Source organism: Xenopus laevis, chromosome 3L (assembly GCF_017654675.1).
Source record: "Xenopus laevis strain J_2021 chromosome 3L, Xenopus_laevis_v10.1, whole genome shotgun sequence".
NCBI classification, from domain to species: Eukaryota; Metazoa; Chordata; class Amphibia; order Anura; family Pipidae; genus Xenopus; species Xenopus laevis.
This window is the reverse complement of record NC_054375.1, coordinates 107,422,437-107,494,525: the sequence shown is the minus strand read 5'-3', so window position 1 is coordinate 107,494,525 and position 72,089 is coordinate 107,422,437. Positions and strand designations below refer to the sequence as shown.

Here is a 72,089-nt window from a genome sequence, read left to right as displayed (position 1 = left end):
TTAGCATAACTACAGCAGATCTTAGCAAAATGTCCTACCTTTTTGCATTTGCGGCACTGTAAAGCTTTTGCAGGACATGTAACATGATTTGCATTGTGTTGTGTTGAACCACAACGAAAGCAGTATTTTTTATTTGTATTTGCTGCACGGTTTTGCAGTGTAGGTGAATCCCTTTCCTTAGCACTGTATTTTGCCTGTGACTGTGCATTATTAGGCCACAGGGCTGAATTCACAATCTGTACATTCCCAGCAATTCCCTGACTGAGAGTTTTAGCCTCTGCAACTGCTGTTTAAATTTGTCTAGCAACTGTAATAGCCTTTACAAGGGTTAAATCCTGCTCTGAATTTATATCTTTCAGCAATCACATTTACTCTTGGCTTGAAAAAGTTCTTTATAGCAGTAAGAGCTATAGTTTCATAAGTATCATCAGGCAGGGCCGCCATCAGGGGGGGACAGGGGGGACAAGTGTCCCGGCCCGGGCCTGACAGGGGGCCTGGAAGTGCTGCACTTTTGAAAGAGCCGGGCTCCCCTTATGAGCGTCCGAGCCGTGCAGCCATTTCTCAGGATGCCAAATGCGGAAGTGCCAAACAGCCGAAGTCCCGAAGCGGAGAAAAGACCCAAGTCACGAAAACAGCCGAAGCCGAAGTCCCGAAGCGGCGAAAAGACCCGAAGTCACGAAAGGAGCCGAAATTAAAGTCCTGAAGCAGCGAAAAGACCCGAAGTCATGAAAGGAGGCGAAGTTGAAGTCCTGAAGCCTTGAGTTCAATTCTACTGCACACTAGTTTGTGTTTTTTAATCCCCTGGCCACCAATGTATTATTTTAATATTCTATAGGCCCTTGCCACCAATGTTTTTTTTAAAAAAAAAATTGAAAAAATTTTTTTTGAGGCCCCAATTTTTTTTAACTTGTAAGGGGCCCCTGCCACCAATTTTTTTTTTTTTTTTTTTTTTTAATTAAAAAATAATTTTTATACATTTTTTTGGGGCCTCAATTTTTTTTAACTTATAAGGGGGTTCAAAGAGGAACCCCCTTGCTGTTGGTAAATAAAGGCAATTTTTTAACTTTATCCTGGAGTGCTGCCCATTTCGTCTCTGATTAACTTATAAGGGGGCCCTGACCATCAATAGCTTTTTATAACTTGTGTGTGGGGGAGTTACTTTTTTAGGCGCTAATGTCTGTGTGGTCTTTTAACTGTGATGTGGAGTGGGCGGGGCCCAGATTGACCCAAAAATTTTGTTGTACGGGGCCCCGTGATTTCTAATGGCGGCCCCGTCATCAGGTAATGGTAATATATAGAATATACACTGTCCCTCTGCTCCCAGGCAGTGAATAAGTAAAGCACGCTTTCTAGCAGCAGAAATTTCCCCTTGGTCAGCAACAATAATGTAATTTTCAAACATTCGGATCCAAGCAGTAAAAGGTATGGTAGGGTCACCAGGGGTTGGAAGAAAAGGTGCAGGCTGCTGCAGAGGTAGAAGAGCCATTCTCGTTGCCATTTGTTATGTTTTGGGTAGCCGAGGATGAGAAGAGTATAACTCCTTTATTAGCAGGCTCATGCAGGCATTACACAACAGTAACTTTCACTTTTAAGCTACCAGGAAGTATGCACAGTATAAGTATGAGCACAGTGACATCTACAGGCCATTTGCATGAACACCACAGTAACCTTGGACAAAAGTAAATAAAATATCACAAAGATACTCTTTTAGCTGCAGCTATCATTAGAGCTACCCATTAGAACTTCTAAATGGAGAAGGGGGTATGAGATTTAAGGTGTTGGGTGGTCTGTGGCATTGAGTAGTTTGCAGGTGGCAGTGACATTTATAAAGGAAAACTAGGCTAGATGGTCATTAAGCTTCCCTACAATTATGTGTTTTAAGATATCATTTAAAGGTAGTGTAGAAGGGTAAGGTTTTTCTAGCCCCAGGGAATGGGTAGCCAGCTAAGCTGGGTCCTTTTTCCCAGAGGGGAGGGGTAGTTCCCCATAGGTTATAAAAAGGGATGCCCACATGTTCTTTGCATGTTTCAATTGCACCCACTAGCTGGAGGAAGTGGGGTGGGGTGTCAGGGCCTGAGGTGGAGGTAGACCTCAGTATAGGAGAAGTACATGTCAGGACAGAAATTTTTATAGGTTACTCTAGAAGTAACAGGTAGGAAAAGGAAAGCCAGTGAGCAGCTAAGTAAGAGGTTAGTACCCTGTTGCACATCTGCTGCCATTATAGAGACCCAAGCGGTCAGGCTCAGGATTAAGTAGATCCTGGAGTAATACACCTCTGCAAGCTTTGCCTACTGATGGGGAGTTGGTGACCATGGGGCAGGCTATACTACCCATTGAGAAATTTGGTGGAGGAACAAAGAAATATATTGAGTAGTTGACATGTAACTGTCCTGCTGCCACTTGCTTGTTATACCAGCTGGGCACACCCTGCAAATTGGAAGAGATTGGCAACCTGAATTGTACCATCCATTAAATAAAGTGATTATTGTTGTTAAGAACTACTGCTGCCCAAAGTTTTTTGAGAAAGAGTGAATGCTGTGTGCCCATACCAGAGTGGTATTCCTTCCTTCATTTCATAAGCGAGGGCCCACCTGAAGATACAAAGTCTAATTATACCAGTGCCTACCAGGCATTTCTGGGAGTTTGACCCCTTGCCCAGGTCTTGATAAGAGTAGCCAGTAACAAGAGGAAGATTGTGAGTACCCCTTACATCTGTTACAGTGGCATAACTGGGAGAAATTCTGATGGAAACTGGAGGGGAATTCCAAAATACTGAGTGCAGTTACTGAGAAGTCTTGAATGTATGTATATCAAGAGGTAATGAGTGAGGTTTGAAGAGTAGATTGTTAGAAGAGCATAATGAGTAGTTTTAATAGTACTTTTACATATAGGGTTGGGCAGAGTCATTCCTAGATTTAGCAAAGGCCTATGTCTCTGCCCATAATTCCTTAAAAAAGGGTTAAGACCTCTCATTAAAGTCATTTCTATTTTTATAGGGATTTTTATTGTGTGCTGGGGTTTGTAATTGTCAATGCCTTGCAGATTTTTATAGCCAAGTGATTTATTGGATTATCTACACAGGTGATTGAATTGCTTGGACACCGGTTGATCTGAATGCTAGAGAGCCCCACTAATGAATCAAAGCTATTTAGTCATCACTCTTGTTTCATGACATACCCAAGTGTATAGATGGCGAAGAAGCACGCACTCCATGGGCCAATCGATATGATAAAAGTCTTTATTTAGAACAGCTAAAACAAAAATCTTACGCGTTTCGTATCCGAGGATACTTAGTCATAGGCATGCCTATGACTAAGTATCCTCGGATACGAAACGTAAGGTTTTTGTTTTAGCTGTTTTAAGTAAAGACTTTTATCATATCAATTGGCCCATGGAGTGCGTGCTTCTTCGCCATCTATATTGAATTACTCCCCCAGCTACGGGTTCGGGGGGCTGCACCTGGGCCACCTAACATCTTCGGTGAGTTTTCATGTATACAAAGATTGCTGTGACTTAAAAACTTCAATGCTGTGTACTGGTTGAAACTACACCCTCTAACGCTAGACCCAGGGTTTTTACACCTGGGTCCTATTCTGCGCTGGGTGAGCCTTTAACTTTAAGTTTATTTGGGGACGGAGCCGATAATTTTTTCTGTATACCCAAGTGTATGCCATTCTAATAGAAGGTCCTGACTTTGTTTATTTCAGGCAATGATAACTTGAAACTCTAATTATATATTACAGGAAGTAGCAACAGGAAGCAGAACTGTATTTCCTGGTACAGTAGCAGCAGGAACTGCTCTCCATATTGACAAATGAAGAGCTATAATTTTCTTGTAGGTTCTTTTCCCCAACACCACTCAGCTCCTTTACAAATAATGGTGCCTAGTTTTGATAAGCAAACATTGACCTTTTTTGCTCATGTCCCTTAGTGACTCTACATCCTAAATGCAGACTAGTGTTCTAGGTGCTTTAAACTAAGGTACAACAAGTAAACATGTTGTTAGAATTCATCACATGCCTCTCACAGGGGAATGCATTTTTTGCCTTGCAGTGTTAATAAATGTACTGAACTTTTATAACTCTGTACACTTGGAGATGTGACTGACCTCTCTTCATGAGTGCACTCTCGTTCATTAATTATAGTACATTTCCAGCATATTTGAAAGTCACAAGTTTACATGCTATCAGAAGAAACAAAGACTGAATTGTTTACCAAATTGAGCCTCATAAATGGTACTAATCTGTAATTGACTGATACTGTTGTAGGTGTCTAGCTGAGGATCCATGAAAGTTGGCATCTAGATAAATCCTAAATAAGTATATAAATCAATTTAAAGTGTACAACTCCTGCAATGTCTGTACAACAATAACAAAAAAAGCCCAAACAGCCAATTTAAAACCCATGCTTTTGCCCATGATGAACTGGTGCAGTCAGTGAAACATATTGGGACGGCATAGGTGGACTGAGCATGTGGAATATCCTCAATGTGTCCCATTTCAGCTAAGCCAGACACAAAATAGGGAGGGAAGTGGGTGATGGGGAGGAATAAGATACTGATGAGTATGGAGCAAATTTACTTACCTTCGAAGTTGGGCCATCGTTGGCTTCGCCGCAATTCGTCAGGCGAAGTTTCGCCAGGGTGCTGCTAATTTACTAAAATCCGAAGTTGCGCTCTGGGAGGCGAAAGGTAGTGAAGTTGCGGTAGCGATACTTCGTCAAGCAAAGTGAAGTTACGGTAGCGATGCCTAATTTGCATATGGTGCCAAGTTAAAAGTACAATGGACGTATATGTAGCAGCAAATACATTACACTACACAAGCCTGGGAAACCTTCATTAAATAAAATAGAGTTGTTATTTTGCCCTATACATGTGCCCACTGTATAGTTTAGGTGCCATATGTTGAAGGGGGGAAGGAGGGTACCCACAAAACAATTTACTATCTTTTTCAGCCTATCACCCTTAAAAAATTTAAAGACGCCAGCGTTTTTTGGGACTTAGAAAAAATGTCAACTTTTTTTGAAGCAAGCTCTATCTACTCTATTCCACTTCGTCTGGTCTGAGGTGAAGGCAAGTCTGGCACAAGAGGTAACATTCAGTAAATTCATCCGCAAGTAAGTGAATTAGCGTAGTTACGTCCCTTGGCCATATCGCAACTTCGCCGGGTGTAAGGGTGCGAAGTAGCGCTAGAGTAGTTCCACTTCGCTAGCGAATTTACGCCAGCACCCATTAATAAATCGGCGAAGTAACGAAATGACGTCACGCTGGCGAATTTGCGCTAGCGCTAGCTTTACGCTTTAGTGAATTTGCCCCTATTTATCTATCTTGCCACCATTGCTTTATATAGTAATCTTGTTTGGTCTGATTACAAATGTAGTCAAAATGTATTGTGTGCCATAGCCCTTAAAGTAATTGATTGGTGCAGCGAAATGGGGTATCACATGGAAGGATTGCAAGGAACTAACACATTTATTTTATCTGCTTAAGGACAGTTAATGCATTCGCCAGATAACCTCCAGCTCAAAATGCCCTTTACAATTTGGGTATCTGTATGATATATATGATAAATTCTACTGAATGCATCAATATAAATCTTTGGAACTGATCTCAAACACAGTGGGGGTCATTTATCAACACTGGGCAAATTTGCCCATGGGCAGTAACTTGTGACAACCAATCAGATTATTACATTCATTTTTCTACTTGCCGCTGGCTTTAAAAAGCTAATGATTTGGTGCTAAGGGTAACTGCGCATGGGCAAATTTGTCCAGTGTTGATAAATGAGCTGTTCACACTTATGTACAGCTTGGTTAGTGTGAAATGCCATAGTGTGCATTATTATAGTGCTTCATGGTTATTATAGTGCTCTGTGATTAATTGAAGCTTGTGACTTTATCATTTGCGTAGTGTTTTTACCATCCCTTTTGTGTGGTTTTATTATTGCTACACTCACTTTTTCCAGGGCCAATGACAAGATTCTATTACTTGAACGGTTATCTAAATGGTTAATATAATGAGTAAAGTATAAGCAGGGTGTTTTTTTTTAATTTTAAGGTCAGCCAGGCATCCAGGCATTAAAATTGGCACAGCAACTTAAAGCAAGCGATACAGGAATCAAAGAAGTGTATAATTTGCATTAATTGGGAGCAAAGCATCATTCACAAAAAGCAGACATGCATTTTTGGAGAACCTGTCAACATTCTAGCACGCCAAAATTATATTAATGATATTCTGTCACTTTAATTTTTTTGTACTGTATTTTTCAAATCCAGTGACCTGCAAGGTGTAACCAACTGATGCTTTGCACTGCAATCCACCCCTGTCATTGGTCTATTTTGCTTGCTTGCCTGGACTAATATGCTCTTCATAACGGCAAGTAAACCTGCTGCTCCTGTTCCAACCAAGCACATGTCCAGACTAAACTCTTTAGCTGACTCATACTGAGTCATAAGAGGTTCTGTACCAAGGACCTGCCCAAAATGTGTTTCTCAAGGGAAACAGTGACAAATAGGCAGCCACGAGTGTAGCACCAAGAAGCAACAGCAGCCCATGAGTGACCTATGTATTGTAACTCCCTAAGTTTTACTCCCAAAATATTATGTTTAATGGCAACAATTTCAGGAACTGTTGAACTACATGACTTTTAGAGCTGCAAAGACAAACACATTATCCATTTTTTAAAAATAAATAAAATTACACAACCAGTATCTTTTAATCATTTTTGGTTCATTTGGTATGACTGTAGCAACAGTAAACTCTCTTTTTTTGTAGCATATGTTACAAATTCAGTGTTTGTATCAGAATTATATCAGAATTCCATGAAAGAAATTAATTATCATGCAGATGATCTTTCATTTCTCTGTTAACTATTGAGCTACTCATGTTTTAAAGCTCTGATTGCTTATTTAACTCTGTACTGACAACAGTCTTTCCCGCTAGCTCTTCCACTTCACTTTGTTTACACACACAAACAATCAAACATTTTATTGTGGATTATTTATGCTTCCTCATACAATCTAAGCAGCGCACAATTAATGAGCCTGTTGTCTGTTGACAAATATGTGGAGCCAAACAAAACCTTAATAAATAAGTGATTGGGAATAATAAAAATATCAGCCTGGCAGGTTATTTTCTGCCTGACATATTGTGATGTGGACAGACTCAATGCTATCTGTAATTGTCACACAAATAGTTCCTCATTGACTATGGCAAGCAGCCAATCACAATGCGCATACCATGCCAGGAAGCCAAAGAACCTATATTTATAGTCCTGCCTTGTTAGTGCTACAACTGTTCTTCATAGAAAAAAGGCTTCCATGTTGCCAGTTTCTTCTAAGCACAGCACCCAGACAGCTCCTTAGATAGACAGGGTGGAGTAAGGATCCTACGTGATTGGTTGATTTTGAAGGCAAGGGGTGCATTATAATGAAGCCAGTGTATTTTCTGGGGTTTTTTCCCAGTTTGACAGGCCACATTTTTTTCAGTGAAACAGAACACATAGCATAATTCTAGGTTTCTAGCACAGATTTGTGCAAATTGCATTGCAAAACTGTACCAAGCAAAAACATTTGCTCATCACTATTTATTTCATTACACTACTGTATTCTGGTCAAATATGTCATGTGAATTAACTGTAAAAATGCAAATGATATAGTGTATATAGTAAATAGATGGGATCTGTTATCCGGAAAACCCCTTATCCGAAACGCTTTGAATTACGTGAAGGCCATCTCCCATATTAATCAAACAATGAAAGTTTTTAAAAATGATTTCTTTTTTTGTCTTATAATTAAACAGTGACTTTACTTGATCATAACTAAGATTTGATGAATCCTTATCGGAGGCAAAACAACACTACTGGGTTTAACTAATGTTTAAAAGATTTTTTATGGTGATCCAAATTAAGGAAAGATCTGATTTCCAGAAAACCCCAGGTCCTGAGCATTCTGGCTAACCGGTCCCATACCTGTATACAGTGTATGTACTCTATATGTTGAATTATTTTCCTTTGTTGGAAGTGTCTATATGTTCCTCTTTCGTGTATCCTCAGTGTAAAACAATCTTTTCTGAAAACAATCTGCTTTTAAGATATATTTACAATCAATATTTGTGCATTAATGCTGCATTCAATACTAATAAAGCTGCAGGAATCGTGTAGCTGTGTGAAAGTTTAAGTCCGAAACACAGGCAAATCTGCTAAAGGTCCTCAGCTCTCGCCCTAGGCGTTAATAATATATGCTATTTCCAAGAATTCTTTCAGTTTTACTGTGTTCATAGCTTACACTGTGGTCAGACCATTGCCTCTACTGATATCTGCATTTCTAAGAACACGCTGGGGCTGCCTTGGCTGACGCAGTTTCCCTAAATTATAATCAGGCAGTGACATCTGTTTATGCTTTCTGCCATTTATTTCCTTATTCTGTTCTCATTTCTCTCCCTAAGCCTTTGTTTGCATACTGTGCCCTTACACCATGCATTCAAACAAGGGCAATAATAGAACGCCAATGCAGTAGTGCTTCATGACTGCATGCCATCCAGAATAATCAAAAAATGTTTCAAGCCAGTCTGGAAGCCAAAGGGTTAACAAAAAAAGGAAATGTTGCTCTACAGTTAGTTCCCTGTTGCTGCAGTCTAGACTTTGCAAGATAGCTGCTGGTTTCTGAGAATACCCCAAGAGTTCATAGAAAGATCTGCTATCTCTACTATGCAGGAACAAATGCGCTTGCTTCTGCAAGATCACTTCCCTAGCTCTGTCTTTTTTTTTTCATACATTGCACTGAATATGGAGGATATGTATATATGTGTGTATATATGTTATAAAATGATTACATTTTGCTTTGTGGTCACAACGCAAAGTGAAAGGGAGAAATTAAAGAAAAATGCAAAACTTCATCTGCATAAATAAGCCCCTAAAAATCCTATACAAGTTAACAGGGAACTGTGGAGTTCCCCTCTCTGAAACTGTGCTGAACTTTATTGTTTCTCTTTGATAAATATGACTCTATGACTGGATATAGGAATTTTCAGATGTATAGTTGTAGCTAATATCTCGCTGCTTCCTACAGACCATTTTATATGACCATGGGCCATATTGTGTAATGTCTATAGTTAAAGGTGAACTGTCACAAAAACAAAAATATAATATAAGCTTCCTCTCACAGAAATGAGAAATGTTCTAATTCGAATCAATTAAAAAAGCTTTACTGTTTCTGAAATAATCCCTTTCCTCTTCGCTATCCCACTGTGAGCATCTGTGTCTCTCTACCTGCAGCTTTGTGTCAGATTTTGATTTCAGTTTCTTAGAAGTTTCCATGAGATAAAGTATCTTTTAATTATTTTAATCTCACAATGGTTAACTAGAAATTGCACAGTTTAAAGCAAGACAATGGAATATTTTTTTAAATATTTTATAAGGCTAAACTCCTTTGGTTTCCCCACATATAGCCTAGATGTATTCCTTAATTCTTTTATTCTTGGTTCTGACTTTTAAAACTAATTCGGCATTTTATCTCCCTCTGTATGGGGGGCTTCAGACTGGTCTCCCCAATCAATCTCTGACCAAAAATCTGCCAGAGGTTTGATTTTTCTTTGTGATCAAGGAACACACTAGTTGATACAGTCCTTGTCCCTTCGGCGCTATTTCCTTCATTATTATCCAATCGTTTGGCCTTAGGGCTGAACGATTGGATTAACCCAATATTGCCCTGCCGTTGGTGGGCATATGGAGGAAATATTCGCTTTTTTGGCGACCTCACCAACGAGTGGATCTTATCGTTTATGGCCACTCTTAAAGACAGATAAGAATGGTCTAATATTGTGTGTATGGGGACGATCAGGATGTTTTGTACATAGAAATGGAACTAAGGCAAAATGCAATTGTGATCACTAGCCTTGAAATTTTTGTATCTAGAACTGACAAATTAACAAAAACTAGGCTTCTGTATGTTTTGTATATTTAAAACTATATTATTTCTATCATTATTTTTAACCAGTGCATTTATAATGTGTTTTAGAGCAGAAAAGTGTTTTATTGGATTGTGTTTCAGCTTTAGTAGGAACAGATACATTGTAGGGCCCTCTGATAATTTTTTATAAAAACCACCATTTGTTATAAATATATGTAAAGCATTGCATAACTCACTGTCACTATATAAATAAATAATGATGAATGGAAATGGAACTGGTCTCCCACCAATTCAGTATCAAGTAGATGCACTAGTTCAGTGAAGTTTTAATAATACATGTTCCTGACTTAGGTTTAACCCATACTAATGTGCTTATATAAGTAAATGCAGACATTTCAAATGGAGAACACTTTTATGATATTTTGATAGAACTGTGACTTATTCTACCTCCTTTTCTAGAGTATATGTAGGCTTGGAGTCTTAGTTAGAATCATGGAATATGTCACTGCAGGCACTTAGCCCACTTCCATCCCTGTGGTTTTGTGGGATGCCGGCATGCCTCTTGCCATATGCATTTCGTTGCTTGAAAAGATACCTACACCAGATAAAGAAGTTATTTTACACCCTATTTCCTGACTCCTTTACACCAGGCATTGCTCTGTGTAGTCTGACTGTAGGCGTATTTGCACACGTTCCTCCTTTTTAACTTAAAAATATGTCCAAGCGATGAAAGATTTTTTTTTTTTGGTGTTTTGTGATATGTTCTACACCATGTAATATATTATACCATTCTATAAATCAAACACTGATGGATGAAAGTACCACAGCTTACTAATTCCCACATTAAGCCTAGAGCAAAGTTGCTGATACTAAATTGTCATGCATCATTTATTTTTGGTTAAACCATTGCATTCCAGTTGCTCTAATTACACATTTTTCTATGGAAGCAATGTGAATATGTATGTAATAGTATTTGCAGCATTAGTAGAGTGCTTCATATTAGGCAGGTCTCTGTTGTATTAACTATGATAAGCAGATAACACAAATTGCAGCATCCCTGGCATGGAGCTCAGTAGTTCTTCATTCTGCTTTAAAGGTTTGGCAACACCAACAAAGGCAAGTACTCAGGGGGCTATAAGTATGCACTATTGTGTATTCAGAAACTCTAACATATATACATGAGCTATGATTATCCTGTAAATGATATCCTTATAAACAGTGCTTAGTGATGTTATCAGTTATTATTGGAGTTTAGTGATGTAATTTCTGTCAAGAACTGTCACTGAAACTTGGCCTTCATCCTCGTGCTTTTATATATATATATATATATATATATATATATATATATTGTCATGGAACTCCTCGGTAGCTTATAATATCCTTATTATTTATAATAGGGAGTACATAATTCACTATACTGTATATCTGGGGATGCTTTCTTTGAACTAGAGATCCAAAGAAACATGAAATAAGAGACATGAATGAGATAAGAGACATGAAATTAAGAGGAGACGCCTTTGTGTTTAGTATCTTTTTCGGTTAATAGAAACATTTGAAAAATCTATGCAGGAGAAACTCATTATTAGGCCCCCTACGTCTGTTACCAGTTCATCCTCAAGAAGAAAAGCTTTGTTGATTAAATCTGACATTTGCCATATGAGTCCTGCTATTACTTTAAGTTACATTCCGATTACTGTTGGTCCAGTCTCTTTTCAGTTAGAAGAGCATGGTAATGTCATAAAAGGTGCACAGTTTGTTAAGTTTTATCCATATTAGACTTAGACCAGGACACTCTGTCCCTTCACTCATCTTCTTTCTCCATACACTTTATCCCCTTTGTTCCCTTGTTCTCTATTCTTGTTTTTTCTGTCTTTACCCTTCCATCCCATTTTCTAAACCATTTTACCTTTCTTTATAACTTTCTTTATATTTCTTTAATCCATTCTTTTCTGTTCTGGCTTTGTCATCTCCTTCCATCTCTTTATCCTTCCCATCTTATGCACATGGTACAGTCACAGGTTAACAGGAGAGCCCACTGATACCTAGAACCACCAAGAGCTTTCCTACTACTCTGGCACTGAGCTTATTATTTATTTTAGTTATTGCCCCCTAGTTGCAGGTGAAATTCACAAAGCAAATCCAAATATAAGAGCAATTCATGCCAGCTAATGAAAGTTTAGGTTTCATTGGTCTATTCAGAGTTACCTGCTGAGTGACGATATGGGTTACAAGTCTGGATATAATTATACCCGTTCAATTACTGTTATATTGACATAGATCAACTAGGAGCCTTTTGTATTTGTTGGCTCAAGCGTACAGAGTAAGAGGTACAGTCATACTGGTGCATTATAGTGCAGTGATCTAGAGGCAGATGTTCCTGTGGGGCTACAGGGTTTCCATGATACAAAGCCCCATATTTTCTAATATTATGTTTTCAGTATACACAAAACATTGTCAGCAAAAAGTAAATCATTATGACTACAGAGAACAACATAAAATGTTTGCATATAAAAGACCACATGAGAATATGATATAACCTACTTACTGGAATCGCGCCCACACTTACCCGAGACAGTTTTAGTATTTTGCCAGTTTTGGTTGCAGTTTGAACACACTGTCTTCATTTTAATGTAACAATTAAAATAAACTGCAATAATTGTAAGTTCTTAGTCATCACTTTCAATTCCGTGCTTCTTGGCAACTCCATGCTTTTTTTTTTACTCATGAGAGACAATTGTCTGCAAAGTTTCTTTTTATGGCAAGAACAAGAATTCAAGGGTGATTCAGTTGTTGTTTGGTCCTTTAGTTCTTGTATATCTATATGACAACTCATAGCCAGTGATTCTCAGGTCAAAAACAATTGCTGCAGTTATAGTTGAGTATAGTTGAACATATGGAGAGCTTGTTGTTTAAAAGCAGCCATTTTAAAACTTTCCTAACCTTCAAAGTTTCCCCCAGTCTGATAACCTAAAGGAACTAATTAACATTCCTTGGAGTAACATGTTAAAGTTTGCTTTCGGTTACTGGATCATGTTTATCCCTTTAACCTCATAACATTATTAAGTACAGTAACAGGCGAAGGTACTGATGGGGAATGGTTTAGACACCTTATATACCAATTGTCACAGTATAAAAATAAATGAATACTCCACTGTCCTACTAGCATGCTGATGTTAAATTGACAGCTGGTGTAACAGAGGCTGCTTTGCACAGGTTGAATTTCATTTCAGTGCTACAGAATTTGAAAAACACAAAATCAATTTTCATTCTAGCCCTGTATTCTGCTTAGTGTTCCACTCACTGTGTCTCATACTTGCCGGCATAAAATAATCCAGGGACACTGCAGATAATGGGGTATATTTAACAAAGAGTGAAGTTAGAGATCACCACAGTCCACTAGTGTGATATCCCCCCACTTTCCATTCATTTCTATCAGATTTTTAAAAGAGTATTTATCAATGGGTGAAAGTGAAAATTCACCCTTCGATAAATATGCCTGTAAAAATCCCATATAAATGAATGGAGAGAGGCGGAATTTCACACTAGTGGACTCTGGTGATCTCTAACTTCACGCTTTGATAAATATAAAATGGGTGTTTCATACACTATGGGGCAGATTTATCAAGGGTCGAATTTCGAAGTGAAAAAACTTTGAAATTCGACCATGGAATAGGTTTAAATTAAATTGAAATTGTTTGATCTCACAATGACATCCTTCAAATCGTTCGATTCGTACGATTTTACAAAAAAACCTTTGACTTCTCAAAACTTAGCCAATGGTTATAGGAGGTTCCCCCATAGGCTAAACAGCAATTCGGCAGGTTTAAGGTGGCGAAGTGTCGAAGTCAAAGTTTTTTAAAGAGACAGTATTTCGATTTTCGAATGCCCGAATTTGTGAAGTATTTTCAATTCTAATTGAATTTTGTCGGCGAGATGTTCTGGCTGGCAAAGGGGCACGGCTGTTAGCAGAATCTTTAGGCCGAAGGTCACGGTACAAAAGGACTAGGCAAGCGGATGGTCAGACAGGCTGGGTCGAGGCAGGCGAATATCAGAATAGTCAGGCAGGCAAGGGTCAAAACCGGGTATCAAACAGACAGATGGGATCAGGCAAGAGAGTGGTCAAAGTTCAGGCTGGGTCAAGATTCAGAGTTCAGAATAGTCAGGATACAGGCAGGGTCAAACACGGACAATCAAAACAGGATACAGATTCAGGGACAGAAAGCACAAGGCTCAGGAAGCACCAGGATAACAATCCTATCACGGGCAATGACATAGGAAAAAATGTCCCTTTAAATACTATTTGAATTTTGCGCCATTGCGCGCTGACGCAATCACGCCAGCGCGCATGCGCCTATAAAATATGGAAGTGCGTGCGTGGCGCACACTAAGAGGCCGGCATTGAGGAAGCAGGACAGCGTGGCGGGCGTCCCCGCCGCACCACCACTAGACCACCAGGCAGACAGAGTATGGCACACACATGAAGCATAGGGAAGGCAGAGTATGAAACACACAGGGAGCATAGGGAAGGCAGAGTATGGCACATATAAGGAGCATAGGGAAGGCAGAGTATAGCACATATAAGGAGCATAGGGGAGGCAGAGTATGGCACGCACAGGGAGCATAGGACAGGCAGAATGCAGTAGGAGACAGGGAAACCTATCAGGGATACTCGAAGATTTATAGTTTATACTGTACTACATACAGTGACCAGCACGAATAATTCCACCGGCACACAGGTCTTTAGTTGCAAGCAGGGATAACCCTTGCTAGCAAGGGTTATCCCTGCTTGCAACTAAAGACCTGTGTGCCGGTGGAATTATTTGTGCTGGAAGTTTGTGGGGTTTCCGAAGCCCTCTCGGCCGGGCACCAGGCAATACACGTTTTGGAGAGCCAGGGTGTGCAAGCTGGTAAATATTTTTGTGTCTACATACAGTGACACAATGCTGGTGCCCCTCCAGCAGTTTGTATGAGGTGTGAACAATGTGGGCACTTTCAGTCTGGGTCTCATTTGTGAACACTACAGGGTTTTAGGGGGTGTGAAAAATAGAGGTATTATAAGTGTGAACAATGCAGGGGAGTTTACAGGTGTGAACAATGCATGATTTTCTGAATTTTAGGTGTAAACAGTGTAGGGGCCAATTAATCTCAGTACTGATATCTTTTAAATTTACACATGGTAAACAGTCACAGCAGGCGGACTTTTATGGGGGGGTGGGCACACAAGGGAGGGTTTGGGGGCCGCCAGTCGGACAGCACTGTTCTAGATTATTGTAGATTATATGGGGTGGCATGTTGCAAAAGTCTGGCAGACATGCATGTTTGGTCTCAATGAGCACAAAGAGTGCTACCCTCTCTCTACCATTCAGTATGAAGTAAATCCCACAGGTGCAAGTGCTCAGAGTATGAGTCTTAATGGGTACAATGTTGCCACCAATATGGCTCTTGCACTTGTGGCCCTGGGATCAATAAATTAAACCTTTTTTCTATAGATATTAAAACTTAAACAAAAACACACACAGGTGTCACTGTGCTTTTAAAAAAGACATAAATTCTTTAAAACTAATTATGCGCAAATTGCTCTCCTCAATTTTTTTTTCATTTTAATTAAATTGAAGCAAAAGTCAATTCTTTAAGACAGTGATCCGCAACCAATAGTTCGTGAGCAACATGGTAAGCATGTTGCTCCAATCTGTTTATCATAATCCACAATGATGGTGGAGATTGTATTAGCAAGGTTGGAGCTTTGATGTGTTATTACACCTTCCAGGGAGAGGTGCAGGAGAGGTGCTGATTGGAGCAACATTCCAGAGGATAAATAGCGAAGCAAGATCCTATGTACAAGTTATTCTGAATTGAGAAAGCCAGTTGGATGACTGGTGAAATGTCTTCAAGGAAAAACACAGCAAGTCCAGTTGATTTGACTTATTTCTATAGATATATTTAAGGCTTACATTTGTAAGGCTACAAATGTATCGTTATTATTAGTTTGCATTACTCATCTTTCAATTCAGGGCTTCTCCTATTCATATTCCGGTCTCTTATTCAAAACAATGCCTGGTTGCTAGGGTAATTTGGACCCTAGCAACCAGACTGCTGAAACTGCAAAATGGAGAGCTGCTGAATAAAAAGTTAAATAAATCAAAAACCACAAATAATAAATCAATTGCAAACCAATTGCAAATTGTCTCAGAATATCCCTCTCTACATAATACTAAAAGTGATCTCGAAAGGTGAACAACCCCTTTAAGAAGCTCATCTGTCTACTGGCTTTTTATTGCAGCTTTTCCTTGCTGGTCACAAAATTTAACACTAAGGTCAATGCTTTTTTCCTTGCTATGCCAGTAGCCATCTAAAATACCAGCACTTTGTTGCAATCTAACTCTTATTTCTGCACAATACAGTACATTCATTACTTTCATTCATAATGCAAATTCTCCATTCAACTGGTATCTGGGATTGAGCTGCATCCCGGTTCTCTTCCTACCTTTCTGACTGCTCCCTCTCTGTTACTTTTGCTAGCAAATCCTCTCCCCCATTAATCTTAGTGTGGGGGTGCCTCAGGGTTCTGTACTTGGTCTTCTGCTGTTTTCCTTGTACACTCTCTCTTTAGAAGACCTTATATCTTCATTTGGCCTTAAATATCAACTGTATTCCGATGACATCTAGATATATTTAGACACTCCTTTACTAGCCACTGACATTCAGACCCAGATAGCAAACTGCCTACTAGCTATCTACTCCTGGAAGAACCAACACCACCTCAAGTTCAGCTTGGACAAAACTGAGCTCATGGTCTTCCTACCCAAACCTAGCCCATATCCTCCTTTCACCATTAAAAATTGATGGCATGACCATTACCCCTGTTAATTCAACATGTTGCTTGGGGGTCATCTTCTGCCAGTCTCTCTCCTTCTCTAATCAAATTAATACTACTGCCAAAACCTGCTCCATAATATTGCTGAGATTCCTGACTCCCACCTCTCTTCCCTCCAGTCAATCTGCCACCAGGATCCTCCTGCTCTCTCCTAAGAGGGAACCTGTCCAATCCCAACTAAAATCCTTAGTATGGCTGCCTGTTAAGCAAAGGATAGCTTAAAAAATCCTTCTGCTAACATTCAAAGCCCTTCACTCCTCTGCTCCTTACTAAATTTCTTCACTTGTCTCACTGTACATCCCTGGCCATCTTCTCCACTCCTATTGGAGCCACCTTGTTTTCATGCCATCCACTGCCACCTCTCATCTCAAACCTTTCTATCTTGCTGCTCCTTACCTCTGGAATTCTATCCCTGAATTCCTCAGTAAGGAGTGCTCTCTCAATTTCTTCAATACTACCTTTTGGAGCACTAGTACATAAGTCTAGTCCTGGTACCTATTGGACAATGCCTTTACCTTGTGCACTTTTTCCCCTCCAATTTGTGCCTATATGTTAGCCACCCACCCATTTAGATTGTAAGCTCTACGGGCATGGAACCTCCTTCCTACTGTATCTCTTATGAGCACAGTGTATATTTATTATATTTATTGTCTGACTTGTCCTCCCTGTGTGTACTTTTATATATTGAACTTTTATGCATTGTACGGTGCTGCAGCTCCTTAACAGTGCTTTATAAATAAAGTTATACATACATACATACAGTACATATGTGGCAAATGCCAAGCTTTCTAAAAACAACCCTTCATCTATAGTGGACTCAAGGAAAAGAGTTAAAGCCTGCACACTGGATATTCTGAAACCTGAATCCACCGCTGGCACTAACTGCATAGCAAATGAACAGTTTCCTTTCCAGTATGAGCTTGACATTTTTTCATTTTGTTAGTGCTAAAATGTGCTGACTATATGCAGTTCACTGCTGCTTTCACTGAACAGAGCTATTGTTTTGCATCTGCCTGAGAAATTAGAATATGATGGTGTTTATAATAAATAAAATACCACATTATGCAAAAATACAAATGGTTTGCAACATCTGCATTTCATATGTCAGTTCTTGGCTTTCAGTTCTGCCACAGCGTGCAGCAATCTGTGTGCAACTCTACTTGAAGAAGAATAATGTTAAGCTAACAAAACCGAAGCACCCATAACACATTTCACAAATAGGTGACCACACTTAGCTTATTGTAAATTTAGTTTGGGTTTGAGCCCTGCAACAGCGACATGACTTAACACAAAATGTATATTTTCATATGTCTTTAAAACCACTTCTCTTGTCAAAATAAATTCACATAGCAATAACTTTACATAGGCACCATGGTATTTCCTTGCTTAATCACAAGTGATACATACTGGGGGATGTCATCCCCATTGTTTCATGTAATGGGCCAAACATACAACATGCCAGATGTTTGGGGTCCAGGCTTATGGTACAAGTTCTTCAATTTTCCTAATGTAGTTAAATGCATTTCTAATTTATTTGTTTACCAGAATCAAGCCTATACATTTCTAGCAAACCAATTTTCTTTAAGACTGAGTTAATAAAGCATTGTTAGAATTTGTTCACAACATACAAATCACTAAAAATATCCTCTTTCATAGTCTGAGCACTCAGTCTCTGACCTGTGCAGCCTATAATCTAATTTCCTTATTACAATGACACAACCCTAAGCACAAACAAACCAGGGGGACCAGGGGGAGCATTGTGTGTGTTTGAGCTCCATTTGTATGTTACCTAGGATTACATAATAACTGACTGACTTTGAATCATTTGTTCTGTAACATGTTGTGATTTGAAGCCAGAACAAATATCCAGGACGCAGCCTTCATGTTCTGGATGATACCTATAGACAATTCCTTGTGAGAAAAATAAACACTCAGAGTACAAAATAATCTGTTGACATCACAAGGCATCTTGTGACATGTTCTGAATAATAGGGAATGGAAAACAAGTCTTTCCAGTACTAACAAATAGGACTAACCTGGATAGACTGACTGCATTAACCCTGCCTACTTTGAATTCTACTGGAAACTGTTATAATCCAATCCAAGTCCCCTGTATGCACCAGTGTAACATAAATGTTTATGTCTGTAGTAGTATACTTTAATAGGAAAATACAAATTCATATAAGTATGGGAAAGGACACTGTGGACCAGTACTGGAATTCAGTTTGGTGGGTCAATCCCTATGTTTAACAACACCTACAATCTACATAGATGGGTGACATTCAGGGCTATGTGAGCATATGGGATCCTTTATCCAGAAAACAATTTTCCAGAAAACTTCAAATTAAGGGGAGGCCATCTCCAACAGAGTTTATTCTAAGCAAAACATTCGAATTTCTAAACATGTCCTTTTTCTCTGTAATAATAAAACAGTACCTTATACTTAATCCTGAATAAGATGCAAGAATCCATACTGGTAGCAAAGCAACCCTATTGCATTTATTTATTTATTTATTTATTGTTTTTATTGATTTATAGCAGACTTTAGTTATGGTGACACAAATTACAGAAAGATCCCTTATCCGGAAAAACTCAGGTGCCCCCTAGTCTGGATAATAGATCCCATACCTGTTTATGTATATGTATTTATATACTTGTTGACTAACAATACACCATTAAAGCTGGCTCCACCTGTATGGCCAGCACTATTGAAGGATATACTGTACATATATGTAGAAGTCTTTCTTTTACTTTGACTCCTAGAATTGTTTGGTGTGTTAGCCATTCATATTCTTTTATTTAAATATAAATGTAACATATCCAAATAGCTTGCCTTTAGTCTATTTCCTTACTTACAAGAAAATTCAGTAAATAATGCAAGATAACTTACTGATCCTTCCGTATTGATTAATGTAAATCTTTTTTTCATTCCTGAGATTTGTATTATGAGATATATATTTAACTTCTGTTTTTTGCTGATCCTTATGAACCATATGGTTAAGTTTAATGCTGAACTTCATGGACCTAGACTTTCATAGACTTAACAGGAATAATTTTGTGGGCAATGACATACTGCATACCCAAAGTCCAGTCTTGGAGCTTGTTCAGTAGGGAATAAAGACACTTCTGAGAAATACGTCTACAGTGCTGTACAATTATATGATACACAGAATGCTGTAGACGGCTTGAGCTGACTAGGGGACTCAAAATTCATTTGGAGGATCACGTGTGACTGTGGGCCTCCATTACGATAGCCCTTAATGAATGTATCAAATTGTAACCATACAGAGAATCAGTAACCTAACTTAGTGAAATGTTTCTGGTACTGATAAAAAAAAAAAATTAGAAATAACAATTAGTGTTGTTTGAAAATAATGTTTTGTATAGGTGAACTATCCCTTTAGAAATATAGAAGCATATACAGGTAAAATTGTACTGGAAATGTCTATAGTCTTTTGTACCAAAGTGATTAACTTAATTTTCTTCTGCCAAGAACAGCTAGAAAACGTTGGCACATGTATATAAAAGTATACATATCAGCATTGAAATAGCTATGGCATTCTTCTAAAATGTTTCCTGCCACTAACCTGGACATTTGCCAACCCAGTCTAGAAAGCATTACAGCCATCCATGCTCCCAACCTGCTAATTTTCATTAAATCCCATCCAGTCTCTGATCTTTTTAATCTGAATTGCCTCTGAATAGGAATTGGGGATGGGCAAAATTGTTGCTGGAGAACAACACCCATAGACTCCAATGTATTGGCAAAAAAAGTTTCTGTGGCTTAAAAAAAGACACTGTGAAAAATACCCATTTACTGTATTTTGTGAATTGTTGCCATTTTGCAAAACTTTCAGTGAAATTGGACAGATACCCCCATCACAAATAAAGGAACAGCTGAGAGATATGAAATGAAGAATGGTGAAGGAAGCCATAGACTGCAGAGCTCTGCTGCTTAGTGCTTTATTATACACACACGACATGTTTCGAGTCACGCTGACCCGTGTGAAAGTGTCCGTGTGACTCGAAACACGTTGTGTGTATAATAAAGCACTAAGCAGCAGAGCTCTGCAGTCTATGGCTTCCTTCACTATTCTTCATTTGATGTTATTTGAGGTCTATACGGTGTGACCTTTGGAAGGAGTGCCCATTATTATAAGGATTGGGGATACGCTGATAATTCGTTTGTTGGATAGCTGAGAGATATGCTCTGCATGGTACCAAAATACCAAAATAATATTGATATGAAATAGCAGCCTATTGGAACTATTAATTCAGCATCACTGTCCACATTTAAAAACTAGGTACATACTTTAGTTATAGATACATTCAAGTGACCAGCTACATGAATGGCAGTTGAATGACCCCTAATTCCAAAAAATACATGTTAGTTGTAAGCGGCTATGGGGAACATCAGTCTAAATATTCTTGTTGCCATACCCTGAACATGATGCTGTGTTGAGTTTTGCCCCTTCTATACCTGATGAGATTAGAAGTCACACCTCTGCATAGTTTTTCACAATAATCCTGTACTTCATATCATATTAATACAAGATCACTGTGAACTGTCAGTAAAAGCTTATTATCAGATTAGAGAGGGCACCCGTATCAACCGGATGCACATCTATACTGCAAATGAAGATGGAAAGCAACACTAGAGAAAAACATGTGTCTTTGTTATTATACAAAATGGGATTCAATGCCTTTCATTTATTAAATCAATAATGTAGCTGAGAATATTTTTATAATGACTGTGTAAATTACAGAAATGATTTGGCACGTGGCTCTGCCATGCAGAATGCAAAATAAACATACATAAAACATCTAATTAGCATGCCTATGACAATGTGGTGTTATTTCCAATCTATTTCCTGTTTATATTCCTTTGGTTATCTAAAAAAACAACATTAAAGCTTAAGGAATGGTTTTATAGAGGCCTCTATAGCCATACTGCATACCCCTGTAAGGGCTGTGACATGCTAGTATAAATAACCCATGCTCTAGATCAGTGCTGTCCAACTTCTGTGGTACAGATGGCTGAAATTTTTCTGGCCTACGTGATGGAGGGCCAATATTATTAGTCAGTGTTGACCTCTCCCCTTTTAAACCACACCCACTGTAAACCACACTCACATTACCACAAGAACTTTCAAGATCATATCCACATTAACGTTGGTAACACACCAAAAAAAAAAAAATGGTTGGTGCTCACTGCAGGGAAATCCCTCATCACTCAAATGTGAAAAATTTAAGTCATGTTAAAACATACACTTAAATCCATATTCCTCCTCCTCCCCTGTGGATAATACAACAACCCCCCAACACATGATTAAACACCTTAGGGGCCATTAACAACAATTTCGAAATGCTAACAAACCCCCAGAACAAACCCCACCAGGCTCACGTCCCACAAGTAGTGTAGGGCAAACAGAGAATGGCACACCCAAGCAGCACTGGGCAAGCAGAGAATGACACAACTAAGCAGCACTGGGCAGGCAGAGAATGGCACACCCAAGCAGCACTGGACAAGCAGAGAATGGCACACCCAAGCAGCACTGGGAAAGCAGAGAATGGCACACACAAGCAGCGCTGGGAAAGCATAGAATGGCACACCCAACCAGCACTGGGCAAGCAGAGTATGGCACATACAAGAAGCACTGGGAAAGCAGAGGATGGCACACCCAAGCAGCACTGAGCAAGCAGAGAATGGCACACACAAGTAGTACTGGGCAGGCAGAGAATGACACACCCAAGCAGCACTTGGCAAGCAGAGAATGGCACACACAAGCAGCACTGGGAAAGCAGAGAATGGCACACCCAAGCAGCACTGGGCAAGCAGAGAATGTCACACACAAGCAGCACTGGGCAAGCAGAGAAGGCACAAAAAAAAGCACTGGGCAAGCAGAGAATGGCACACACAAGAAGCACTGGGAAAGCAGAGAATGGCACACACAGGGAGCATAGGGAATGCAAAACAGAGCAGGAGACAGGGAAACCTATCAGGACTCTAAGATGGACAGTTCATACTGTGCTGCATACAGTGACACAGTGATGGTGCCCCGCCAGCAGTGTATGAGTGTGAACAGGTGAACAATGGGCAGTTTCAGTCTGGGTCTCAGGTGTGAACAGTACAAGGCTTGAACAATAGAGGTGTTACGGGTGTGAACAATACAGGAGATTACAATCTGAATGAGGTTTAAACAATGGAGGGCCAGTTAATCTCTGTAGTGATACCTTTTAAACTTTACACGTAAGGGAGGGTCGCTGGCAGCATGTGGCTGCCAATTGGACAGCCATGTTCTAGATTGTTTATATGCCCATGAAATTGGACCTTCATATCTTTCCAGCCTTTCTGTGACAGTAGCTTGATGTAGGCTCCTCGTGGACATTTCTCAGTAAGATTAGTGACTGATGACTGTAAGTAGGTAGTCATCATTATTTACTCAGAACCCAAGAGACCATTTCCACTTGTAGTCAGATGATTAATACATGGTGTCAATGTATCATGCTCCAGTTTACCAAATGTTTTGCTGCATCTTAATGACACTTATCCAAAAAGCTCCAAAGACTGCTTATCCTTGTTATAAGAATGCCTGCCAGACTGGGAGAACTGGCTGTCATTTGCTGAATATGCTTCCTGTTTGACTAGATAAGAAATTCACTCATTAAAAAATCATTCAATTAAACTGCAAAAAGACTAATTCAGAAACAGAAGTGCACTGTACTCAGACTAAGATGCAGTGTAATAGCAAAAGTATGTACAGCAACTGGCATCCAATTCATTAATACAGACTGAAATATGAATCCTTGTTGAATCTGTATTTTTCTGGCATTCTTTTGTATGTAAGTTGCATTATTTTCAGTGTTGAGATGATCATGGTTAGTGATTCACTAGACCCAAGTAAGGAACATGTGTAGGGGCAACCGGCAAAAGAAGCCCTGGAAGTAGCACCTTCTTAAATGCAGGGGTTTATTTCATAGCTCTTTAGCAAAGTGCAATTAACCTGTTTTTTGAAAAAGGGCCATGTATGGACTGTGTATTGATAGAAATACCTGAATAGCTTTAAAGGGACAGTATACACCTAAAAACACGCTTGCTAAAAATGAGTACAATAAATAGCACGTAACTAAAATAAATTCATATATTCCTATTTTTTGCCATTATATAGTGAATAAAGTACCCCCTTTTGTAAAATATAAGGATATTATAAGTTACCGAGGAGTTTCATGACCATATAAAAACACGAGGCCGAAGGCCGAGTGTTTTTATACAGGTCATGGAACTCTGAGGTAACTTCTAATATCCTCATATTTTGCAACTGGGGGTACTTTATTTATTATAATACACGAATTTCAGTGAGTCATGTGACAGAAATTACATCAGAACTCACCGTTTATAGCTGATGACATCAGAACTCACCGTTTATAAGGATATAATTTACAGGATATTCATGGCTTTTGTGTATTATAAAGGGCTATTTTCATTGAACTAACCTCCCCCTTTCTTTATAAACAAGGCAATTTCTTCTGAGCTTCTATCTCTATTGTCTAAGCAGCAGCCTTTAAACAGCTCATTGTCGGGGGCTTCTCAGTGGACTGGTTATTAGTTTTATCAACACTTTTGAAGTTCTTTGTGATCAGGTGACAGAAATGTCTTTAGTGAAACTGGCTTCATATTCTTGTTTAGTGCCAGAAATAACAGAAATCATAGATATGTCTTTATTAAAACAACAGGCAGAAAGTCAAGCCTATTTATTGAGCTCATGTTGAAAAGGTGTTTAATGTCTCTTTAAATTCCAATTGACCTATGGCTGTCCCTGTTTAACTACAAGTTTAAGCTTTTGAGGCTGGTGATTGTGGTTCAACATTATCCAGAGTTGGAGATCCTTTTAAAATACAAAGATATTACATTTTTAATTTTTATTACCATTTTATTGAGTGCATCAGGTAGACATGTAATAAAAAGTTAAGAAAAGGTGAGAATATTACATAATCTGTGAGTGGGTGACACCAGTTACAAAAAAAGGACTTTTGTTCCAGTATTTCTGACAAGTCATGCATACTTAGGATTCTTTTCCTTTTATCCAGTGCGGGGCAAGTGTCAGTGCCTAAAACATGACTCAGCCTGATTTTTTCTCGTTTTTCTTTTTAAGCATCAAAGATATATATATATATATATATATATATATATATATATATATATATATATATATATATATATATATACATATATATACAGTATATATATTGACTGAAACATATTCGGGTGGTAGAACATGTCAGCACATGCCTAATAGAAGCACAAGTCATTTTGTTTACCATTTCACCATCATCACCATGTCTATTCATTTCTCGGCCTCGTTTAATCCAGTGTTTGCATTTAACTGGCAGCAGAAAAATGTATTAAAAGGGGACGTAAAGGCAAAAAAATAAAATCCCATTTTTACTTTCTTTAATGAAAAAGAAACCTATCTCTAATATACTGTAATTAAAAAATGTGTACCATTTTTATAAGAAACCTGACTGAAACCTGCAGTGAAATTCACTTCGTTTTACTTGCTCTGACAGCTGCAGTTAGGAAACTTCCGACGGTCCCTAACTGCTGTGCATGGAAACTTTCATACTTTCAAACGACAATTGGGTGTCATAATGGTGGCTCAAGTGTTACTCACCTCATGGCATTGGGCATTGGATAAGGAAGTTTGTATGTTGCCATGTGTGTGAGTTTGTTTCCTTCAGTTTCCTCCCACACTCCAAAAACATTCAAATGGGTTAACTGACTGCATAAACGTAGCGTGGCGCAATATGTTGGTGCTCTAAAAATGCATGTTAATAATAATAATAATAATAATAACATTAATATGCGTATATGTATACATAACAGGGACTTTAGACTGTAAGTTCCACTGGGGCAGAGAGTGATCTGAATGAGAGAACAGTTTCTACGTAAACGTGTCCGTGCTGTATAAATGAATCATGCTGATGATATTACACAGACATTCTTTGGTGATTTCTCATATAAAGATGACAGCCCAACCCTGTTTTATTGCTGACATCTGACAGGTGCAATGGGTGTGTGAAATAGGTACTTGGGTTATATCACAAGAACACCAAGAAGAGAGCTGTATCATCAATTAAAGGAATTGTTCAGTGTAAAAATAAAAACTGGGTAAATAGATAGGCTGTGCAAAATAAAAAATGTTTCTAATATAGTTAGTTAGCCAAAAATGTAGTATATATGATATATAAAGATGACAAATCTCCTCTTCTTCGGGGGCGACTAACAGTAATGTAACTAGAGGGGGCGGGCCCTGGCGCGGGATGCACAGCCAGGCCCCCCGCCCCCTCCCTATGCCCGGAATAGCCTGGAAATGGTTGTGTGCTAGCTGCCGGGGGGGCCCGAGGGGGTGCGGGACCTGGCACAATCCGGTAGTTACGCCACTGGCGACTAATCTCCCAAAACTGCCTCCCCTGCCATTTTGCTAAAATGTAAATTGCCAGTGGGATGGCATTCGGAGCGATTCGTTTTCCAAAGTTGCCTGAAGTTGCCGGGCGAGGAAACTTCGCGAGACTTCGAAAAAACGAATCGCTTTGAGTGCCACCCTTCGGCGATTTACATTTTAGCCTCAGAAAAGGCAGGGGAGGCAGTTTGGGGAGATTAGTCGTCCTGAAGAAGAGGAGATTTGTCACCGAGCGACTAATCTCCCCAAATCTGCCTGTGTGCCCTGACCCTTACATTGTAAACTGTGTGCATTAGTATAATTGGTTTTTCTGAAATTGATATCTGGTCTTACTCTAAGGGTAATGGCACATGGAGAGATTTGTCGCCTCACAAAGACAAATCTACTAAAAATGCCCTTTGCTCACATTGGAATCGCTACATTAAATCACGTTACTTGTGGCAATTCATTTAATCATGAGAAAATGTAAAGGTTTCTAATGTTAGTGAAGGGGTGGCATTTTTGGGAGATTCGTCGCCTGCGCATTCTTACCGTAGGTGACAAATCTTAATGTGTGCTGTTCCTCTAAAACAATGTTCAGTCTCTTCCCAGACAAGCAGAATTCGAACTAATTATTCAGAAGTGGTTAAGAGAATAGGCAAGGGGTTATTGAAGGTTTGCTTTTCACATTTTGGATGGCTACATGTTTACATTAACTGATACCCCTTCACGTGATTTTCCATCTTGATCAGAATAATAAGATGTGCATGGCCTTTGTGAGACAGACACTGCCCCAGTCATGTTCTACTCAGCTGTTAGAGTTGCCCAATTTGTGTTGCTTACTCATAACCACTGATTGAGAAATAAGGCAACTCTATGCGCCTCACCCACCTTTTATATTTCTGGGCACTTTTTTTTTACACATTTTGTTGCGTTAAACATCTCAGAGAAATTGTTGTCAGTTGGTTGTTAGGGGTAGGTGTGCTCTGGGATTCAAGTGCACAGAAACAAAAACAGCCCCCCACAGGCCCAATAAATAGTGGCTGTCTGTGCAATCTTACAACAGTCCCTCTAGCATTTGCCAGAATCTACATATTGCCAGTTTGGGCCTGGTTAGGTATGTGGTTAATTGGGTGTCATCCTCATCTGTTAAGTTCCAGCTCCTGCTCTAGTGTGTGCTGAGCGCTCACCTGCTGATGTTTGGAACATATTGGTGCAGAAATGGAATGAGAAGTGTAAGTGGATGTGTATTGAGTGTTCAATATGCCCATTCACTTAGAAATCAGTGGTTTTAGAGAGAAAGTCGAACACTGGAATTTGGAAACTATTGCAATGCCATGTGATATGTGAGTTATTTCACAAACCAAAAATCCCAGATGACACAAGAGAGGATTGCGCTGGTACTGAACACTGTGGCCTACTGTTATGTGTCCATGACCTGCTGGTACACAGTAAATGCGAAAAGCTTGGTGTCGAAACTGTACGTTTTTAGCTTAAATTGCAAAATAGCATTTCTCAATTATTTGCTGTCTTGTACAAATAAGATTTTACGTGTATTTGGGATCGTGGTCTCTAATATTGCCTGGTGAGTTTGGGAACTTAAAGGAATATCTACACTGAAGCTGTAAATGGATTTAAGACGTTCCTGGACCCACATATGGTTAATATTCACATTTTGTGCAAGAAGGTTTTCACTCTTTGTAGCCAGCATCCCATGACCACTTACTGAACATGAGCCAATGCAATCAAAGGTTGAATGGATGTACCAATATGCCCAATAAGAGTTGTAAACACTGACAGGTATCACAAACATACATAACATATTGAAGAAACAATTAAACGACCCCTTCCAAGTATTAAATGCTTCCAACATTTTTCCTTATTCTAAATACTCAACATTGTTTTCTGGCACAAATACACTTTGTGAAATTTTGATAAATGTGTCCCTTTAAGAATTTCAGCATTAACTGCAGATTTCGTGGACCACCTTGGCAGATAGTTGAGGTAACCACATACTTAACTTAATGGGCTAGTTATGGACTCAAACATTAGCTACAGTGAAGCAATCTACGATGATTCTGTACTTTCTACATTACAAAATCATTGCAGGTCATGAAGGTGCAGGACAAGGATGCATGGGAAACTTTGATCACTGTAGTTTTCTCAAGGAAACAGAATGAAGGTAGGTATACCTAGCATCCCCTATATGCATTACATTTTGAAAACAGGGCCTTCTGATGCCATTTTTATTCTTTAATCCATGCTTGTTGAGTTATTGTAAGACCGCTCATAAATTAATGTAAAGTTTTGGAAGATTGATATCACTTCAACTTGCACAGTAGTAAAGAGTGACTTAAGTTAATGAGAGTGAAAGTCACCTTACTGAGGGCACCTGAGAAACTAACAAAATGTCTAGATCCATGTCGGATTTTAAAATAAAATCTAAAATTTGTTTTTGGAAAACAGATTTCAGTGCAGGATTCTGCTGGAGCAGCAATTATTACCTGGTGTGTTTTGTAAAAAAAATGTTTTCCTGTGGCAAAATCCCTTTAGGGAGGAATGATTCTTAGAAAGTTGCATATTTACAATCCATAAAGGGCTCAGGGTTGTATCGTAAGATAGCTCTTCACTGAGTAGTGGTCTATTGTATCTATTACTCTATTGAGTGATCTCTTTAGTTATTTTCCAATGGAACAAAAAATATTTTATAGTATATGTCCTTTAAATCCATGTTTTGTTACTAAACACATTCGCTTAATCACTTGTTATCTTTTAATGAATAAGATCTTTTGAGTTAGCTGCTCCTGAATGTCAAATACTTGGCCACTGCTATAAGTTTGTTGGGTTCAGTATCACTTCTGACGATTCTCCATTGTACACAAATGTCAGCTTTGTTTTGAGAGGAGAAGGAGATTATATAGGAAAGGAAATTTCCAGCCATTGCATTTTCAGGAGTCTGTTGCCAGCCCAGAGGTTATCATGGTACTTTACATTACAATCTGTCTCAATCGGCCCACTATGCTAACCTTGATATCCACAGGTGCAACAATTTCTCTTCTCCTGTGCTGTGAAGCTTGTTAGACTTTTCATTACCAGTAGTTTTTATCCTTATTCCTTAAAGGAAAACTATACCCCCCAAACAATGTAGGTCTCTATAAAAAGATATTGCATAAAACAGCTCATATGTAAAATCCTGCTTCATGTAAATAAACCATTTTCATAATAATATACTTTTCTAGTAGTATGTGCCATTGGGTAATCATAAATAGAAAATTGCCATTTTAAAAAATAAGGGCCGCCCCCTGGGATCATAGGATTCACCGTACAAATATACCAACAAACTATACATGTTAGGTCACATGAGCCAATTAACAGACAGAGTTGTGTCTTTTGCTTCCTCACTTCTTCCTGTTACAGTTAGAGTTGTAGTGTTTCTGGTCAGGTGATCTCTGAGACAGCACACAGACCATCACGAAATGGTGGCTCAAGGCAAGAGATGTAAAAAGGCAATATTTACTTAAATATATATTCCAGTTTGGTAGGATTCTTTAATATGCCACTTAATATGATATGAACTATCTGTTGCTTAAGTGTTCATTTTGGGGGTATAGTTTTCCTTTAAACTATGCTATTGTTAGGGAGCTAGCACACGGGCAGATTCGGGGATTCTGCTATAATGAGAAAACGCCAGCGCCAATGCACTCGCAACGCTTCAATTTCCAAAGTCGACGGAAGTTGCCTCATGACTTTGGGCGTCTTCAGAAATCGAAGCACCACGAGTGCATTGGCGCTGGTGTTTTCTCATTATAGCAGGGGGAAGGCAGTTCAGGGAGATTGACGCCCCGCAGAAGAGGCGATTAATCGTCAGGCGACTAAATCTCCCTGAATCTGCCTGTGTGCTTGAACCCTTATAGTAATCTTATAAAATCTTTTAAAACCCATTCCAGGAGAGCTGTGCATTTATCTTCAGATTCTCCATGAAGCTGATCACATTTTATTACCCTTTGAACTAATGATCAATCCTATATCCTCCTACTTGTGGTTCACACCCTCATAAACCAAATGTTGCATTTCTGGTATAAAAAAAAAACCCCATTGCGAGCAACATCCAAAACTGCACTTTGCAAATGAGTCTTGCGGTTGTAAATGACCTGTTTACAATAATAATGTTATTAGGAAATGTAATAAGAATTAATGGGAAAACATTTGAAAATGTAAACTCAAAGATTTTGGTTTTATTTATGACATTATATTACATTTTAATTATGTATAAAACATTTGTAAGGGTTACAGGTGTATAGTTTTGGCTTTTTTTCAGTAAGGAGGTGTTTTTCCCCTCCTGCCCCCCTACCTGCCCCTACCATCCATGTCATTAAATATAGGTGCAAATTGCAAAATAGGTGCAGCAATCCACATGTGGGCTGTGCTAGCATCATGTTTGGACACTATGCTCATCACTGAGTACAATATTTTTTATCTGGCACCCAGTACAGAGCACACTTGCTACCCCCAGCATCATAAATGACCCCTATAGTCTGTTAGGAAAATATTGCCATACCTCCACGTATAAGATATATATATATACCAATAGTTTCCAGACCAGCACTCCCTTTTGTGAAAAAACGTTATCTTTTTATTGTTGCATAGTATCAATTCCCAACGTTTCGGTCCCCATTGGGACCTTTTTCAAGGATGATACAAAATGTAATAAAACCAAACATTAAATACCCATGTGCTTTACACCAAACCAATCCGTGCCCTGGTGTCCAATCTTCCATTAATTGGTTAATTGGTTCTATGACCAACAGATTAATATGAACATTCTTATTCAAGTGAAAAACATCTTTTATACATACAGTAGTCTTGTAAGCACATAATTTAGCCTTTCACTTTTTTTCATCATTCTCAGTTGCCTTTGATGTTTTTCTGACAATATGTTTTCAACCTTGCACCAACCACAACAGAGCAGCAACCCTGTATCTCCAACTGTTATAAATGACCGGCTAGCTGAAAATACTGGTGGGGTATAATTACTGGGGCATGTGGGTATTTCTAAATGAGAATAGAAATATAACACAGATCTAGCATTGCATCTTTTCTGCAGTGGCTGTGTTGTGATCTGGATGAACTGACCTTGTGGTCAAACCACAAAATGCATGGAATGCTTGAACTGTCTATGGGAATCCATTTCAGTGTGCTAGGAGCCAAGCTTATTGTTGTTCTTGTGGTTCTCTCTTCATTTTATTGGAGTTTTAAATAACTCAAATGAATTCGAAATTCGACCCTTGATAAATGTGCCCTAAATGTTGCTGCGCGTTGAACTCTATTCTTCAATTGACAAAAGAGTGGTAGTTCAACTTTAAATTATGTTGTATTCTGAGGCCATTTGCAATTGGTCTTTGATTTTTATTTTTTTGTGGTTTTTAAATGACTTAAAAACTCTTGTTCATCAGCTCCCCAATATGAAATTTTAGCAGCTATCTGGTTGTCTATGGTTGAATGAGAGACTGAAATATAAATAGCAGGAGGACACAATATAAGAAGACGTTACAATAAGGAGCAATAAAAGTGTAGCTTCAAAGAGCAAGTTTTTTGGATGCTGGGGTCATTGACACCACCATTTGAGAGCTGGATGAGCAACAGCAAGAAAGACGGGGCATCCAAGCCTGAGTATTGGAAATTACAATTAAATGTAATATGCTCCCTGAGCTGAGGAGCCGGTGCACCTAGACCACCCTCTCTTCGTTTCCAACAAGTAGTTTCCTGTGCCCCTTGTTTTTTTTTTGTTTCATAGAAAAGGAAGGCAATTTATTTAGAAACTTTTAAAAAATGAAGACCAATTGAAAATTTGCTACAAATACGCCTTTCTATAAGAGTTATGGGTATGCCTTTAAATAGTTTCATAAGATTTGTCCGTATATAGGGAATAATGTTACCCCAGCTGTAAAATAGCACTGAATATAGTTGAAGTTACTGTTTAACCCTTCAAATACCACTCTAATAATGGACTTTGGCATGTTTTTCATCGACAACCTTTGTCCTGATTTCCACTATTAAAGCTGTTTCTCCTTGAAACCCATGGGCCAAATTATATTAAAATGATAATGTCACAGAAGTCTTTGAAGTCCTGTAACTTGAAGGCAATAAAAATGCCATGGAGGGCAACATCCATTCTGTGTGCCTCCAGTTGAAGAACCCTACACAATCCCTTGATAACTTATATCTTTGTACAGGTATGGGACCTGGAGTTTTTCAGTAAAGGGATCTTTCTGTAATTTTGATCTCCATACCTGAAGGGGGTTATTCACTAAACTCTGAATGCAAAAATCCCCGAAAATTTGTGATTTTTTTTTAAATAAAATAGGACTTTTAAAAAATCATGAATATTTCAGAATTTATTAAACCCAGACGATGGAAAAGTCAGAATCTGAAAATCGGCATCTAGACCTGTCCAGGGTGCATATAAGTTAATGGGAGAAGTCCCAATGATTTTTTGATGTGCGCTGGGTTTCGTGCAATACCCCGAAGTTTTCGTTGTTTTCGGGTGAAAATTCCGGAAAATTCGTGAAGCTCGGATGAAAAAATTCGAAAAATCATCAGATTTTTTCCCGAAAAGCAAATTTTCGGGAAAATGTAATAAAAAATACCTGTAAAAAACCCGAGCAGATTTGATCAAGCAGAAAAATGTAGATAAAATTCGGACTTCGATAAATAACCCCCCTAGTCTACTAGAAAATCATGTAAACATTAAATAACCCAATAGAATTTCCTGCAATAAGGATGAATTATATCATAGCTAGGATTTAGTACAGGCTACTGTTTCATTATTACAAAGAAAAAGGAAATCCTTTTTAAAAATGTTAATTATTGTATAAGTGGAGCCTATGGGAGGTGACCTTCCCATAATTCAGAGCTTTCTAGATAACGGGTTTCCGGAGAACAGATCCTATACCTGTAATTGCAAGCACAACATATGAAAAGTCAAACTATTAGCACAATCTCTCCTTTATTGACCTGTGTTTATGTTATGTTGCCATTCTTCAGTGTCTGTACTATTATACACACACATACATATGGAGAGACACACACATATATATTTAGCTTTGAATGGTTAGTATGTCCCATCCTTTTGGCTTAAGTCACATGTGCGTTCTCTCCAACGCCAATCTGCCCGTTCAGTGAGCATTGATATTCAACTGTACATTAATGGACTGACATCCAGACAGACAGACATTTCCATCAGATAGAGGAAAAGGCCCATGTGACATTCCTGATTTCTCACTAAACACTAAAGAACGTGGTATTGTTCATATTTATAAAACAGTCGTTTCTCCCAATAGGCATACTTTAAGTAATGAAAACAATACACCGGCAATTTATGAGTGGATATATATATATTTTAAATCAAACAAAGAAAAAAAGCAAAACATTTTAAATATATTATTTCATTTCAGAAAAAGAACAAAATATTTCAAATGCTTACCAATAGAAATGCCAGACCTCTATGGCGTGCCACTAAGTATAAATACTTCTCTGTCAATGTATAGTGTATTTATATAATCATTTTGTATACAAGTGAACATTACAAACATTTCTCAAAAACATCTGCTTGTTCACGTTTAAGTCAGAGTCTGCTTCGATACCCAGCACCCGGGCATGTCTATGGGGATTGGAAAGTAATAGGGTAGTGAATGTGCAACAGCAGGGCTGTGTTGGTAGGATAAGGGATACAGACACTGGCAATAGAAAAAAAATGAAAGAAAATGAGGTTGAGATGCAAATGTATCCTTCTGTTATTCCCACAAAACATTACTTAAAGGTAAACTAAAGCAGAAGACAGAATTTTTGGGTAAACTCATACTAATTTGTGTCTAGTAGTTTTAAGAAAATAAAGAATTGGGCTTTTATTATTGAATGTACATGTATTGCATCCCACTGGAAAGTGCTATTTCTGTTCGAATTTTACTTTTTTCCCCGTTCTTTTCCCCATTCCTTGTATAAGTAGGAAATGCCCTACTTACCCTCTCCTATCAGCTATGAAGAAATCAGGACCACAAGAAATAATTTAGCATATTAAATATCTCCATAACAATAATCTCTCCAGCCGGTGGTGTTCATTTGTGGGAGACACCCAATCATGTTAACTCTCAAATGCTCCTCATCCTCTCAAACCCAGCCTGTTATCTGCCAAACTATGGCATTTATTATCAACTGAGCATGATATTAGTGATTGGAGGATGCAACTACTAACATACAAACTCTGTCTGTTTCCTTCATTGAGGCAACAACCTTCAAATAACTTTTTTTGACACTAAACCAAGTTTTATCAGTTTTTTCCTTCTGTTTGAATGGATAGAGACCTGCTGGAGGCCACTTATGATCCACCTACAGACCTACCTACTCCACATGCAGTGTAAGGAAACTCTGCTTTCTCCATTGAGCTCTAGTCATTTGTAACTACACCCAGTACTGGTATGAGTTATGTACGGTTTGATGTTGATCTAGAAAAGTAGTTCATTGTTTTTTGGTTTTTTTTTTAGAACCATGAATTCTGGTTTTGTTTGTATTTAATAAAAGAACACAGTGACAATATTACAAGGAATATGACAATGTTCTAAATGAACTTTCCACTTGATGTGTCTTTTACAGCTGCTCATGGTTAAAAGTCCTCAATGAAATGTCATTCGGTCTTTGGTTCAGGCTTCACCGTACAGCCAAGATGAAGGCCAATCCTGCAAGGCCAAAGCCAGCTGCTGCCATTAAAGCATTGGAAATGGTGCTGTTCTCCTGGGCCCGCTGAGTCCTCTTTTTAGCAAAGTATTTGCAGAAACCGTCCTAAAGATTAGAAGAATATTCATTTTAGCATCATATTCCAAACTTATATAACAGAAAACGAAAGGGACATTAACAAGGGTGTTATGAAATGTTCAGTGCATCCAAACATCTGCTTTTCAGTATGGATTCTAAGGGATAAATAAATGAATTGTGTAGTGCTAAAATCTGCAGCCCATCACTGTGTACTGGATCTGCTAAGGGGCCTTCCTTAAGCTGAAATTTGTATTAAAGGGGGTTTTCACTTTTGAGTTAGCTTTTAGCATGATATAGAGAGTGATATTCTGAGACAATTTGCAGTTGTTTTTTTTTTCAACTATTCAAAAAGAAACAATGAAGACCAATTGAAAAGATGCTTGGAATTGGCCATTCTATAACATACTAAAAGTTAACGTAAAGGTGAACCACCCCTGTAAAGCAATAGTCAGACATGGCGACACTATGTCATTTCATAATGTATTTCAAAAACACCAGAGATTCAGAGATGCATGAGACATAAACACACAGTACTACTATGTTATTCAATAGTCAGAACCAGCAGTGAATGTAGAGACAAGCAAGGGTTTATACACTGCTTTGAATGATGTTTTCTTTCATTAGGTAACATTTTGGGCAACTGATGTACAAATGAGGCTAGAGGGCTGCGAGCTTTAGCCCTTTGTGCTGAATAAAAAGTTCTGAAGTTGTAGCAGATTTCAATTGGGCATAATCCGCTATGAATGACGCTGGCTCCAGATGGCTATGTTTAAATTGACTTGGCAGAGACTATGCAAACATATTTATACCCTCAATTCCGGAACTCTGCTCTTTACAATTATTTGTGCAAACATATATTTCATGCCTGGCAGTTTAACTGCTTCCTTACCAAACTTGAAAGCAAACATCCCCCTTGTATCAGTAATTGGAATAATGTATCATAGTAACTTTCACTTTAACCTTCTACTCTGGTTCAGCAGTCACTGATGGGCATAAATTTGCACCACCCTTCAGGCAAGGGAATAAATGGAGGGAGAGCCTCATTTCTCAGTAGAAATACAGAGAAACCTAAACCTACACCAATCCTAGGAGGTCTGGATGCAGTTTATGTTGTAAGACAAAACTAGCAAACCACAATTGTTCTGCATAAGATGAATTCTAAATCACAAGTTGTATTAAACAATCTCATTGTTAAAGGGGAAGTTCATCTTTACATTAACTTTTAGTATGATGTAGCTGGACCTATTCTAAATGAATTTTTCATTGCCCTTTTATTATTAATTTTGTATGGTTTTTAAATTATTAGTCTTTCGACATGCAGCTGAATATGCTGTATGGTTGTTAGGGTAACTGACACTGGCAACCAAAAACAACAGTGACTGTGAAGCCTTTTTTTCTCATTGCTCTGCTATTCGTTTCCATTTCCAAATTGTTTCCTGGCGGCCAGGACAACTAACCCCTAGAAACCAGATAGCAGTTTGAATTCCAAGCTTGAGAGCAGCACAACAAAATGTAAACGATCAAAAACTACAAATAAAACGTTGAACGATTATATTTTTTAAAAAAAATTCATATGTGCACTCCATAATAGTATGAATTAAATGGTGCACATCCCCTTTCATGTTAGTTCCTAATATTATCTTATCCTAATGCTTTCTAAATACATATGCTTTGTAATGTTATTTCTACTTTTTTTTATTACTTTTTATTCAGGGCTCTCCTATTCATATTCCAGTCTCTTATTCAAATCAATACATGGTTACTATGATTATTGGGACCCTAGCAACCAGACTGCTGAAATGGCAAACTGGAGAGCTGCTGAATAAAAAGCTAAATAACTCAGAAACCACGATTAATAAAAAGGCAAACAATTGCAAATTGTCTCAGAAAACAACCTCTTTGAATCACGGATCTCATTCAGGTACTAATCTACAGGCCTCCAAGAATAATGGAAGTTGTAGTTCAGCCACACAAGAGTCAGATAAACTGCTTAATATTTTTTCAGTTTCTAGTAAGGGATTTTACAATGTATACGATCATGTCTAATATGATAGCACTTTAACTATCCCAAGACTGTAGAACTATACAGAGCTTCTTTAGAAACGAGTGGGGTGTGCGCTAACAGCAAGGAATGTATTTGCTATTACTATTCAGTGAATGTTGCAAGGCTCCTAATATAAAATATCTCTTAGCACACAGTGATTCCCTTTGTCTGGCTGAACATTTTGTTCAGTGCTAAATACACCCAAATGTTATTCTATGGTTACTATGGACACACGATGAGCAATTTCCTCCCAAACTGCTTTGTTTTCATATTGTGGTCCAGTGAACTGGGAGCATAGAGCACAGCATTAAAGTGGAAAGAACTGGAAGTCATGTGACCCTGTATTAGTCATGTCCCTGCTGTGTGGGCTACTGTCAGCCTGTCAAAGCCCAGGCATGTAAAGCAGAGCCAGGCACACACACACGTATCTTTTACCCACTCACTACCAGCTGGAAATTTCCACTATTCTAATGGTCTGTGACAAACAGGAACAAATCAGATGTCAATTAAAAATAAAATATTGTACTTTCCCAGCCTTTAGCAGTTAGTGGAAAAGTCCCATTTGTACAGATTGTACAGAATATCTGTCTAATCAATGAAGAAGAAACAAATCTAGAGAATGTGCCTGGGTATTTACACGTGTATTTGTACATATCATTAGTGACATGTAAAGAATGTGCTGCACAGGGGTGCCAGTTATTTCTGCTGGATGGTTCCATGATAGGCTATTGCAGGGGGGTATTTCATTCACCCCCCCCCCCCCCACAGGCTGCAGTAGGGCAGCTCCACAATCCTTATTTGTGTTACTGAGAATCACTGTTGGGTGAATTGAAATGACTGCAAGATGAATCATATCCAGCAGGAAATGAAAGGTGACTGGTCACTTACATGAAGTGGAATGAGCCATTCATTAGCCTTACAACATACCTGTCTCTGAACACCCCCCCCACACACACACACACAAATCTTTCATTTTTAATAAATCCTATTTATGAGGCAGAAAGGCAGAGATTAAAGGTAGAGATTGAAGACAAATGTTCCTACCCAGCCTCCGATAGTGATCAGCCAGTCCTTGTGTTCCACTGCCAGGAAGTGGCTCAGCACCTCGGCCAGCTCCTCGGGGGTCCCAGCCTTGCGCTCCCCTCTCTGTTGTGTCAAGAACCCGGCGAAGCCAATCAGAGCCACGGCTCGACCCCAGTTAAGTCCCCCGTCCAAAGGCATCTGAGCTGCTACAGTCCTTAGAATGGTGGCGGGTTCTGCAGTGATTTGATCGCAGCGACTTTCAATGGGGGAGCGATTGGGCTCCATGGACTCACTGACCACCCTGAGTAGGGTCTGAGCGGCGGGACTGAGCGGCGACTCATCGTGCGGACTGATACAGCGTCGGAGAAACTCCTCCAGCACCGCACGGGTCTCCTCTTCCATTCGGTCAGTCATACTGAGAAGGCAGAACGAGCTCAATGGAATGTGTCCATGTACTTTATAATAGGCACCGCCCCTGCGCACGCCCACACGCACGGGATTCACAGCTCTCGCTCGCACTCTGGGCTCTTGTGCTGTGATATGTGATGTGATATGTGATGTGATGCTCAGCCGAGCCCCTTATATCTCTCATTTCCTCTTTTATGACGCCGCACCCAGTGCAATTGGAATACCCAGTGAATTTCCGATTTGTATGATCTAAGGAAGTGCCAGTGGCGTGCCCTGATCCCCAGTACTAGACCCCGGCCGCCGCTCGTACTATCGCTGCTTCTATTCCTCTCACTGACGTCACCCTACATGAGATAAGCAGCGACTATACTAAAGCCCAACGGGTCACCATAGGGATGAGGGCTCCCTTATTGCCGCTACATTGATACTAACTGCAACTGGCTGATTTAAAGGCAACACAACCAATCAGGTCTGGACTGAGATTCAAAATAGCCCCTGCCATTTCAGATACACAGAGGCCCAGACAGGCCACACAGCAGCCCAATATATAGTGACTGTCTATGGCAATTTACAGCAGCCTTTTCTGGTATTTGCCAGAAGCCACAGATTGCCAGTCCCGGCCTGCAACTAATTTATTTGTAGGAATTACACCCTGCCAATAAAAGTCCAACATTAGAGGCTTTGGCTGTATCTATTATACAGGCTGATGATTATTATCTCCATACTTGCCTTTGCGTTTGTTATATTGGTTGTCCCTTAGCCAACTGCCCCCCACTGGTCGACTTTGGTACTGCATATGGAACTTCTTTAACCTTTTCGCTGCCAGACCATTTAGCTGATTTGGTACTTTTATTGCCAGACCATTTTTGAACATTTTGTACTCTCAGTTTAACCAGGAAAACAATATATGTTTTTTTTTTTCAGGACAACCTGAGCTTTCAAAATATGCTAGAATTTTTGTGTAATTCCACTTCTGTAAAAAAATATAGGCTTCAAAGTGCCTAATAAAATTTTAAAAATCATGTTTCACATAGTACAATTACATATATCAGTAACATCATTTATTTTATGTACGAGAACACAGCAGATCTGGAAAGGTCTATGTCTCCTGAACGCGGCAATACCAAATATATATAGTTTTATGGAGATATAGATCAAAATCTACAAGCAGTACACTAGCAAATTTCCAAAGCACCGTTCCACAAAACGGCATACTTCTGATTTCAAGGCCAAACATTCCACTAACAGCAGGTTCACCTAGAAAACCATATATTTTCAGAAAGTGCACATTCCACCAAATCTAAATTGGGTATGCATGTCTTTCTACCACAAAGTACCAAGCCGCAAATCTTTCCTAAATTTGGCAATTTTGGGGACATTTCCAAAAATCACCTCAAAACTTCCACCCTGCAGCATCTTATATCGAACATACCATTAGTAATCAAGACAAATGACCCCAAATATGAAAGCCTGGGGTCTGCTGAACAGTTTGATGTCCAATATGTATAGGTGTACCTAAGCACGTGGAATATAGGGGCCTCATATTGAAGAACCCCCCATTTGGTCTATCATTTCAGGTACTGCAAAATCAACACATTTACATCATTTTGGGGTGGGCAAAGGTAGAAAAAAGTAGATGCATACCCAATCTCAAATGGGTAATTATGTCTATCTACTCCAAACTACCTTACTGCAAAGCTACGCTAAAGGCAGTGGTTTTTATGACATTTCTGAAAATTGTCTAAAAATATTGCAATTGGCCGCATTTATCTCACCCAATTTCTTACATACAATTGTAAAACACCCTAAATATCAACGCCAAGGGTCTACTGAACAGTTTGATGCCCAATGTGCATAGATATACCAAAGCAGCTGGCATTTGCGGACCCCCAAAAAATTAGTGTATTTGAATTTTCTCCGCTGTGTTTTCGCCTTCTCTGAAGAATGACACATGACTGTGTATTATTTGCCAAAAGACCCTCCTAACAACACATAGACCCCCAAAACCATATATGTTTGGAAAGTACACATTCTGACGAATCTAAAATGGGTAATTATGTCTATCTACGCCAAACTACCTTACTGCAAAGCTTCGCTAAAGGCAGCAGTTTTTATGACATTTTCTGAAAAGTATCTAAAAATATTGCAATTGGCCACATTTGTCTCACCCAATTTGTTACATACAATTGTAAAACACCCTAAATATTGATGCCAAGGGTCTACTGAACAGTTTGATGCCCAATGTGCATAGATATACCAAAGCAGCTGGCATGTGCAGACCCCCAAAACATTTGTGTATTTGAATTTTCTCCGCTGTCTTTTCGCCTTCTGTGAACATAGACCAGTGACTGTGTATTGTGCCACAAGACCCCCAAAATCATATATTTTTGTAAAGTACACATTCTGTACTTCTACAGAATGTGTTTATTTGTTTATTGAAGAAACACACTAACGTTTCGGCTTTGAGAAAGGCTGGTGAACAGTGTGTTTCTTCAATAAACAAGTTTGAACATACGTAAGACCTGTGAATGCGGCTTCTTCAGGGGAATATCGAGTGGATTGTTGGTGGCGTGCACCCAGGCAGCGTTGAGCGTTGCATCGTGAGTGCTGATTATAAATAAATATATATATACACACAAATAGGTGTACAGTGCTATTAGACTACATACTTTCTCTAAACACACAGGGATGTTCCTATGGCTGCGTTATTAAAAAGTAATTATTTCAACACTTCCCCCGTAGTGACGCCAGGAACAGACTGTTCCTCTTTAAGGAAATACCAGTGAGAGGTGCAGTGCAGGACACTGTGACGTCACACTATGTTGTCAAAGCAACAATTACACACTCTACTAGTGAGCTCCTAGTACAATGCCATTAATACTCTGTGTTTGATTCCCAGTTCAGACCCCTTAGAAACTATAAGAGTTTGCAATTCATTATACTAAATGGCTGGAAAAAAGCAGCAATAAAATACCACTGCGTGTGACCCACTTCCCTTTTATAATGCATTATTTAGAATAGTGTTAATTTTTGTGTATGAGACCAGGCTCAAGCCTGCTGGGCACATTATAGGTTTTATCATGCACTGTAAAGGAACATTATGTCCCCTGTGTTGTAGGCATGACAACAGAGTTAAGGGATACAAAAGCAATGGTTACATATATAAATACATAATAATTTACATAATAAATATGCCCCATGTCTACACTTGGCACTAACCAATGTAAGGTTGGGATATTGGTATATGTTAATACATCTTTGGGGGCACTTTTGGCTATAGAGTGTACTTTGAGGTACCTTTGAGACAGTGATTGTTCAATATAAAGTATAATTATCAACCCAAACTAGCGGGGTCACCATGTTGTGAATAATTTGAGGTACTGAGTTTTGGGCTATGGTTATGCAGTGTCGGTGCTATGCATACTTTAATAAGAAACGTATTGCCTGTTGGGTGTCTTTACCTTGGGGCCCAAAACTTTATCCTGGCTGCAGAAGGCTCACTAAAACAAGTGTCAGAAAACAGAGGTTGTCTATATGACACATACTCCTGGGACAGGTGTGTCAATCTGTCACCCTTGTGTAGTTGTAGAACTTTCACTCCCAGCTCTCCCAGGACAAAATCAGAATGTTTTCAAAAGATGTGACAACATCGGTTCACTGTTGTAAAATATTTATTTGTACATTTCTCCATCTAGGGTAACATATAATAGCTTTAAAATAAATATCATATGAATCAATACATCCCAAAGACCTACTTTATACAACAGTGGTGAAACAAAAGACAAAAAAAAAAAATGACCTAAGAGTTCATTCTAGTGCAATTGTATTGGTTACGTTGCTTTCTATTTATAAAGGCAGTACTGCAATCTAATTTCCATTATCTCTCCTTAGTGTAAAATGTATATTTAACTGACTACTCATGGCTCACTATTCTAGGGGGCAAAAACAGACCCTTGCACATACTTGCATTCCCAGGCTTCAATTTTCTGACTGTTGCACATTATAGATCAGAGGTACCAGAGGCTTACTAAAAAGTTAAAGACAGAAGACTCAGGGCTGCTCAGTGTAGTTGAACTATCCTACAGAGCAGTACCCTTAATAGTGACCATGTGTGTCAGAATGACTGATGTCTCATTACAGTACAGGTATGGGACCTGTATTGCCTGATTCTGTCTCATGAACTATACACTTAGTTCTCAATGCCTTTATTTCTGCATGGTATAAGCATCTATGGCCAACACCGTTGTTGGTCATTAGGAACAGACATTCGAAATCCATGTGACTATGAAACACTGTGTCACGCTGGGTAACCAGCCATGGGTCTTCTGTGTGTAAAGAAATTAAGTGCAGGGGGTACATTTTGGTGCTCAATAAAAACACACTCACTAAGCATGTCTATTAACCACATTTGTTGGGCCATAATTCATGACATGAAATGCTGTGGACCAAACAGACACAGTGGGGCAAATTCACTGACCTCCGAAAATTCACCAGCGACAGCTTCGCTCACAGCTCAATACTTCGGCAGGCGTAGATTCGCCAGGACAACGCTAATTCACTAAAATCCAAAGTTGCGTCCAGGGTGCCGAACGATGGCGAAGTTGCGCTAGCGTTACTGCACCAAGCAAAGCAAAGTTGCGCTGGCGTTGGCTAATTTGCATATGATGGGAAGTGAAAGTTCAATGGACGTATATGTGGCAGCAAATACATTACACTACACAAGCCCGGGAAACCTTAATAAAATAAAATTGTTATAATGCCCTACACATGAGCCCAGTGTATAGTTTATGTGCCATATGTTAGGAAATGTAGGGGGAAAGCCGGTTACCCAAAAAAAAAGCTCTTTTTCAGCCTATCACCCTGAAAAAGGAAAAGACGCTAGTGTTTTTTGGGACTTAAACTTTTCAACTATTTTTTTTAGGAACTCCTATCTACTCTATTGCACTTCGCCTGGTCTGAGGTAGTGAAGGCAAGTCTGGCGCAAGAGGTAACGCTCAGTAAAATCTGCATCTTAGTGAATTTGCATAGTTACGTGCATTCACCAGAGCGCAAAGTTGCCAGGCGTTAAAGAGCAAATTACCGATAGTCTATTTCCTTCGCTAGCGAATTTTCGTCCCACGTTAGTCACTTCGCCCTTTTGTAAATTTGCCCCAGTGTATTTTATGGTTAAAGTGGGGCATGCGTAAAGTAGTTACAAATAATAATTAAGTGCATGGGAATAAATATATTTTATATGTTATGGGCATGTCAAATACACACCAATATAGTTATTGGGAAATACAACGAGCTGTAGGGCTAAAAGTCTGACATGTCTTCTTTAATGACTATCAATAACACTGATTCATTCTGCCTACCATACTATTATATATATATATATATATATATATATATATATATATATATATATATATATATATATATATATATATATATATATATATATATATATATATATATATATAGGATATGTCTGAGGCAGCTATCTGCAATATGTAGCTCTCCACCTATATCAGATCTACAGCTTCCAGAATTTGGAAAGTCATTCATTTGTCTAGGAGTTTGGCTCTTCTTATTAGAGATGTAGCAACATTTTGTACTGCATTTTAAGTCTCTGCATTTTAAGTATGCAATGAATAGACTTTTTTTTTTATCACTGAGCAACAGTCTTCTTCTTCAGGGGGCTTTCTAATACCTGCACATGTTCTGTGTGTATTCATACTATAAAACGTAGCCCTGTGCAGTTTGCTATGCTTAGCCATTTCACACAGTAGAATTGTTATACACAGTAGAATCACATTATACAGATGCAATGCTGGCAACACATACAAAGTGAGTGAAAGCTCATTTAGTTATATTAAAATACAGCAGTAGCCAATGTCTAAGCAGAATGTATCATGCATTTGTCACCCTAATAACTGCCCACCAGCAAATATGTGGAAAATGGCCATGCTTCCAGACAAATGCCCCAGTCATATTCTTAACCAGCTGTAATCTATATCACAAAAATATATGTACAGGACCTATAGATGTGTCAGTACCACTTTAAGAGATGTTACCCTTTCTAATTGCAAAACAACTTTGAAAACAAATGCCCAGTTAATTAATATTTGGCCCAAAAGGGGCAAACCAATGTCCTGTCATGTGTAATTAAATACAAATGTTAGTAGGTAGTGTTGCACAGCTAGAACGTACGACAGAGATATGACCAAGCTGATATGTTTTAGAAACCAGCAGCATTTCATGATCTGTGCCCTGCAGTACATTTGCCTTGACAGTGTATATAATCTACAGCAATACATTTATCACATCCTTTGCAGTTTGCTTCTTGTGAAAAGGGGGGCACAAGGCTCAAGCCCAGATCTGTAGAGATTGGAAAAAAAAAATGCAATGTATTGTTAGGAAATGGCGAGTTAAATACAGTTCTTATTTACTATACATGTCTGTATCTTTGAGCATTCTTATGCCTCCCTATGTGCCGGATTCTAAGCACCAACATCCACTTATTTCCCTTGCTCTGCTGGATAGCATCAAAAAACTGACCCACACCATCAGATTTAAAATGCCCATGTATAAATCCCATGAGCAGTGATGAAACATTTCTTTTGTTTACTTTTCTTTGTAGAAAAGTAGAAAGTGCACTTTCCCACCACTTCTCATAGTTCCTTGTGAGTGGAATATCCTTATCTAGCAAACATGGCAGAACATCCTGAGTGGATAATTTATTGCACTATAAACTGAGCATACTGACATAACATATGGGGAACTCCTGAGATGGTTACAGGAGAACTGTAAAGAAGAGAAAAGTAAGCCATAAAAAATGATAACAGTTAAAGTGAAGCCTTGTGGGTTGTTTGGTTGCTCGGTCAGTGTCTCGGACAACCAGCTAGCAATTTCAGTTGCAATCCGAAAAATGCATTCAAATTAAACAGCAGCTTAGAATAGGTGCAACTTTAACAGCAGGTTTAAGGAGAGGTTTAGGCTGATGGCACACAGGGTGCTTTGTTACCCACAGGAAATTACAAACGATTGAAAACACATCGCCATCATGTATGTACATGTAGACATGTCAATACCAACACACGTTCATTTTTTGTGTGCCTTGTGTGTCATTGCCCTAAAAGTCCTCCAACATACACACTATCTGGCAAGCTGTGCCCTGGGTTCTGGTCGCTGTTGATTCGATGATCCCCCAAAACCAAAGCTTTCATATACATGTATAGTTTCTAAAGCACAGAGCTTTGCATATATGGATAACATTCCTCTTTCATATAACTACAGATTTGCATAATTCAGCATTGCACCGCTACTTTCTCATAGTAAAAACTCCTGTACTCATTGTATTATCTTCCTGACATACTTAGCATCAAGACGTTATTTTACACGCGTGTGTATCCGCATAGCTATGTATGTACACTATGTTCTGCCCCAAGCTTGAAACTGTACACAGAGCATTTCCTCTATTTCTCAAATTTAGCGGCAAAGCATAACTGTTAAATTGTGCAGTTAGTGACATTTATTCAGTGTAATGCTATCAAGCATATTAAAGGTGCATAACACTGGCTATTGTGTTCGATATTTATGTTAATAGAACATTGCAGGTTATTCATGTGGGTGGAGCTTTTCTAATCCAGAATTCCAGACGATACCCTATTATTGATTCTGAATACTGCTGTATGGACAAGATTCTACTATAAAAATTTCACTCTAGGGGGTAATTTACAAAGTAATAGTATAGTAAAATTGTTGTAGTTAGTTGTAAGTTAGAACTAAACCACCCCTGCAATTTTTTTTGTTTTATCCCCAGTGCACAGACTTGTTGGTGATCAGCGACCAAGTACATGTCTGTTGGTCACACTCCTACTCCCCGATCACTATGCAAACTGGGGTAGACTGGTAGGAGCCTCCATTCAGATTCCCTGTTTCGTTCACTTACCCTTAAAGTATGATCCCATGATCCTGAACAGAAAGCAGTTCCATCTGGCGAAACACGCAAAGTGCTGACTCTGTTTTCATGGCCAAATAAAATGGATACTCGTGATCCTTTAAGAACATCCCACACATTTATTGTGTAGTCATTATATCCGGCAAACAGCAAACGGCCTGAAAAAATCCAAGACATTAATCATTAATTGCATAATGTGAATGGAAACAAGGTCTTGCTAAATAAAAAAAAGATATATAAAATAATATATATATATATATATATATATATATATATATATATATATATATATATATATATATATATATATATATATACACTCCTGATTGGAGTACTTGCACCTTGGTTGGTGCAAGTACTCCACAGTAGGGCTAAGGGGGGGGGTGCAGGTTTGTGGTCTGCATTTGTAATTGCTGATGAAGTGCAGTAAGTACAGTAGACTTGGTGCTTTCCAACATTAGGACAGCACTGCCAAGACAATGTTTGCTTTGGCTGTATTTTCACTTTAAATATTGAGAACTAACCAAATGCAATTTGGTGTGTTAATTATTAAAACATTCCGACAATTTCTCTCGTGCAGACATTCTAACTTAATAAATATTTTTAAAGCTGCCCTTTTTCACGTGTTAAATTTTTTTTTCAAATGAAATGAAATATAAAAATATAAAATTCTTGGCAGTGTAAAAAACACCTGGCAATTGAATAACTGATAAAATGGCCTTCCTGCTATTGTCCAAATCACATACAGTATGGAAATATGATGCTGGCATAGTTACACTGGGTGAGGTAGGGCGGAAAGAATTTTATTATAGACTATACAGATTCATTTCCACTAAGTACCCTGTGAAGTTTACTGTTCCCATGATTAGAATATACAGCAAGAAAATCTCTCCACATTAGATGGTGGAATTAGAAACAGCTGTAAATTTTGTTCCCGAATGAGACTTCTGCTTTTATAACTCTTCATATACTGAACGTGACTAATTGTCGATTAGTTGCTATGGGTTATAATTACTTCAGTAATTGCTATCATTCACTAGAGGATCATGAACTAAAATCACACACACACACAATGTTTATGAACAGACACAATCTTTAATGCACACCGCCAGCACAAGGGCTGCATGATTCATTGCAGAGAAGTCAACTAACCCTATGCCATTAGGTAGATAATGTGAGAGAAAAAGAAAAGGATAGAAAAACCCACGCACTCTCAGATGAAATCAATTAAATAATATCTAAAATATACCGTGAACCAATCAATTAATATGAATTAAGTGCATGCGCTAAAATGGAATTAATTACTTTTTTTAAAAAAAAAAACCTTGTAATAAATTAATTAAATGTTAAGCAAATTTCAAACAGCCAATTCAAAAGGCATGTATGTATTCAAAATTACTAGTGCTAATGTAGTATCAAGATTATCCGGTGTACAATCAATTCAGGATGCTAATAACTTATAAAGTGCTACTGCTAAATTGATTGCAGTCTCAGACTGCTTGTGGTTCAAAATTGATAATATTTTAATAGTGCTTGTGCATTATACAATATAAACAAGAGGTAATTCATTTATCAAAAAAATAGTTAAAAAAGGATCCAGAGCCGTCATTCAAGAAACATTGCGTAGGAAAAGGAAAATAGTGTAGAGGTGGCGAAGTCCCAAAGAAACTGCTGCCTATTAAATTTCTAAGCCCTGGGACCCCACACGGGGAGGAAGTAGTACACTGAGGACTGTGGTCTCGTTATTACATAACCTATCTCATTTGAAGAGCTAAGATTCCCTAAAAAACCACAAATCCACCAGTGCCAGAGACATAATAGGACCAGCCTATAGGCGTTTCAAAATTCAGTTAAAATTCTCCAAAATATTCGAGTAAATGAAAAGAATCTAGGTAATATTAAAATTATGAAGAAGGCTCTGTCGACGCATTTTGCTAATAAGCTTTGTCAAGGCAAAAAAAGACTGCCTTCCTCCCTTGTTATTAGGTAGATAATGATCACGTAATTCTTAATAGGTGAGGGGGAGGCATGTAGGTGTCCCCTCCACTTTCCCTCTACCTGTCCTAACTTGTACATGTGCATGTTAGAGAATGCCAGGAGGTGCAGCACACATAGGGACCCTATATTTGGGCAGCCTTTAAAGGGCAAGTCAACCCCCAAAATTGTCCAAAAAAGAAGACACAATTCTAAGTAACTTTGCAAAATACATTTCTGCACAAAGTTGTGGATTTTTGATCTGGCTCTCTGTGCATAGACCAGACACACTGGCAATCTGTGGGTTCTGCCAAATGCAGAGCTGCTATAAGGTCCCATAGAAAGTCAGTATTTAGTGGGCTGGTGGGGGCAGATTGGGCCTCTATGTGGGCTGATTGGGCATCTGTGTACCTGAAATGCCAGGGCCTATTTTAATTCTCAGTCCGGACCTGGCAGAGACCATCAATCCCGGTGGAGCATGTGATCTGTAAGTCAGCAATAAAGGGAGTGCTCATGCGCCCCTTAGTGCTCCAGCATTTTTTGACTTTTTTTTAGAGCTCCTGCACTCTCGCCCTTTAGCTCTCCTGCACTTGTGCCCCCTAAGGTCTCATGTTCAGAATGCAACATTATCTCCCTAATGGTTTTCCCTTCATACTTTGTCCAGGGCTATCTATAAAGGAAAATGTCAGAGGAGCAGCCATAACTCCAAGAATATAAGGACAGCAAAAGTTTTCACACAAAATCACCAGCTTTTTGGTCTTGCAGAGCAAATAGCCTTTTTCCCCAAAACACAACCTAACTTAGGGCCCTTACTCACGGGCGTTTGAAGCTGCGTTTCCCTGCTTTCCAGTTATATGCGTTCAGCCACAGGGGAGTGCAGGAGTAGACGCGCTGAATTCTTTTCAATGCGGCTGTACTCACACAGACGCATGTAAGCGAAGAACGCAGGTTGGGACGCAGCATGTTGCATTTTACCTGCGTTCGGCGCTTACATGCGTCTGTGTGAGTACAGCCGCATTGAAAAGAATTCAGCGCGTCTACTCCTGCGCTCCCCTGTGGCTGAACGCATGAAACCAGAACGCAGGGGATCACAGCTTCAAACACTCGTGAGTAAGGACCCTTAGAGAGTGGTTGCAGCATGCAGTAACATTTATTGCACGCTGCAACTAGCCAGCATCCACCACCCCAAATACCAACCGAACCACCCAACCTCTAGGTGGTATGCATGGGCTTCTGTCTAATATTGTAAGGGTGTATACAGTACCTTAAAATGATAGGTCTCAGCTTTAATTTAATGTGTTTTAGACTAAGAGCATAAGGGCATAGCCAGTTGTGTGAAAGTGTATTCCTTCTCTTCAGATCTATATTTGAACCATACTGTTGCAATAAATTTAGTGTTCTCAGTGGTCATAAAAATGTAACACTTCATTTTGGCATTACTGTTCATGGGAGCAGCCTCTGTGAATATTAGGGAATATTATATACATTTAATGAACTGTGCTTTAATATTAAACCATGGTTGTATGCTATTGCAAATAGAATATTTCTCCCTTTAATGATATTTAAGCAGAGTGATAGACAAAGTGTAAGCAGCTCTGATACATTTCCATGAGGCGAGTTTAAAGCAGTGCACAGAAGGGGCTGCCCACGATGTGGCTACATTACTTTAGGACTCGTCCTGTTGACAGCTGTTTTCATATCTGGAGCAGAAGTGCTGACTGGCAGCAAATACTAAAGATAGGTTTACTGAGTGATGATCTCAAAGCAGAAAAGCCAAGTGAGCAGGAATATGGGAAAACAAGCAGAGGCCCAGCAGACTGTGCTGACAAAGAAAGCTTAATTGCTGTTGTCAGTTTTCCAGCAGAGCAAATTAAAGAGTTTGCACATTCCAATTTATACAGGGCAAGAGCAAGACTGCTAACAGAAATGGCACTGTGTTCTCTGGATCAAACAGGACTGAGGTATCCTACACATTATCTTGTATTTAATTACTGAGTAGTCATTATAGGAATTTATTTAACAACAGGAGAAGTAAAAAGCCTGTATCATGTAGATGCAATGTTATAATAAAAAAAGCTCCTGTGAATTAGAGACAATATATTGAACACTATGCATGCCAAATTTGCACCTCTCATGCTGTATAGATTTGTAGTCTAACACCAGTGTGAGGGATGCAGGCTGAACAACATAAGTTACTGACAAAAAACTCTTGACTTACCACTAAGAGAAAAATCCACACTGGAAGCTCCAAAAATGATGCTTTCTTTGGAATAAATGGCCACTTCTCTATCAGCCCGAAGATCGTACAGTCGGCACTGCAAGTACAACACCATTAAGCAGCATTATAGGAACAGCACCTCCCCATGGTTAGAGTGACAGATAATAAATAACTATTCAAAATTTCAGATGCATATTCATTTACAATTTTTAAAATGACTTTGGCCTAATGTCTCACTACAAATTTTTGAATTACAACTCATTATTTTTTATACAAATATGACAATATCCCATTATCAGCCAGCCACCCTATGTCAGCATGACATGTTTTTTTTTGGATATTACTTTTCAGAATTGTAATTTAACGAATAAAACAATAGTTAACACTTGTCACTGTGCCAAGCACTTAGAATAACTGAGTAAAGTGTCATATCCTAGTCAATGGGAATGACAGCAAATCTGGGACATGGGTGCAAAGGTCATCTGCAAAGGACAGACGGAAATAAGCACCCCTCCTGCTTACTTGTTTCCAGTAATTGGATACATTCCTGGCATTTCGTTTCTGCATTTTATCACAGAAATATGTGAGATTAAAAAAAAAAACTCCATGTGGTATAAAGCTAAGATGCCATAGGGGGAACTTCTCTGTGTACTTCAATATTTTGCAGAGTAAAGAAAATATATATTTAACAATTTTCTATAAATACTAACCTCACTAATAAACCTCAGTAAAAAAGGCATTAGGATTGCCCAGTTACAGTAACTTATAGTAACCAATAAGCTTTTATGCAGATGACCAGTATTTCCTGCTGATTGGTTGGTATGGGTGCAAACCTGGAAACACTTAGGGGGTTATTTACTGAATTGAACTCGATTTGTTTTGGTCAAGGTTTTTTGGGCAAAAACTCGAATTTTAGATGAAAAAAAAAATTGAATTTTTCAAGATTTATTAGAATCCGAAAAAACTGTTGAGATCAAGTAGAACAATGGTAGATGTCCCTTTTACAATTTGAAGTTATCGTGAACTGCGCTAGATTTCGTCCGATAATCCGAAAAAGTGAGGTTTTTGGGCAATAACTCATAAAAATAGAGCTATTCTGGAGTCAAATCTGAAAAATCTGTGCAATTTGGGCTTTTGCTCAATTTTGGGAGACATAGATTGAAGAAATTACCAAACACACAGGGGCGAGTGTAGCGGGACGAACCCCTGTAACGTGAAATAAACACGCACTCGCCTCCGTGTGTTTGGTAATTTCTTCAATCTATGTATATTGGAGAGGTGCCGACCTCTTATCCAAACACAGGGCGTAATTCTTGGAGAGGCTGGGGAAAATAGGAATCGTCTCTACATGGTCTATGTAATTCTGTAATTTGGAGCTTTCTGGATAACGGGTTTCCATATAACGGATCCCATACCTGTATGTGAAGAATTCTTCAGACAATAGTATGGTAACTCACATTCCTTTCTTTTTTTGTATGTTTTCAAATTATTATTTTTTCTATAATTCTATGCCTTGGAATTTAAACTGCTATCTGGTTGCCAAGGCTTACTTACCATAGCAACCAGAAATCAGACAGGAAGTCAAAATATGATTATGAGGTGCTTTAAACAGAAAAGCAAGAAATTAAAAACTAGAATAACAATAAAACTAAAGCCTCACAGTCAATGTTTATTTTTGGGGGGCTGGGGTCATGCAAAATAATGAAGATAAAGGAAATCAGCATATAAAAGGTGCATCTATAAGTCTGTATTTTTCTATTGAGTAGCTGCCAGATTGAAAATGTAACTTTTAGGTCATTTCTGTGCATTCTAGGCTGAGCTATTTGTAGTCTTTAATCAAGCAAATCTGCTCCATAGGCAGCTAAAGGTCACCTACACTGTTTGCACAATGTCTTCCTTGGTGAGAACTCCAGTAGAATGGGATGAGTCTATAAGAACAGCAATGTTTTCTTTCTCACAGTGTAGTGGCAACAGAACAGCAGAGAATGTACCTGTTATGGTGAACTGGATGAATTATGTTGTTTGAAACCCCTGCATGTAAATATACCTTATCCCTTTGTGTCTGTTCTCCCTGTGTATGTTTCTGTCTGTGGCCTCTTCTTGCCCACTGCCTCCTCTGCCTGTCCCTTACTATATCATCATTTCCTTCTGCCACCCTTATTTCCTCAGTTTCTATTCTTCCGCTACCTCCTATCCTGTAATGCCTAGCAATCCTTGGCCTGCGTTCAGATAGGGCGAGTCATGACCATTCGGATGCTTCTGACACAAGAAACGCCTATTACAAAAGTAATAATGTGGCTAAATATCTGCCTGCGGTGGAAGTATTGTGAAGAGTGCAAAAGAACTCTGCAAGCTGGTGACTAATGGGAGAAACACTTCCAGCAGTTCCATTTCTTTCATATTTATTAACACTTTCATGTCAAGAAACTTTTGTGGACAGCCACCAAAGTGTTTTAAAAATGGACAAACTAATCAAGGGAAATTAATGTGACAGATTATGTTCTCCTGTTTTGAGCAGTCAAACAACATTCTGTTCTGTGGTGTGTTAGAGCTGTGCGCTAACACCCCACTCAATCATTTATTACCCAAAGAAAATTGCATGGATGAGGTTAAAAGAAAAGATTGTTAAGCCTGAAATTTTTTAACAGACCTGTAAGCATCATTACCACTTAATACAACCCTAATAACAAAATATTATGTGCTGTATAGATGCAAGAACCTACCGAGGCATCATCTGAACCAGAAGCAAATGCATCTCCACTTGGGTAGTATCTGGGGGGAAAGAGCAAATACTATTGTTAAATTCATATAAGAGAGCTGCACTGCTGCTTTACAGAGCTAGGACTGACCTCAGCCAAGGCCCTATCTGCAAGGAGTTTCTATGTTCTCCCTGTGTCTATGGGTTTCCTGTAATCCAGTTTCCTCCCACACTCCAAACCATACAAGTAGAATAATTGGCTCCTATAGAATTGATCATAGTGTGTGTGTGTGACTGTGATAGGGCTCTTAGTAAGTTCCACTGGCACAGGGACAAACAAAAAGCTACATTTTGTATTTGACATACTCCTTGATTAAGCCCTGAACTGACTACTTGAGTACTATGCTTTGGTATAGTAATAGGATTATGTGTGCTGAGATTTCAGCATGTCTTCAGACTTAAACATACACATATTTCCATATTTCCATTGGTATAACATGTAGCTGTGATGCAACTATATGGGGCACATTTACTCGAGTGAAGGAATAGAATAAAAAATTATTCGAAATTCGAACGTTTTTTTTGGCTACTTCGACCTTCAACTACGACTTTCAATCGAACGATTCCAACTAAAAATCGTTCGACTATTCGACCATTCGATAGTCGAAGTATTGTCTCTTTAAAAAAAACTACGACCACCTACTTCGCCACCTAAAACCTACCGAGTATCAATGTTAGCCTATGGGGAAGGTCCCCATAGGCTTTCTAGCCAATGTATGATCGAAGGAAAATCGTTCGATTCGAAGGATTTAATCGAACGAATAGCGCTAAATCCTTCAACGTCGATATTCGAAGTCGAAGGATTTAACTTCGACGGTCGAATATCGAGGGTTAATTAACCCTCGATATTCGACCCTAAGTAAATGTGCCCCTATGTGTTGGTATTTAGGCATTTGATATGGAATCTCCCACTCGTGCGTAAATGCAAAGAAAGAGAAGTATGCACATACAAATATGAAATATGCTCCACTAACTTTCTGCTTAAGAGGAAATAAAGTCATGGTACATTCCCCTCTGAAGGCTAAATGTATAGCAGGAACCTGTTCTGATACCTGATGCCATACGTATAACAGGAATAAGCTGAATTTATATTTAGGCAAAGCAAACACAGAGCATGGTAAAGGACTGACCTGACACTGTTTATGTCAGACTCGTGGGTTTCAAACGATTGGATGCACTGCCCTGTCCGCATGTCCCATACCATTGCCTTTTTGTCACAGCCCTAAATAGAAAATGACACACACAAACAACTGTAAAGAGAGAAATCATCTGGATCCAGTCTCCTAGTGCTTTTCTGTACCAGGAAATCCAACACCTCTTGCAATTCTAACTTACTGATGGACAGAAACATTCACACGGCCCCAGGGGAGACACACTAATGGACAGATATACTGTTTTTAGAAGTAGGCTTTCCCTGAGATAATAATGTACAAGTACATATCCATTCTACAGAGCTGCAGTACTGTATGGTGTTGGTCAAGGTGTTCTTCTTTAGTAACAGAAGAGGGGTGTTCATACCACTAAACTAGTAGCCTTGTGGTCAGCAATGTGGGATGTTATCCTTATCCTTACTACCTGTTGTACCCTTGTCACTGTTTGCTTTCATGGATTTTTGCTGTTTTGCCATGGTAATGTATTTATTTCTTTAAAACTACAGAGAGAGAGAGAAAAAAAAAACAGATTTCATAGATTATGTCTGAAACTTAGAATTTAAAGATTCTCTCTGAAACCCATTGCAGGTACGGGATCTGTTACCCAGAATGCTCAGGACCTGGGGTCTTCCAGATAACAGACCATTCTGTAATTTAAATTTTCATACCTTAAGGGGCAGATTTGTCAAGGGTCAAATTTCGAGGTCATGGGAGTTTTTTTAAACTCTCCATCAACTCAAAATTCGAATAAAAAAAAGACCAACCAAAATGTATTAAAATTTTTTTTTTTTTTAAATTCGAGTGAATAAGCTGTATTCGATCGTTCGAATCTAATTTGGATCGTATTCGATCTAATTAGATTCAAGTATTTGAAAAAAAAAAAAACTTTGATTTCTCAAAGTCCACCAAATAGGTTCCAGGAGGTCCCTCATAGGCTAAAACAAAATTTCTGCATGTTTTAGATGGCGAATAGTCAAAGTCGAATTTATAAAGATACATGATAAAATTCGATATTCTAATTTTTAATTTTTATTTAAATTGAATGAATTTATTTCCTAGTCAAAGTACACTAAAATTAGCTCGATATTCAAATTTAAAAATTCAAATTTTCAATTCGACCCTTGATAAATCTGCCCCTGAGTCTACTAGAAAATCATGTACACATAAAACAAACCCAACAGGCTGGTTTTGCTTCCAATAAGGATAAATTATATCTTAGTTTGGATAAAGTACAAGGTACTTTTTTATTATTACAGAGAAAAAGGAAATCATTTTTAAACAAATTTGGATTGTTTGGATAAAATGGAGTCTAAGAGAAATGGCCTTTCTGTAATTCTGAGCTTTCTGGATAACGGATCCCATACCTGTATCAGTACAGAATTTAGTGCCCTTAACATAGTGGTTCCCAAACTGTGCGGCTGGCAGTGGCAAGGGGGCTCAGCCTATTTGCCAGTTTGGTTGAGATATGGGGAGATCATGGGGCGCATTCCCTAGCCGGCGAAAATTCGCCAGTGATGGCTACGCAGCCATCGCAACACTTCGCCCAACGTAAATTTGCTAGGACAATACCAATTCACTAAAGTGCGAAGTTGCGTCCAGGGTGCCGAACGCTGTCGAATTTTCACTAGGATTACTTCGGCAATCAAAGTGAAGATGCGCTAGTGTTGCCTAATGTGCATACGGCAGGAATGATAAAGTTAGTGGACGTATATGTTACAGCAAATACATTACATTACACAAGTCCAGGGAACCTTAATAAAGACAATAGAGTTGTTATAATGCCCTACACATGAGCCCACTGTATATTTTATGTGCCATATGTTAGAAAATGGAGGGGGGAACACGGTTACCCAAAAAAAAAATTTACAAACTTTGCAGCCTATCACTCAGAAAAAAAGGAAAAGATGCCAGTGCTTTTTGGGACGTCCTATGCATTCCATTGCACTTAGCCTAGTCTGAGCTGGCGAAAGGCAAGTCTAGCGAATGAGGTAACGTTCAGTAAAATCCGCATCTTAGTGAATTTGCGGCGTTAAGTCCGTTTGCCAGTGCGAAACAATGCCAGTGTCTATCTCATTCGCTACCGAAGTGACGCCTGCACCTGTAAGAAAATTGGCGAAGTTCCGAAATGACGTCACGCTGCCCAATTTTCACTAGCGTTAGTCCCTTCGCCCCATGTATTTGATCAAGTTATTGCAGAAAGACCAACATAAAGATAACTAAAGCCGCCCATAGATGCAAAGATCCTTGAACGATTGGACTTATTAGACTTCCCCATCTCCCAACCTGCCACTAACCTTTCAGATTAAATAAAGTAGTAAAAGAACAGATCAGCTGATGTTGTGCCCCCGACAGCAATTGCATGAAAGTTATATCCGACAAAAGCTAGTGACAGTCTCCCACTGATATCGTCAGATCGACAAAACAAGCAGAGATATTATTGGCAGCCGGCAGAAATTTTGGCATGGCACGACAAATGTCGGGACACTCCACACACGATTCGAAAATCGTACTAATCGAGGACTCGTACAATCGGATCTTTGCGTCTATGGCCAGCTTTAGGTTGAGATGTGGGGAGAACACCGATCTGCTGTACTAGATATAGGGCTATGCTCAGTTTAAATTAAAAAAAAATGTATCTCAAGGTTTATAACATATAACAGGAACTCATTTGTCTCCAGTTCCCACGTACAAGGCTAGCTATACTAACTACTACAGAAACAGCTAAAAGAGGAAATAAAGGGGAACAGATATTGTGTAGGATGTGTGGGGAGGTGATTGTTATAAAGAAAAGAAACCAGTGAAAATTTGCAAAAAGAAAGAAACCAGGGAAAATCTACAAAACAGAAGGAAATCGCTAAAAATCTTAAGACCTACAGACCCATTTCCCAGTCTGAAAGTATGGGTGGGATTTTCCCACTGTGAGAGGGAAGGCTCAGGGAAAATTTAATACTAAGCACAATTATAGATTTGAGAACAATGACTGGGTGGGGAGTCCCCAAAAAGGGGAAACATTTTTTGCTATTTAAATGCACACTAGCCATTTTTTTATATTCCTGTATAAACATGGGACCTGTATAAACCAAATAGATAAATAGCAGAGACAGGAATCTTACAAATACAAAAAGGCAGAATATATTAATGCATATTACATTTAAGAATGGATAATTAGAATTATGGACCACATTCAAGGGAATCTGTATATGCACAGGTGGATTTTCATTAAGGCTTGGAGAGGCTAAGCCTCCCCATACCTGTTTGCCTAAAAAAGAAAATTAAAAGAAAAAAAAAAAAATCCGCTGTCTCACCAAATTATCTGTTTAAGCTTGTCTGTGGGGAGGGGCCGATGGGTGCTGCAGCCAACACCTGCATGAATAGTTACATTGTGATTTTATATTGGTGACTGTTTCCTTCAGGGGTTAAACACCTTATATACTTAGCTGCCTAGCAAACAAATAAACCATTCCTTCTTACTGGAGTGCTGCCTTCATTTTGATCACAGCTTAAACTGCAGGATAAATGCCTTTAATGTATTTTCCCCTTCCTCTGGGTTAGGTCAGAGGTTGAGTTGATGATTGAATGCAAGTTTTTTTTTCCTTTCTCGTCTACTATTATATTTTATTACTTTGAAACCCCAGTAAAAATGCAGCTACAGTTTTTTGCAAGGGGACCAAAATATATCTGTACTATACATTCTGCAAGTTAAATGTCTCATAAAAGACATAGTTAGCATATCCCTTGTGTTTTATGTGAAAGTAGACCAGCTAACTTGGGTAAATGTTAAACAACCTAGCCATTCGCTCTGATTTCCAGTAATGTGGATGAACTGTACTTTTTCTATGATCTTCATGAGAGTTCTATGAATATTATTTTCACAATAGCCGGGCTTCGTCCATGGCAAGTGGAAAATGACTTCATACTTAACCAGACAGTCTGTGGGAGCATCAGTTAGTAGACCATGTACGAGGCACATTTCAGATTGTAGAGCATTTTAGGCAAAAAACCACCCTGTGTGCTCAGACATGTGAATAACAACTTTTGTCAATGCTTATAATATGGTGCCCAATCAGCTGTTTCTCCGCCACTGGAAAATCGCTGGTGAAGAAACTGTTGAAGTAACATTAGACTTAGCCTACCCAAACAAAACAAATTACCCTTCGCCTATGAGCATTTGTAAATATATAGTCCAGTGACACACACTGGGGCTCATTTATCAATACTGGTCGACAGTAACACAGAGCAACCAATCATTGATTGGCTTTTTCAGCCAGCTGCAGGTACGACAATGAAAGCAACAATTTGATTGGTTGTCGTGGGTTACTGCTTACAGCATATTTGCCCAGTGTTGATAACAGATTGATAAGTTTGGATTTGTGAGAAGATGATTTAACATTTGTAGTTGGGGTATCAGATGCTTTTAAGCAACAAAACTACTGCTGAATAATTGCTAATGAGTATGTAGCAAACTGCCTATAAGCTGCCACACATTTGGAAACACTAAAACAAGGATGCACCTGGCCCTATGTACCTGTTTTGTGTATATTGTAAACATATTGATCTTTGAGAGTTGGAACATTAGATATGGACCACTTTATTCTACTGACCTCTGTGACTCATTCATCCTTCTGTTTGGACACGATAACCATGTCAAATACCTTCTGAACTAATTCTATGGACTTTACCCACTCGTGGATTTTCATTGCTTTTTAAACATTTACCTATTTGTTTTTTTCATGATCAGCAGCATCATTTAAATCAACGAAACCAAAATTGTTAAACTGGGATTATTGGCGTCTCCTGATGTGATTGTACTATTGTAGCTCAAAAATGATCTATATTATATAAATCAGGCAACTTTCGCCTCAAACTCGTCAGGCTCGTTATTGCAACAACGCTGCATATTTAAAATTGTAACTATAGAATTGTGAGCATAATGGGCTGATATTTTGCAGGTGTAAATGGATTTTCCCCTATACAGTTTAAATAGGGAAAATTTAAGCCATTAAGAACAAAATTCACTTGGCAAAAGTGCAACAATGCAAACTCAATATTCCAAAACTGGTGGTAGTCGCATTGTAATAAATTGCAGATGTTGTGGGGAATTTTCATTTTTGGCAAAAACAAACTTTTAGTAAATATGCCCCAGTTTGAGGGAGAGAGAACTCCTTCCTTATAACTTTATGTACTTTGCAATTCAGTGCTGTTTTGCACTGAACTATGGAATATGCTGCTGCTTTATAAAGCAATATTATTGTAAGTAAAATCTATTTCCATAGATTTTATAGGCCCATGACATGAGGTTAAGCGAGATGCGTGCACTTAAATTCCTTCATCCCACTTTAAGTTTCCACTTCTGCATTTGTACTCTGGTTAATTCCTATGTGATGTCATGGAACTGAAAGTTTTCCAGCCCTTACCCCAGACACAAAGGTATTTCCTGTTTCAGAAGGTGCCAGATCCAGGCACAAAACATCAGCACCGTGTCCATGAAAGCTCTGCAGTAGTTGTCCGCTCTCCACATCCCACAGAGCGCATGTTCCATCTCCACTGGCTGTCAGGATCTATTTGTAAAAACACAAACTGTTGTTAATCTTCCTCTTTCTTGATTTTATTTTTATTATTAAAACATATAATGTATGTTTGTCTACAGTCGGTAAAATCAGGAAATAGATTTTTTAAGGAAATACAAATAATATATATAGAGATACAACAGAAAATGTGGAGACCCTGTGCTGCCCCCTTGTGGGGTTTTCACAGTGAGCTGTTCCAAATTACAAATTATCAAAACCATAAGTCTCCAATGTTTTCCTTCTGTTGCAAAAACCAACCAGTAACACATGTAACTCTTTCATTTAAACAGATAGTGATATGGAACTCTATTGAAGAATGCCTCAGGCAAAGGAGGGAACATATCAGTCTCCACATCTATGTACTGGATAAATGAGAATGTTCTGTGGGGAAGTTGTTTGGTTCACTGCAGTTCCTATAAGAATAACAGCCATCAAAAAGCCATGTGTGCTATGGCTATGGCATCTTCTCTACTTATGGAAAGTGCCCAATATCATTCATTAATTAAAATGGAAAGAAACGGGGAAAAGGGATTTTGGCCGAAAAATGAACAGGTGCACATTTTCAGGGCAAATCTGCTGGTGTCAGGCAGCAGTGCCAGTGGGGTCAGTTGATATCTTGACAAAACTATGTGTCTTTGACAATACATTTATTATCTATTTGAAACATCTGTTTTATAATTATTACCAACCTTGATAATATTATTGTTTATTGTTAGTATTAATGGGGTTTACTTGGATTATTTTTTTGGTACAGGCAGAATGAGAGTGTAAGACATTACTGGTTAGTTACAACAACTGCAGTGTGCAAAGTGTTGTGCTTTTTACCCACAATACAGGCAAACTGTGTGTAATGTACAAGAAGAAGCAGGAAAAGATCAGAGGCACTGAGTGCAACTATGCCAAAGAGCAAGCAGCATCAGCTCTGGGTGCAAGTACCATATCTATCCATGTATAATTGATAATAGCAGTATGGAGCACACGTTGATTCAGGAAAAATCAGACCTTCGTTATTGAAAAATGCGTAAAATCATCAGTACATAAGTACATTTATGGATATGACCTCTCCCCCACACTTGACGCGTTTCGTGGCATCTCGCCACTTCTTCGCCACTGCTTCTGAAGAAGTGGCGAGATGCCACGAAACACGTCAAGTGTGGGGGAGAGGTCATATCCATAAATGTACTTATGTACTGATGATTTTACGCATTTTTCAATAAAGAAGGTTTGATTTTTCCTGAATCACCGTGTGCTCCATACTGCTATTGTCATTTATACATTGAATACGTCTGGATCCGGGGACGCCTTATATGTTGCAGCACAGGTGTTGAGAAGGACCCGTGGATAGGAGTGGGTGAGTGCACGCGATTTCAAATCGTTACAATCCATATCTATCACTGCATTATATCTTCTAGTGTATGGGGCATTGGTAGGAACAGCCACAGCTCCGCTTCATTTTTTGCTAAACCCATTGATTAGAAACAAGTAGAACAACAAAAAAGTGGCCTGCTGTGTATGGCCCCTTCTAGGGTATCCATATAGTTGGAAAATGGGCCAATTAGTTGGATACTGTATCTGATTTGATACTGGTCTGTGTATGTACCATAATCTGCTTTCAGCCTTGTATCCTTTCCACTGCTTCAGGGACACCTATGGGATTCTTTTCAAAATTTAGAAGCCACTGCTCTTATCACTTTGTCTTTTGAAATACTTGTTGTACTCCCTGAATATCTTACCTGCATGTCGGAGTTAGTGAAGCTGCAGGCAGAGAGGTAGTTGGTGTGCATTGCCACAGACTTTTTCTTTGCAGCCATGTTTTCATTCTTGTCAAATGTCAAAGGGTATACTGAACATTTATTGTCTAATCCCCTGTAGAGAACAAGTAAGTGGAACAAGAGTGAAGACTAAAAGTAAACAATAAAACATTTGCAATTGCACAGACTGAGGAGTTGAATTTTATTGTGGACCAACATGTGCAAACCCACCCATAACTTCTTATGTGGGGCCATCAGAACACACCTGTACAAATGTAGAGCTACTGTTCAACAGAAAGGGAACAACATAGCTCTCTATTGACTTGTACATGTTTTTTTAGGGGTGCTGGTATCAAAGGGTGAACTATATTTTACCCTTTCATAAATATGTCCCATCTTTTATTAATCTTTGTTGAAACAAGAAACCAGCATAGAATGGCTACAACTGTACATTTATCAAGCAGGAAAACATCTGCATTTCTTTTATCAATGAATCTAGGCTGCATCTTACTGCATTACGTAACTAAAATCACTTTTTATGATCAATTCTGATGGTGTAAATATGTAATGTTAGTGCTCAAGTATATAAAAACAGGGAAACTGCATATAGCCTTTAATAAGTACCACTTACCCACATGCAATTGCACATCCAGATGGAGCGTAAGCACAGGCCATTACCCAAGTACAAGGCATGGTAACCGCATGTTCCTGGAATGAAGTATAAAACATTTAGCTCGATAGAACTCCCAAATGCTTTTTGTAAAGCAGGTGACCATGTATATCTATGTATATTCATTAGAAGTGTGGAGATAAATATCAGACAGGCACAAGGACATAAATAATATGAGAGAAAGAACAATACAAGGAGCAACATAGTCCATATGTCAGGGTAACCTTTATAAAGGATCTTTTTTCATCAATATATATAGAACCCACATTGCTACTCAGCATATCGATGCTTGAACACTACTCTGCTCAGTATTTAGTTGAGCATGAGAAGTTTCTGGAGCATTCATCAATACAAACATGTATAAAGACTAGGCATTTGACCTGAGAAATTCGGCTTCCATTGTGTGAAAGGCAGGATACTACATAAAACATCATGCTTCTGTAGTTGCCTGCCTTCTGAAGGTCAGCACTATAGTTATGGCCTCATGGACACTGAGCATCTGCTTGCTGTCATAGATTTCCTTTTGTTAACGTGTTTTTGAGCTCAAATGGAGATCAAAAAAATGTGGTGATGTCACATACCTTGTTGGTGGTAAAAGCATCCCAGACAATCACTTTTCCATCCTGCAAAGTACAAGAAAGAGTATGAAACATGGGTTTGGTTTATTTAAAGAGTAAACATTTCTGAGAATAAAAGCTGTAGCACCATAGACAATAATTAATCTTTTACATAAGGAAGAGCCCTGGTTGTCAATCAGTAGGTAGTACAAGGCTATGAATCAGTCAGTGAATTTCAGATAAGGCCCTTGCTTGTTAATACTGCAGGCAATGTTTGCTAAGGAATATTAGGGGGAATGCTTAAAGGGGTGGTTCCTATAAGTTAACTTTTAGTATGGTATAGAATGCCTAATTCGAAGCAATTTTTTAATTGGTCTTCATTATTTCTTTTTTATGTTTTTTTAAATTATTTGCCTTCTTCTTCTGACTCTGTCCATCTTTCAAATGGCGGTCACTGAACCCACCTAAAAACAAATGCTCTGTAAGGCTACACATGTATTGCAACTTTTTATTACTTTTATTACTATTCAGCCCTTTCCTAATTGTATTCTAGTCTCTTATTTAAATCAATGCATGGTTGCTAGGGTAATTTGCACCCTAGCAACCAGATTGCTAAAATTACAAAATGGAGAGCTGCTGAATTTAAAACTAAATAACTCAAAAACGACAAATAAAAAATAAAAAACCAATTGGAAAGTCTCAGAATACCATTCTCGTCATCGTGCTAAAAGTTAACTCAAAGGTGAACAACCTCTTTAATACTTTTTTGTGGCCACTGACTAGATGAGCAGCAGTAGAATATTTAGCAGTGTAGCAATCTAGTCTGCCAATTAAGTCTTTCCAAGATCAATGTGGGATTCTCTACTCTATACTCTCCATTCCTTATGTTGTATAGCTAGTCTAGCTTAGTAATGCACACACTGCCAGAAGCACACAGCATGTATCAGAAATGTACAAACATCTAACTAGCATATACATTATCTTATCTGATGTAATGGAAATAACATTTAATTCAGTTCTTTCAGCTGGGGCCCAGCAAACTTCTAGTTTATCCCCGACAGTAAGGGGACTCTTTATCTCTTCTGTATTGAAGTTCTGTAGTTTATACCATTTGTTAAATACAGGGTTCAAACAAACTATAGAATGATACATCAAATTATGTATTTGCTGTCTGATTTTCTATATTCATTATGCAGATAAATCTTCTGGGAAAGATGAATGAGTCCTAGTCTGTGAAGTTTCCTCCTTCCTTCTGTATTTAACAAAAGGCCCACATATCAAGTTTCAGAAGAATAACATGTCATCATTAAAACTATTAGCAGAAAAGCCTTGAGTTACATAATATTGAAATTGACAAATGGACATTAGTCCTGCTGTCTGCTCCTCTGCTGTTGGCCCAGGCAAAACCACAGATTTGCTGAGAAGCCTGTCTATAGGAACCAAAATAGTATTGGTTTATGTCTGCCCACAGGTCACAGTTTAGGGCTATTTCTATGTAAATTTAACATCTGCTGAGAACTATTACAATATTTTGGGCAACATGGGAAATAATCACCTTGGGATTAAATAAGACCAATATCAATGGTGAATTGTTAAAAATGGAGTGTAGAGCTAATACTTCACGTTGGCACTAAAGTCATACAGACATTATCCCAGCATAGCAGTGCAAAGTACCCACTAGGGTGGCACAAGGTTAAATAAAAATATTCTTTCCTGGTCAACGTCAGGTGATGAGCACAGGGCCAATTGCGTGGCCTGTGCTGGAGAGGTTCCAGGCAACTGTATTCATCTCTTAACTTGCTCCTGGCTTTAAAGGGGTTGTAAAATTAACTTACCCTGCCCACACCTGACCTCAACTGACTGGTACCTCTATTTAAAGACACACGCCCAACCCACCTATCTGTGACGTCACAAAGGGGGGCGGTACGGGGCAGGAGTGTGCCTATACATGGAGGCTGCCAACGCCAAAAAATAGCAAAGTTAGGTCTCAGGCAGGAAAAGAGGAAGAACAGAGCAACCTGAAACTGTCTGCAAAATGTGTGTAGAAGTCGGACCATACCCACAGGTCCCACTGGTATTGGGCCAGCAGGCACTGCGCTATTGTATACCCAAAATAAAAGCGTTGCCTAATGAAAGAAATTATACTTCTAATCAACTTTCCAATTTATATTTATTACAAATACTTAATGATTGTAAAGTTATATAATTGCATGTGAAAGCAGAATATGTCTACACTTGCTACACTCTGCACTTCTGATTCTGACTACTAAGGTAATGTTCCAGTGGACAGCTAATTAGCAGAGCTGTAAAGATATGCAAACCATTATAAGTATTAGAGTCTCAGCAGCAGAAGTAACAAAGTAAAACCTAAAAGAACATCTTTTTAAAAGCAAATGACCTGCTCTTTGTTGCATCGCGAAGCCATATTCTGTAGTGGAAGAGAATTGCATGTCACTTACAGTACCTGGGATGAGCTGACAATCCTTCTTTTGTCTTTGCACCAGTCCATGCAGAGAACTTTATTGCCATGACCTTTTAATGTTCTTCTTGTCTTCATAACAAATTGGCCAAGTGACTCCACTCGCTCAGCAACTTGGTGCACTGCAAAAACAAGACCATGTTATAGTTACAAAACTGCAAATCATGCCACACATCATTTAGATCCTAAAAGAGATTTAAGAGATTTAATGATTGGTGACATGGACTATTTGGACAAGTTTTTTTTTTTTAATCCCGGCCCCTTTGAGTAAATAGTTTGGGACTCGATGATTGCTGATCGTGATCCTGGTCCTACTGGAGAAAGGAATGCAAATTAGATCTAGGTAGATAGTTGCTATTGTTTGTGTAACATCTTCCCACTGTGATAGGGAACCCAAGATATTCCATGGCTCAATAATCCAATCTAATCCCTAGGTCAATAGCCTTTATGTTTTTAAATGTAACTAGAACCCCATTTAATGAGTTATTACAAGTATCTGAAGATATTGTTCTTACCACTTCCATAAGCATGGAATTCAATTTATTTTTAAGAAACCCTCTGTTTGCTCATACTTCAAGTCCCTTTACTATACAAAACAGTGCACATATGAGGTCTTCTATTTGGGATCCTTGAATAATACACCAATTTAAATCAGTTAATACCAGGACTGTTTCAGCTCATGCAATGACAGGAGGCACTGACTCATTCTGTGACCAGTTTAGCAGAGAAGAGCAACAACTCCTGCAGCTATTGGTGTAAAACTGGGCCTCAGATTTGCTTTCCTCATATTCTGTGAACACATTCCACTTGAATGGCTGCTTTGTCTCTGTAAAGAAATGCTGACCTAAATGGTTTACTTTTTTTAGGTCATAGATGTACTGCCTTTGGCCCAATTGTTGAAATACAAATCCCATAATTCCCAGTAGGCCACAAGGTGTATATACAAAATATGATGAATGCATGTTCCTTTATCCTGAGCATAACAAAGCTACTCCCGTGTGTGTGAGTGACACATCCTTATTATAAGTAGTTGAATTATTCACAAATTCAAGCAAGCATTCTTCTACATATAACAGTTTGATCAGAGAACATTTGTTATATAGTTTCATGATACTGAAATACTGTAACAATCCCAGCAATAGTTGTGTAAACCAAGTTATATTATTATAAGTGAAACTAAGTCAGTCAGGCTTTGGTTTGAGCCTGACATGTAATATACACATTGCAAAATGCATCTTTTTGTATTGGTATATATATATATATAACATTAAATTAGTGTGCCTGGGTCAGTAATTTGTCCAAAACATCCAAAGATGAGCCGCACTCACAGGACTTAAAAAATAAGTAATTTTTTATTGCAGATCGATGGCTAAAACGTTAGCTGAAACGTTACTATCAATCTCCAATAAACAATAACTTATGTGAGTGCGGCCCAGCCCATCTTTGGATATATATATATATATATATATATATATATATATATATATATATATATATAAAATCTGATGGAGTGTGGTGTAAAGAGTAGGCAGCTACAAAAGCACCATGAAGTAGGGGCCCAACATTAGTAGTATTCCCTTCTCCCTGTGGACTGATCTCTAAAGGGAAAAGCTTATCGTTACAAATAACAACTAATAAACTAGGCACACCATTTTCACTATAGCAGTTTTTAGATTGCATCTGCTTATAAAAAATAATCACACTTTCTCTGTGGCTGATGTTGTTTGCATAGCAAATTATAATTGCCATGACAACTTGCAGAAACTTCTCTTCCTGTTTTCAGGGAAACCTCTTTTTTTATTTACACAGTGCCATTGGACGCACATTTTTTTTCTTCTGCAATACAGCATATTCTCCCCTCAGCATTTCCCAGTGTGCAGTATTATTAACATGCATGTTACCCAATTTACTAAGCGCAAGTCAGTTAAGACCACGGACACAACTGTGCGTAATTTATAACCGCATGCTAAATGGGTGCTCAGTATTTGGATCAGTATTTGTATGTTTGCTGTATACAGCCACCTATTGTACTTTGCTGTGAAATATGTTGGTGCTTTCTACATAAGCATTATTAATAATAATGATAGATGCTACTACTAAATATGATGGGAATAAGGTTGTCCAGCCAAGTGCAGCTGCAGGTTTGTTTACAAGTAAATCCTCCCTCCTCCCCAGCTGAGCTCTGCTCCTTCCCCAGCTGTGGCCCCTCTCCAGATCTGACTACACACACACAGACACACACAGACACACACACAGACACACACACAAATGCCTGGCACATACTCACATTCCACATCATGCAGTTTAGCCCTCTCTTCCTCCAGCTTCTCCTTCAGGCTCTCTGCTTCATTCTTCAGAGAGGACATGGTTTCATTCTCTTGCAGCCCTTCGGTTGCCATCTTGAGAAAAATGACAGAAGAGAGAGAGGGGGAGAGAGAGACAGAGGTTGTAGCAGGAATGGGAGGTGGGAGTGGATCAGCCTATGATGATAGGGATGGCTGCACAATAATGGATGCTGCTGCACCACTCACTGCCTGACTGACTGGAGCTCCACCAGAAAGCCTTTTTTTCCCTACTTAAACAAGGACAGCTTTATTTAGCAGCAAACAGTAGCAGTTTAGACATTGCAGAATGCATAGATCTAAAACAATATATTTATGCAATTCAGATGACATCATTCAGACATTTATATGTCATATTTCATATGTGTGTGGGGACTGGGGTGTATGTGTGTGGTTAGATAAAATACTTCAGACAACGATTGCATAGGTTTCTTGTTTTTCAGGAAAACAAAAGCTGCGAGTCAGCCATCAAGCAGCACAAGGTCTGGGTCAATGATTTGTCACACAATCCCATACAATCTACATGTGGAGAAACAAAAATATATTAACCATTTAATGCAGCACAGAGCCTTCTGACATAGAGACTTATATGGGCAAGTGAAACTAAACTGATGCTGTGTGTATTAATGAAAAATGGCAAGAAAGAATCTTTATGACATTCCCACATATCTGTGCATATAATAATAGTAATCAAATGCAGTTTGATTGAATCCTCAATGTGGTGCAGTTGCAGTACCCCAGGATACAGGTGCATACTGCAATAACTCATTTATTTTCTGGTACTGTTTTGAGTGCAGGTTTAGCAAATGCCAAACTAATTGCTACCATCTCTCTGTGGACAAGGCCAGCTTAATACTATTTGCTGTATTGAGTTCTGCAGCTCTGAACATGTGCAAGGCTTTTGTGTAAGGCTCTGACCAGATGTATTGAGTTATTTGTCTACAGAGTGGTTTTTCCCTGTATAAAACCTGCCGAAGCCATGTAACAACATATGTGAGTCTACCATAACAACTAGCTGGGGAAAATTGCTTTGAGAAATATGGACTAGAGCTTAGCTTCTTTACGACACTGCACAGCGGAGTTTATGGATCCAGAAATCATTTTACGAGTTAGCACCAGTTAGTAAGCAGAAAAAGCAATCTTCTAGAAACATCTGATTTAATGGTCTGCTGGGGAAACCTTACATTAGTGTTTAATTTTTAAACCACTTGGCAACAGGAGTCGCACACTATACTTTGCCCCACTGATTTCAGCCACTCTGCAAATTAGGTGGCAGATATTCGAGGTGGTTTATAAACCAGAAGGGATGTAAATTAAAAAGTATTACTAAGGTAGAAAGCCTACTGGAGTTGTGCTCTAGATATGATGCACCATAAGGGTCAAATGAACAATGGAATTTTAATTGATTACAGATATTGATATCAGTTAGGGAATGATGAAAATACATCAAAATGTAACTGGCATAGGCAACTGTCGTTTGAATGACAGTTCAATTGGCATGTTATATTAAATTAAAAGTGTTTTTAACCTTTCATACACTGACATTTGAACCACAGCCAGGGTCGGACTGACCTGGCGGGACACTGTGAAAAAACCCGGTGGGCCCCTACAATTAATGGGCTCCCGACGGGCCAGACCCCTCTCCGGTTTGAATTGTAACAAAAATAGTTCTTTTAGGCGCAGCGCCATCTGCGCATGTGCATGGCGCCATTCACACAGGATCGCCAAGAGCGCCGTCAAGCAGGAGCGCCGAGGGGTGCTTTCACGCAGGCACGCCATGCGCACTCGGCAGGTCACGGTAGTAGGGTGGGGGGTCAGAGGGGGGCCCTGGACAGTAGTCCCGGTGGGCCCCAGGCCCTTCAGTCCGACCCTGACCACAGCTTGGTTATGGGCTTGTCCCCTGAAACTTTTTATTGCCTTGTCAATTTCTGTGGCTGAAAAATTTTGTAAAAATAGCCTTGCAATACATAGGGGGTTATTTATCAAAGTCCGAATTTATCTCAATACTTTCTGAAAAAAACTTAGACCAAATCCGCACGGGTTTTTTGCCTTATTTATTCATATACTTTCCTGAAAATTTGTGAAAAATACGAATCATACGAATTTTTGGGATTTTCCACCCGAAAACTCCCATTCCACCCGAAACTTCTCCCGTTGACTTATATGTGACTTCTGTTGACCCTCTTATTGATGCTATGGCAAGCATTTAGGGAGATAACACACTGCATATAAAGAGTTTGGAGAGAGCGTGTGGGAACTACATATCAACCGTGCTTTTACTTGTGTAATGGAAAAAGGAAGAGTTTTACTAAGTAAAATGTGGAACGTTAAAAAACCAGCAACCTGGACAGTAAAGCGATCAGGAAGATCTCAGGGCTCAAGTGACCCATACAGTCTTCTTCTATTGTTTAGAGCTAGTTGCACTTCAGGCTGAAGCTGAAATAAACCAGCCATAAAATATGAATAATTTGGCAGTAGTATTACTTCTGCCAAATAGCAAGGAGCTCGTTGCATGCAGAATGAGTAAATTACCCAGAATTGCAATTTCCTAAGTGTACTCAATAGGAACATTTTTGGGTATTGGTTATTAAAAAGACATTACACATTCTTTATGAATAAAAAACAACTAAAATGCTTTTTAAGCATTGATGAAGCATTCAACATTAAATATAATAGTGTGCACTGCAGGGCCATTAATATTAGATGTGAATGTGGTAGTGCGTGTGCAAAGCTGCATTTGCATTCTGATCTGCTTGACATATATCCCATTTGTTTTATACATCTTAATCTCTTCAGCAAATACTGTACATATCATTTTACATCTGTCACTGTTTATTGCATTGCATGATAAGCTCTTAGACATTACCATTTCCACACATAGTGAACAGTACGTTACTGCCTCTGCTTTGACGTAAATTGTCCTTAACGGTCTTTCTCTCTTGCATTTGGCACATGGCCCAAATAGGACAGCTAAAAAGGTTTGATCGCACATCCTGCAGGCTTAAGGTCAACTGGAACAGAGAGAGAGAGAGAGAGAGAAAGAATCAAATCCCACCTTCTATTTCCATAGCAGCTAATAACTTGGAAGCCATAATCACAGAGGCTGCAGGCAACACTAAGCTCCCCCATAGATAATCCCCATTGCCCTGCAGCCAGTGTAAATACCAGTAAACTGTGCATGGATATATAAAAAATACATAAGAGTTCCCATTGTTGGATAATGACTGAGACTCTACCATAGTAAACGAGTTAAAATAAATATTTATCTAAGTTCTACCTCACCAGTATTTCTACCATAAGCCCTTTTAAATTCATAGTTGTATATCATTAATAATCACTGAAAAGGGGAAATTGCTCCATCTGCTTCTTGAAACCGATATTTGTACGTATGTTGCCCTCTGTCACATATTTAACGTATTCTGTTTTTTGACAATGGGAATTTGCATTCAAATTAAAACCAATTGAAACAGGTGGGTATGTGTTCTTAGGGCACAGAAGGCTTGAAAATCTGTTAAAAGGGAACTAAATTCCTTCTCCTTTTCTTTAGTCATCTGATCCCTGTGGTATAGTAACTAGCATCTTGCATGTCCTTTTAGAGAGGGATATATGATGCCACATAGGTGTACTCATCACACAACTAGGGACAAGCACTGTATACTTTGTGGGTGAAACAAATTAATAAGCATTATAATGCATAGATACGCCAAAAGTCTAAGCAAAGTTGACTCTGACTCTCGACTCATTCATAAGCTCCTCAAATCTATAAAGAAATGAAAACACATTTACATACCTGTGTGATGAGCTGTCAGGAAGAATCTGTACAAGTGTGCTTTTGGGAACAACAGAAGACGAAAGACCTCATATGAGTAATCCACTTACAAAGGCATTAAAGCTTGAGACTAGGAATAAGCAGTTCTATTTGCAACCAGAATTTGCAGCTCCTTCTCGTGTCATGCTGTTCTTTTGAATTAATTGAATGTAAATACAACATGAGTCTTTTTGCTGCTCAATAATATACCTCGAATTTAATGGATCACTTTTTGCAGTTGTCTGTGTTGTAATGATTAGCATTGTTAATATAAATCACTATGCTTACATAAAAATGGTAGAAATGAACAAATGGAACAGTTAAAAAGTAGATATTTTAAATGAACACTAATATATGTAAAATGAATGT

The 72,089-nt window shown here is 38.7% G+C and overlaps 2 protein-coding genes across 2 annotated transcripts; both read right to left on the bottom strand.

Annotated features, from left to right (window-relative positions):
- Window positions 1-34,769: 34,769 nt before the first annotated feature.
- Window positions 34,770-38,911, bottom strand: bcl2l10.L (BCL2 like 10 L homeolog). The gene is made up of 2 exons (XM_018253073.2): window positions 38,117-38,911; window positions 34,770-35,055 (listed from the first exon to the last, which is right to left on the bottom strand). The coding sequence occupies exons 1-2, from the start codon at window positions 38,507-38,509 to the stop codon at window positions 34,924-34,926; spliced, it is 525 nt and encodes a 174-aa protein (XP_018108562.1). The 5' UTR covers window positions 38,510-38,911; the 3' UTR covers window positions 34,770-34,923.
- Window positions 38,912-43,716: 4,805 nt separating this feature from the next.
- Window positions 43,717-71,776, bottom strand: LOC108711385 (guanine nucleotide-binding protein subunit beta-5). Its single transcript, XM_041586775.1, has 13 exons — window positions 71,703-71,776; window positions 70,779-70,923; window positions 67,858-67,969; window positions 65,556-65,692; window positions 63,116-63,157; window positions 62,496-62,572; window positions 61,847-61,979; window positions 59,961-60,104; window positions 54,526-54,617; window positions 53,361-53,409; window positions 50,638-50,734; window positions 46,437-46,603; window positions 43,717-44,863 (listed from the first exon to the last, which is right to left on the bottom strand). Exons 2-13 carry the CDS (start codon window positions 70,902-70,904, stop codon window positions 44,852-44,854), a joined length of 1,188 nt encoding a protein of 395 aa, XP_041442709.1. The 5' UTR covers window positions 70,905-70,923; window positions 71,703-71,776; the 3' UTR covers window positions 43,717-44,851.
- Between the last annotated feature and the right edge of the window lie 313 nt (window positions 71,777-72,089).

What these genes read in the sequence shown, in the direction of transcription:
- LOC108711385 (XM_041586775.1), bottom strand. Translation starts at nt 70,904, where the DNA reads ATGTGCGATCAAACCTTTTTAGCTGTCCTATTTGGGCCATGTGCCAAA. An exon ending in GTTCACTATGTGTGGAAATG is followed by an intron (nt 67,970 to 70,778) that starts GTAATGTCTAAG and finishes ATTTTTCTCAAG; the next exon opens with ATGGCAACCGAAGGGCTGCA. An exon ending in GGATGTGCAATTGCATGTGG is followed by an intron (nt 61,980 to 62,495) that starts GTAAGTGGTACT and finishes TGTTCTCTACAG; the next exon opens with GGGATTAGACAATAAATGTT.
- bcl2l10.L (XM_018253073.2), bottom strand. Translation starts at nt 38,509, where the DNA reads ATGACTGACCGAATGGAAGAGGAGACCCGTGCGGTGCTGGAGGAGTTT. An exon ending in TGATCACTATCGGAGGCTGG is followed by an intron (nt 35,056 to 38,116) that starts GTAGGAACATTT and finishes TCTAATCTTTAG; the next exon opens with GACGGTTTCTGCAAATACTT.